This window comes from Gobio gobio (assembly GCF_949357685.1).
Source record: "Gobio gobio genome assembly, chromosome: 10".
Taxonomy (NCBI): Eukaryota; Metazoa; Chordata; class Actinopteri; order Cypriniformes; family Gobionidae; genus Gobio; species Gobio gobio.
In genome coordinates this window covers 31,100,465-31,163,518 of record NC_137116.1, presented here as the reverse complement: position 1 = coordinate 31,163,518, position 63,054 = coordinate 31,100,465, and the positions used below count along the sequence as shown (strand labels likewise).

The following is a 63,054-nucleotide window of genomic DNA, read 5'->3' as shown; positions in this document are numbered from 1 at the left end:
TCGTCGTCACCTGGTGCTCTTCCCGCCAAGAAGACCCCTGGAAATGCCCGATCGGGTCCGTGCTTGAGTTTCTCCAAGAGGGGCTGGAGCGAAGGCTGTCTCCCTCCACCCTCAAGGTATATGTGGCCGCAATATCTACCCACCACGATCTCTTGGAGAACAAAAAGGTAAGTCAGCACGACCTGGTCATCAGGTTCCTGAGGGGAGCTAGGAGACTGAATCCTCCTCGCTCTCCTCTCGTACCCTCTTGGGACCTCGCAGTAGTGTTAACTGCTCTGCAGAGACCTCCCTTTGAGCCTTTGCGGTCGGTTGATATTAAGTTTCTGTCTATGAAGACGGCTCTGCTGACCGCATTGGCCTCAGTCAAGAGGGTCGGGGACCTGCAGGCATTTTCGGTTGACGAAGCGTGCCTGGAATTCGGGCCGGCTAACTCTCACGTGATCCTGAGACCCCGGCTTGGATATGTGCCCAAGGTTCCCACCACTCCGTTTAAGGACCAGGTGGTGAACCTGCAAGCGCTGCCTTTGGAGGAGGCAGACCCAACCTTGGCATTGCTCTGTCCAGTACGCGCCCTTCGCGCCTACGTAGACATGACGCAGTGTTTCAGGACCTCAGACCAGCTCTTTGTCTGTTATGGTGGAGAGCGGAAGGGAAGTGCTCTCTCAAAGCAGAGGCTGTCTCACTGGATAGTGGACACCATTGCTGCAGGCTGGGCGACACCCAACACATTCGCCAGATTCTACAATCTCCGAGTGGAGCCAGTGTCCGACTATGTACTCGCCCCCCCGAGGGGCCGGTGATGGGCCAGGCTCAGGTGTCTTCGCTTGCTCGCCACTCCACTCCACGGACTGGATACGTGCGATATTTTCCTCAGGTGAGCTCCCCGAGAGCCCTGAGCTCCTCCAGCACTGTCGACGCCGACATCAGTTCTGTCTGCCCTTTCGAGCCCAGACCCTCATGTCCGGCCAGGTGCCCCATGTGCATGGTTCCCTCCGGCGACCCCCACATGTGTATTTCACCGTAAGTCTCCGCAGTGAGCGGGTTTCTTCCCTTGGCGTGTCCCCGCCACCCCTAGGGTTAAAAGTCCACCTTCGGCTGGTACCCTAGAGATCTTCCATATGCAACCCTCTCCGGGTCATATGTGTCTCTTAAGTCCTCCCCACGGGTTGGCATCTTTGGCATTCCCTCACTGGGATATGCTTCCCAGTGTACCTTGGTATTCCTGTGTTAAGTGGGAGTCCTTCGTCCGTACTAGTCTTACGACAGGGTACTCACACTTACGCAGGGCACTGGAAGACAGCTGAGTGGCGGGATTATATTGGGACCCCCATTCGTTAGTCACTAACGTTACGTCGTAGTGACTGAACGAAAGGGAACGTCTCGGTTACGGATGTAACCCTCGTTCCCTGAGGAGGGAACGGAGACGTAACGTCCCCTTGCCACTTCGAGCTGTGCTACCTGGAACGCAGGAGTTCAGTCTTGGCTCCTCAAGCAGGTAACATAATGCGATATTGCCTCGTACTTCCTTATATACTCACGCAGTGAGGCGGAGCTACGTATGCAAATTCCGCATGCCCCATGGCATTGGCACGCCATTGGGCGTTTTCTCAAAACTCGAAGTTGATAGGCTTCTAAGCGAAACCCCCATTCGTTAGTCACTAACGTTACGTCTCCGTTCCCTCCTCAGGGAACGAGGGTTACATCCGTAACCGAGACGTTACTTGTAATGCTTTACTCATAACATCAAAAGTAATCTGATTACGTAATGCACGTTACTTGTAATGCATTACTCATAACATCAAAAGTTATCTGATTACGTAATGCACGTTACTTGTAATGCATTACTCATAACATCAAAAGTAATCTGATTACATAATGCATGTTACTTGTAATGCATTACTTTACTCGTAACATCAAAAGTAATCTGATTACGTAATGCATGTTACTTGTAATGCATTACTTTACTCGTAACATCAAAAGTAATCTGATTACGTAATGCACGTTACTTGTAATGCATTACTCATAACATCAAAAGTAATCTGATTACGTAATGCACGTTACTTGTAATGCATTACTCATAACATCAAAAGTAATCTGATTACGTAATGCATGTTACTTGTAATGCATTACTTTTCTCGTAACATCAAAAGTAATCTGATTACATAATGCATGTTACTTGTAATGCATTACTTTACTCGTAACATGAAAAGTAATCTGATTACGTAATGCATATGAATTTCTCAAAAGTGAAAAGTAAAGTCATTTATAATGTTACAAAAGATTTCAGTTTCATTTAAGTTTTCTTTTGAAATTTCTACTCATATAATCCTAAAGAAATGCATCACAGTTTCCACAAAAATTTTAAACAGCACAGTTTCCAACATTGATATAAATCTTTGCATCACAGGAATAAATTATAGTTTAAAATATATTAAAATAGTAAATATAGTTAGTAGTACATTTTAATAATATTACACAACAGAAATAAGTACATTTTAAATTAAATAAATTATAATCAAATGGATTTTGTGGCCATTACAAGAAACTGAAGGGGTGCAATGTGACCACTGTGTAGGACTTTTGTACTATTTTTCTCATAATTTTGTCTCAGTGATATTCCAATTAAACATTTTCTCTGAGAAAGAATCTATATTTTCAAGATACGTGTTTTTGTTGCTGTTGTGACAATGAGGTCAGGTACAAATTTGTGTAGAGATGCCAAAACGAGTCCCCTTTTGACAATATTTTGTGTTTTGTGTATAGATAAAGAAACAAATATGAATATGTATGTTTTCAGTAAGCAAAAAGCCTGTATAAAAAGCCTGTATCGTTTTACCTTGATATGAATAATGTTACTGTTTATATTGTAACATTTAGGCAGGCAGGCTCGAATGGCACTTTTCAAAGAGACTGAATGTAATTAATTAATTAATTAATTATATATACATAACAAAATCCACTCTACTTACAAAACAGAGAATGCCCAAATAAAAGTTCAGAAACATTCATAACGCAAAATCACTTATTTATTTCTCAGCAGTAGCAAATGGAATCACTGACACAATTGAAAGGGTCAAAGATAAGCATTCAAAGGTGAAGAGTGGGGAAAGGAGGGGGTGTTTCAGAAGCTTTGTGGGTTTGAGGGGGATTGCTGGGAACTTAGTTAGAGGTTGGAAAGGCCCCTCTTGGGTGATATTGCATGTCACGGATGCGCCTCACGGATTGGATCTGAGGCAGCACGGCCCCAAACTCAGAACACTCCTTAAACTCTCCTTTCTCAAACAAATACTGGTAGCCTCTGTATCCTGGGTACTGATAGCCCACCCAGCTGTAATAGAGATTAAAACAAGAAATTAAGTGAAACTGTTACTATACAGGAGGACATGGAAACTATCAGAAAGTATCACGTCAACGATTTTTGAGGTTTTACTCACGTGCCACTCTGCACACGGACTGAAGAGACTTTCTCATGGTATCCATGAGCGTGGAAGCTGGGAACATCATCATCTACGATCTCAATCTTCTTCCCAGCAAAGCTTGGGTTCTCATAGAGTATGATCTTGTGTTCCTGGCTGTCCTGTGGGGACATAAGAAGAGTAGAACGTTATATTCAAAGAAACCCTTGGGACAAATTCATATACACATTTGGATATGCTTGACTGAAATGTTTCGTGATCATAATTTTTTTTTTTTGCCGGCTTAAATTCTTTCCAAAACTATATTATACTTTTACAGATCACTTAGGGTGTTAACATTATATTTTTGACTAGTACTGTATATAAAGACAATGACACTTCATAATCCTGCAGTTGTTTATTAGTTACCACTTTAATGGGGCGGAAGGCGACGATGCAGTCACTGCGTCTGCTGTTGGTCCAGGCGTCCCAGCGAGGATACTCACCCTTCTCAAACACATACTGTTCCCCTTTACAGCCGGGCAGCTCATATCCCACCCACCTAGAACAAAAAGTAAACTATGTCATGCTTTCTCGCTCAGTCAATTCTTGAATCTGATTGGTCGAGCAGTGTTCCTAGAGTGCTCATTTAAAAGCACTAGGACTTTTCACTGTTTGTATCACTCCACTTGTCTGTGTTCGTAGCATTCCAGAAAAGAGTATGTGATGAGTAGTTTTATTCTGAGTAATAATGTTATAATGGGTTGTTTTATTCTATCTGGAACAGTGTTACTAGATCTGTGTAAGAAAACCAGCCTATTGGCCAATTTTTTTTGGACTCTTTAAACGAATCCAAATACCACAACTCAAAATATGCCACTCTTACGGCCTACCTAAAATATATATTTTACAGTCACAAGTAATCATAATCAGTCTGTTTTAATAAAATAAATTATCTTACCTTACGACTGACATCCAGGCTGGTAATCCTTTTTTTTTTTTTTACTATTTGAAAGTAAACTATTTACAGTTTGTGATGAAACATTCCAAATATGAAAGTTTTGAATATATGAAAAATTCTTCCATAAATTATAGATGATAGTTTGTTTGTTTAGCAACAATCCTGGCGAGATTTGCCAATCTGTTACCAGAGCCACTCCCTCACAAAATCCCCCTGGCATATCATCTAAAGAGTTTTATCATTAATAGAATATAAATTCCATTAAATGTAAGTTTTTTCTGTCAAATAAATTGTTTGTAATATGTCAAAGCCCACTTTTGCAGGCTTCGTTTTCTCCAGGACAACTTAATTCACGTTTTCTCACTGGAGAATATTTGAGCTGCCGCTTCGGACCACATATTCTGTTCCAGTCCATGTGTTGCATGGTGCCACCAAGTGAAGCTTGAAGCTGTCGCTTTGTTTGGATTAATTTTCCTTGGCAGTGAAACAAAATAACCATTCAACATAATATCCCTGTTGAAAAAAACAGCATATGCTGGTTAGGTATGTTTTGAAGCATGGCAGCTGGTTTGAGCTGGTTTTTGTTGGTCCTTAGTTGGTCATGAGCTGGTCCTGAGTTGGTTATAAGCTAGTTTCTAAGGGCCATCTTAGAACCAGCACTTGACCAGCTTAAACCAGCTCAAACCAGCTGATATGCTTCAAAACATACCCAGCAGGGATATTACTCTTGCATTCAGCAGTTTTCTCTCACACACAAACTCACGGTCCACACAGCACCAGTATTGAGCCCACTTTCTCCATGTCCGCCTCCTGGAGGTTGTTACAGGGCCCAGTCAGCTCATGACAGCGGCCTTGAAAGTTTTCCTGTTCGTAGATCACCAACTTTGAAGGAAGAGAGAGTATAAAGGAAATTAAGTAGGAGTAACGGATAAGTAACATACACCACAGGTACTCTGAGTCTGACAACGTGTTCTAACCTTGAAGGCACTGGCAACTGGTTGTTTTTGCTTGGCTGCAGGGTTCTGGTGATCAGTTGCCATAGTGAACCAGGATGGGTGTGATGAGCTTTGTTCAGATATCAAATTAGGAACAGAGAAGGAAGCAAACAATAATTCTTAGAGTCAAGTGTGTAGATAATTGAATATTGCAAAAGCATAACAGTCTGCATGAACGACAAGCCTGAGTTGTTACTTTCCATACTTAAGTAGATAAAATGGTGGAGATGAAAATAACACAATACCAGTAGTAAAGCAAGCAATATTGTGTATGTCTTACCAGCTCCGGGGTGTGCCAGTCGCTGTGTGGTGGCATCACCGGCTCAATATATATCGGAACTCAGGGGCGGAAACACTGCCAAAACATGTCTCTGTCCAGAACACGCTCATAGTCAGGTCCTAATAGGCTGACCGGCTGGCACTGGGAGGGCTGAAGAAGTCCAGCCAAACATCCTCACCCTCGCCATCCTACCCTCCCTTTTCTTTTGATACCCCACAAAGTTATTTCATTAGTTGTCAGTTTTCGCCCAGCCCCGCTTTGTTCCATATCCCATGATTCAGCACAACCTGTGCCAAGAGTCCAGGACCTACAACAAGAGTAACTGACTCTGGATGTGGAACTGAAAGAGAGGCAGATGCATCTTTGCTATTTAGAATTGCTGTGAATCCTGTGAAATTCAGAAACAGCTTAGTTTGTCACAAAATGTGCTTCAGGTAATATTAATTATGTTTTTTATATATTTTATCAATGGCGTATTGTTTGATATTAACATAGGTGTTGCATTACATATACACTGTTCTGTTGCTTCACAGCATAAACACAAAAAAGACAAAATGAAAATATAGGCCAAGTTAAGACATTAATAGGCCATAAACATTAAGAGGCAATACAATATAAGTTGGCGTAAAAAAGACAGATTTAAATTGATAAATGCAAGTCTGTTTAAATAGTTTATGAAATGGGGCTTAAAAAAAGAGCTAGACTTAGCAGATCTAATATCCCAGTGGAGGCTCATACAGGCCTTTACTGCTAAGGCTCTATTTGATGTTTTATAAACAAATTTCGGGAGGAACACATTCAGGAAATTAAAACTGTTAAGTGGAGCAGACCCAGATAATTAAACCTAATTGAACACAAGAGGAGCTCATTAAAAAATCAACGATAGGAGGTGTATATAGACAGCCGATTTACCTTCCTGTCGTTGACTGTTTCTTAGCATCCCTCCACCACCCCTTCTCCTCACTTAATTAAACTCACATAAGACATCAAATTAATATATGTAGTCTAGTTCTAGACTATTTCCATCAGGGGGGGTACTCTGGGTTCGGGCAAAATTCCGAGCCCGGAGCCCTCCCCCGGACAGCACGCCAAATACGCATAATATTTACTCTATTTAATTTGATGTAAGTGTGAACTCGTGAAAGCAGTGGTTCTCAACCAGGGGGCCGGGGCCAACTAAGTCGCCTCCACATGGGCCTCAAGTGTAATGATACTGGAGGAAAGCAGGTATGAATGCAGGTGCAAGGGTTTATTCACAGTAACACAATTCAATACAGGCTTTTGCAACAGTCTCATTAGCCAGGCATTTCACATCAATTAGGTACTGTAAGTATTCACAGGATAGGTCTTTCACAGTCTTTAGGAATTTGGTACATCAACACATAACTCAGGTAAATTATCATAGGTTGGGACAGTCTTTTAAGTGTGGCTTCAAACCTAACATAAACCTGCTTTCACAGGAGAATGTTGAAACATAACTACAGTCCTTGAAAATGAGGCAAACACGAAATTCAGGGATGTAGTTCAGAATCAAGCATCAACTTAACTTAAGTATCAATCCATTCATGATCACAAGGAAGATTAATCCATACACAATGAGTGAGGTAAGTATCCCTTACTATGTTAATGGCCAGACAAAGACCAAGGCTGTGTCCGAAATCACCCCTATATACTTAACCCTCTGGTGCTCTACGGTCATTTCTGACCGGAATATTTTCTGTTTTGAAATTTAAAAAATCACTGCTTCATCGGAATGATATGAAACTTGGTGACTTTTCTTGCATTAGGTATGCACAAAAAAATTGGGGTCATGATTCGAGCATGCTAGTTGGTCGTTAAAAAAAAAGTAGCGTTCCTTGTCTTCGGTCATAAATAACCGACCAAAGGAAATGAATGGAAAATCGGCAAAAACACAAAAATTCTCCGAATATTTGTGTGTACAATCTACAAATCGGCTACGATGCTGAAAAAAAGTACACAGCAGTAAAGGGGTGACACTCTAAAACATCAAGAGTGTGTTATTGACACACACACACACACACACACACACACACACACACACACACACACACACACACACACACACACACACACACACACACACACACACACACACACACACACACACACACACACACACACACACACGTATACACACACACACACCTATGAAAAACTGAACCTATGAACATTTTGAATTTTTAAAAATCACAGCTTCATCAGAATGATATGAAACTGTGACTTTTCTAGCATTAGGTATGTAAACACACAAACAAATTGAGGGCATGATTCGAGCATGCTAAGTGGTCATAAAACAAATACTCCCACTTGTGCTCTTCGGTCAAAAAGGATCACCATAAGAAATTAATGGAAAATTCACAAAAAAATCTATATTTCTAAAAAAAAAAAAAAAAAAAAAAAAAAATATATATATATATATATATATATATATATATATATATATATATATATATATATATATATATATATATATATATATATATATATATATATATATATATATATAAAACTTTATAATAAATTGTCTTTGAGATTTTCAAAATATATATTCAAATCCATCAACAAAAAAAATAATTCAATGTGTTCAAAAGAGAACTAGGGAATTCTCAAGCCTCTCCATAGAGACCTCTAGTGATTACATCTATGGTTGCATTATTTCTTAAATAATTCCAAAAGAGGGCGCTAATCTGCCTTAAAAAAAAATATATATTTTGAAGGCCTAGTCTCTATTTTAACCTGAAATACTGCAATAATTAAAAAAAAAATTTAAATAATTTTCAATGGCAAAAATAGACCATAATTATTGCATAAATATAAAAAAATACCATCAAATCATCTCAAAATACAAAATTAAAAAGAAAAAATATTATTGAAGAAAAATAAATTGCATTGGTTTTACTGGGGTGGAGGAAGTTTAATTTTTAGGTGTCCGGTCACTTATGACCGGGAAGACAACCAATGCAACCCCTAAACGAAGAGCACCAGAGGGTTAAATAGGGTACTATTTGAGGGGACAGCCATTCGTAGTGGTGTCCAAAACAATAGTGGACGCTATCGAGTGCACTCATTCAATCCCACAATGCACCACAATAATGAGTGTACAACTGATGTATGCTCAACGGCTAGAGAATACCCATAAAGCACTGCCAGAGTCGGGCAATGAATGAATTCCCACCCATCCATTTTCCAAACTGCTGGTCCAATGTTGCTACAGTGTAATATCATACAGGTATAAATTCCTTTAACTGATCATTAAATTGTTTAATTAAGGGTTATACATCGTTTCCTGGGAGGAGTTCGGTGAGGCCATGGAAAAGCACTATCGGCTGGCCTCGAAGAGATTCTGGCAAACCGTCCGGCGCCTCAGGAGGGGGAAGCAGTGCCCTACCAACGCTGTTTACAGTGGCGATGGGCGGCTGTTGACCTCGACTGGGGATGTTGTCGGACGGTGGAAGGAATACTTCGAGGATCTCCTCAATCCCGCCGTCACGTCTTCCATTGAGGAAGCAGAGGCTGGGGGCTCAGAGGAGGACTCGTCCATCACCCAAGCTGAAGTCACCGAGGTGGTCAAGAAACTCCTCGGTGGCAAGGCACCGGGGGTGGATGAGATCCGCCCTGAGTACCTCAAGTCTCTGGATGTTGTGGGGCTGTCTTGGCTGACACGCCTCTGCAGCATCGCGTGGCGGTCGGGGACAGTGCCTCTGGGATGGCAGACCGGGGTGGTGGTCCCTCTTTGCATTGCCGGCAGTAAGTCAGACTTGTTCCCGGTGCATGTTGGACTCCGGCAGGGCTGCCCTTTGTCGCCAGTTCTGTTCATAATTTTTATGGACAGAATTTCTAGGCGCAGCCAAGGGCCGGAGGATGTCAGGTTTGGGGACCACACGGTTTCGTCTCTGCTCTTTGCGGATGACGTTGTCGTGTTGGCCCCTTCTAACCAGGACCTTCAGCATGCACTGGGACGGTTTGCAGCCGAGTGTGAAGCGGCTGGGATGGGGATCAGCACCTCCAAATCCGAGGCCATGGTCCTCAGTCGGAAAAGGGTGGCTTGCCCACTTCAGGTTGGTGGAGAGTTCCTGCCCCAAGTGGAGGAGTTCAAGTATCTAGGGGTCTTGTTCACGAGTGAGGGGAGGATGGAACGGGAGATTGACAGACGGATCGGTGCAGCTTCTGCAGTAATGCGGTCGATGTACCGGTCTGTCGTGGTGAAGAAAGAGCTAAGCCGTAAGGCGAAGCTCTCGATTTACTGGTCAATCTACGTTCCTACTCTCACCTATGGTCATGAGCTTTGGGTCATGACCGAAAGGACAAGATCCCGGATACAGGCGGCCGAAATGAGCTTTCTCCGCAGGGTGGCTGGGCGCTCCCTTAGAGATAGGGTGAGAAGCTCAGTCACTCGGGAGGAACTCGGAGTAGAGCCGCTGCTCCTCCACATCGAGAGGGGACAGCTGAGGTGGCTCGGGCATCTGTTCCGGATGCCTCCTGAACGCCTTCCCGGGAAGGTGTTTCGGGCATGTCTAACCGGGAGGAGGCCCCGGGGAAGACTAAGGACACGCTGGAGGGACTATGTCTCCAAGGACACGCTGGAGGGACTATGGCCTTGGAATGCTTGGTGTCCCCCCGGAAGAGCTAGAGGAAGTGTCTAGGGAGAGGGAAGTCTGGGCATCTCTGCTTAGACTGCTGCCCCCGCGACCCGGCCCCGGATAAGCGGAAGAAGATGGATGGATGGATGGATGGATGGACATCGTTTCCATGAGTTCAAGATGAAATCTTTTCATCTTACTACTGGAGCTGCCAGTTTGCTAAGTATCAAATAATTATTAAACAGCAAGCACAAACTATGCAAAAGTCGCAGTGTCCAAATTTGCTCACTCGTTTTCATTCACTCCTTTAAATGTACTATATTAGTGGAATAATGTAGGGAATAGTGAATGGGGGGGCAATTTCAGTCTCACATGTAGAGTTTATAAAGAGCACCAAACACTCTTCTAACGAGCATTTTGTTATCGCTCAGGGAAGTGTAAGCAGAAGAAAATGATGTGGTCGGGTGACGACGCTGGTCCTGGAGGGTAGTTCATAGCCGGAACGACGAGCATCTAAGGTGTCGGAGGACTGAGGCGAAGCGGAGTGACCGAGGACCAAGGTAGAACCGGAGGGAAGAAGAAGCCAGACAGAGCCGAAGTGGTGGAGGTACGAGGCACAGGTGAAGGGCCGGAGGTCTGTGGTACAGGCAGAGTGAAGACCGACCAAGGTGTAGCCGAAGGGATGAGGAAACTAGATGGAGCTGACAGGATGACAGTCCCAGCTGGAGCTGAGGGAGGGAGGAGCCATGGTGGGGCCAACTGCTCAACAGGCCTAGGAGAAGTAGCGGGCACAGAGGTCCTAGGCGGAGCTATGGAGTCGACATACCATGGCTGAGCCGTAGGGCTGATTGGAGCCAGAGGGAGCAGTCCGAAGAACTGGATTTCTTAGACAGGGGTTTATGAGACGGGCTCCTTGGCCTTTTTCTTTGGCAAACATGGGACAGGTGACGGTGGAAGAGGGAGGGTGGGTGGGAGCATCGACAATGGAGACTTGGATCTCCTTGACAGAGGAGAATTGCGACTAACTGGAATCAGCAGAGGCAGAAGGGCTTGGGGACAGAAGGAAGTCCAGACATCCAGAATGTCTGACTGGGAAACACTTGAGCTTGTAGATACTGACGAGTGGTGATGATTGTTGACTTCCTCATATAGCTCCACCAATCTTCCCAGTGGTACGGAAGTACAACCTGGCTCATGACAGTATATGATGAGCCACAAGATTCAAAAATTGCGCTAGCGTTACACAGGTGTTTTCTGCTGGCAACATTTGACAGACATAGCCATGCATCCAATCCACTGAATAAGGTCACAATCATCGGACGCCGTTAGGTTCCAATACTCTAAGAACTCCTCCTCCATACACACACACACACACACACACACACACACACACACACACACACACACACACACACACACACACACACACACACACACACACACACACACACACACACACACACACACACACACACACACACACACACACACACACACACACACACACACACACACCTTTGTTTAAGCTGTTAGGGTTAGGGTCCAACCCCCCTTTTCATGGGTAAGATATGCAAACCCATATTGTTAATAATAATAATAATAATAATAATAATAATAATAATTATTATTATTATTATATGGAACCGTCATGCAACATAAAATAATAAAATAATGTCAATTCATTAAAATACAAAACCAAATGTATTTGATTTGAATTGATTCACTTGTTTCAAAATTCACGTTTTGGTATGATTGTATTTAATTTAGCTATAAAACAAAATATGGAATTGTATTATTATTATTGTTATTATTATTATTAATTGGCCATTGTAATATCGTGAAAAAAAATACATTTCCAGAGGGAACACATTGCTCAAAATTGGTATTTGTCTTCCGGATTTTATGACAACAAACATTTTAGAATTTACTCTGAAGTTAAAGTTAAGAATGAGATATACCGCCACCTTGTGGTCGTTAGGTTTTGCCCGCTGTAAATACACTCCTTTAAACTCAATTGTTTCGTAAACTTCTAATACACCACAAAAATTCACCATGATTTTTTTTCCTGCAACTCTGGCATCCAATAGGACGAAGCTGTAAGTTCGCGGGAGTGGGGGAGGATAGCTGTGTTTATTTTCTTTCAGCCACAGATGGTTTCAGAGGCTGAGACTGAGGGAAAGACAAGAAGAACGACAGTCGGGGATGAAGCCGCAGCTTTGGGGGGAAAGTTGCATTTATTGCATGTATAGCTGGGGCACGAGACATAAGCTCTCACGATGTTAATGCACATAGTTATGTTTGCTGTTTTGGTTCTGAACGTTAGACCCGGAGAAGGTTTCCCCAATTACAAAGATGACTACATGGACGAGGACTTGGCCACCTTCGACTATTACAAAGGGACGGATGAGTTTGATGAGGGGAACAGGACGCAAGAGTGCGAGGAATGTGTGCCGGAGCTGTGCCCGCTGGCGCAGGGCTGTAGAGCCGGGCTGGTGCAGGACAGCTGCGGCTGCTGCTCTCAATGCGCCAACCTGGAGGGACAGACCTGTGATCTCGGCCAGAGAAATGTCTATTATGGAGTGTGTGGAGAAGACATGGAGTGCAAACTGGACAGGTCCGATGGAGTGGACGGAGAGGAGCCCGAAGCTCAGTGTGTGTGTTTGTCTCAGAAACCTCTGTGTGGCTCAGACGGACAGACCTACATGAATCTCTGCAAATACAAAGAAGCGGCTTATTCAAAGCCTGGACTTAATGTGAGCGACGGGCCGTGCAGGACAGGTATGGACAATACAAACAAACAACTTTCCAACCATAGATTTATTTAGGTGTTTGTTTGCAGTCTTTATTTAATGCATGGAATTGTTTCTTTAATAAATTCTTTCTTTCTTTCTTTCTTTCTTTCTTTCTTTCTTTCTTTCTTTCTTTCTTTCTTTCTTTCTTTCTTTCTTTCTTTCTTTCTTTCTTTCTTTCTTTCTTTCTTTCTTTCTTTCTTTCTTTACATGGTGAACAGATGTTTTAAGAGTAGTTTTCCAACCATATTTATTTATTCCAATACCACCAATATTTAATTTAATTTAAATTCTTACAGATGTTTCAGGATTTTTCCAACCCTATGTATGTATGCATTTATTTATTTATTTATTTATTTATTTATTTATTTATTTATTTATTTATTTATTTATTTATTCCATTTATGTATTTATTTATTCCTTCCAATAAAGTAAATGTATTTCATAAGTGTTTTAACCACCAATATTTAATTTAAATTCTTAAAGATGTTTCAAGGTTGTCTTTCCAACCCTATTCCTTCCTTCCTTCCTTCCTTCCTTCTTCCAATAAAGTAAATGTATTTCACAAGTGTTTTTTACCACCAATATTTAATTTAATTACATTGTTTACATGTAATAAATAACAATTAAATAATTTTTTTTCAGTAGTTTTTTTCTAACCAATATTTTTTTTATATTTATTTTCTTTATTTAATAACTAAAATAAAAAAGCATTTTTACAACCTTTATTTATTTATTTATTTATTTATTTAATACATGGATTAGAAATATCTCAAATGTTTTCAACTAATATTTAATATAATTTCATTTTCAGTTTTGTCTCCTTCTCTCTTTAATGCACAGAATAGAACATTTTTACATTTTTCTAACCCATATTTATTTATATATTTTCTTTAATAGATAGGGTAGAAATTAAGTGTTTTTCTAACATGTTTGTTTATTTATTTATTGCATTTTTCTTTTTTAGCTTTTTCTTGTTTTCTTTCACACATGGAACTTAAGTGTTATCTTTATAGTGTTTTTCTCTATGAGCTGCCAGCACTTGGGAATTTTGGACCTGGCCCCTATAATTTCCCCAGTGACTTTAAAGAGGGAGTTTATGACCTTTAAACAGCTCTTCACATCAGGCTGACATAGGAAGTGGTTTCTGAATGTGATCCCTGATATGACCTCCTTCTCTTTTTCTGTTTCTCTGTCTATTTCTGGTAAGTCCCCGTCATCAAAGTGCCGCCGCATAATCAGGTAAATGTAACTGGCAGCAGTATAGCATTTCTCTGCGAGGTGTTTGCATTTCCCATGGCACTAGTGGAGTGGAGGAAAGATGGAAAAGAGGTCATTTTACCGGGCGATGATCCTCACATATCTGTTCAGGTAAAGTATTTCCAAATGGAAGAGCGTTGTTTTAAACAGAACCTCTGTGAAGTAATATAGATATAACCTTGACTTATTAGTAGGGTCACACAGAATCTGCAGCCACAGAACTCTACAAGCTCTACAGATTTAAAAGTCTACTCATCTTCCATGTGTCCGTTTATTAAATATTTTGGCTTATGATATCACATTGAAATCCATTACACTAAATTACACAGGTCCCCCACACAAATTGAGTGCAGAAAATATGATTAAAGCCAGCAGATTTTATTGGAATATTCATGTCTAACTGCAGGTGTTTATGGTTTCAAGATTTAGGACATTTTGGGCGTTCCTGGTTATGCACCTTAATGAACTTCTCAAGAATTACAAATGTTATATATGCATCTCCTGCCTTAGCAGATACAGAAAAATGTAGTATTTCAGTATCCACCCCAGCCTTTCCATTTCTCCATTTTTTCCTGTAGTCACGAGGTGGCCCTCAAAAGTATGAACTGTCCAGTTGGCTCCAGATTGAAGAGGCCAGTCAGATGGATTCTGGCACATACAGGTGCATTGCTCGAAATGAGCTTGGCCATGTCTCAGCCACAGCAATTTTAGGAGTTCTGCCGCCAGGTAAAAAGATATCGGAGTGTCTATTTACACTAAGCACAAATTGTACACCCTGTTGGCAGTGGCTATTTACACTAACTCCACCCACTGACGTCTGGTTGGGCCAGACAAAATTACGAAAGAGACGCTGGATCGTCATCAGTAGCAATAGTGTAGGGGTAAGGCGCATGGCAGAAAGGCATTTATTTTCAATAAAAGTGAAGAAAATATTTGAAAAATGGAAAGAAAGTGTATAACGTGTGTTTAATAATAAAATGTTTATCATTAGGGTTAGAGGTATAGGGAGGGCTTAATTGTCCCAATAAGGCGGCATCCATTTAATAATTTTTTATAAATATAATCATTTACACTCTATGGGCCTCATTCATGAAACACGAGCAGAACGAATTTGTGTGTAAATCGTTCGTAAAGCCGCTCTGACGTAAATTTTTGAATTCACGAAAATGTTCGTATTTTCAAAATGTTACACCACGTGTAAATGGTGTGTAAAACATTTGAACGTTCTGTGTTCTAATTTAGGCAAACTGATGACATTGCATTTTGATGCACTATGTACAATAATAATACCGTGTTTTTTTTTTTTTTACTGTTCAACTTTGGGTAAAATGCAGCGCTCATCACTGTCACTTTTTACCCGGCCGTCCAATCACAGTGGAGGAGGGGCGGGACAAATACTACACCAATCAATCATCCCACTTGTACACCGACTGAACAACAATGGAGAAGTTAATATTGCTTTTTACTGCATTTTTATATTCAGTAATATTCTTCAAAATGAGATACTAGTAATATTACTGCCATGGATATTCTGAATCATAGCAACCAAAGTATTTCAGCTGGAAAAATGCTTTCAAGCGCCACCAGCTGGCCGTTTTCAGAAGAGCACCAGGCGTTTTTTAGCTGGCTAAAAATGCTTTGGTGGACATGATAATTGATTATTTATTGATAGGCATATGGCTAATTAGTCTCTTTAGCATTTATGCAAAATACTGGAGCCAAACCTAAGAAAGAAGTCCAGAAGATTCCACAGCGTTCCTGGACACGTCATTTGCAGTTGCAGTTTAGGGGCGGGGATTATGCTAATTATGAATGAGCATGCACGCGCGCCCTATTTACAAATTCATTAATATACACACATTTAACTACTGAATCCGTGGTATACGGAGCATTTGTGAATCTAGTGGATAGTTTTCGTAAAGGTCCATTTTACATGCAAATTACTCCGAATCTGCTCATATATTTGTGAAAGTTTCATGAATGAGACCCATTGTTATTATTTCATACTGTTGAATCTAACTACTATTTACACTTATTGCAAAGAAAATATGGCTATTTTTACATAGTCTGAATAGGATCTGTCGCTATTTTCACTTAGTGTAAATAGCCGCTGCCAAAAGATATACCCTGAGCTGTAATGGCCTACATTAATACTCCCTGTTCCATTACCTTTATGTATAATCTGTTTTTTTTTCTGTCTTTTTTTACTCAGATGAGATGTCTGCCTATTTGGAACAAAACACGAATGAAATGATTGGCTATGACCAATTACAGGACTATGACAGGGATTATTACTAAACTTTAGATCGAAGACCCTCGAAAAACAAAGGTTTTTTTACTTACAGACATTAAATTTGAGACATGGCAAGAAGACACTCAGGCATTGACTGCAAAAAAAGTAATACGCCTGTAAAAAAACATCCCCCCCAGAGCTTTTTCAACATCTGGATAATCAAACATGGAGGCGGTGGGGAAGAAGCTTGAATAAATTCCCAATGGCACAGGCCACTAAGATGGATGAAAAACACACCACAAGATGAGTTGAGGAGCTATTGGAGCAGTTCGGGAGCTGCTAGAAGCTCTAAAATTCAGTACAGAGGGAAGCTACTGGAGCAGAATATCTCTTGTGTTTCTACCAACACTCTCCTTCAGAGTGACAAGTTGAATATCAAAGCATGAAGAAATGTGAAATGTGTGAGAGCTGCACGATTATGAAAAATATATATTTGTTGACCATTTATTTTCATATTATAAGTGTAGTTATGAATTTTGATCAATTTGAATTTACATTAAAATAAATATTTTTTTTGTTGCGGCAACGCTTTTCACTTTGGTTCTAAACTTTATTTTTAAACGTATTGGAAATATAACATTTTGACTCAACTGAAGTAGACAGAAATGGAAAGTAGTAATCATCTCTTTCACAATTAGTTAATCGCAGAGGCTTTAATTGTAATTATAAAAACTACATTTATACAACAGTTCAATAAAAAAGATTATATTGAGTAACTCACATATTAGACACAATAGCACCAGTTAATTGGTCTTTTTTTTGCTCTATCAACGGAAACATTGGAACGGAAACTTGGTTTTTCTGAATGAATCAGTGATTTTTGACAAATCAGTTGAGTAGGGATGCACCGAAATGAAAATTCGTAGTCGAAGCCGAATAATAGTAAAACACTTGGCCCAAGGGCGAAGCCAAATACCGAACGCGGTTTTTCAATTTTTTTTGCATTTATTGTGCCAATTTTTTTCACCATTGCATAAATAAGCTTTTTTACTATTAAAAAAACACCCAAAAATTACAAAACTACAATTTAAAAATATTTATTTACCACTGAACATTTTTAGCATTACAGCAGACATTATACAAACAAAGCAAAATATATCTTTAAAAAAAATAAAATAAAAAGTAAACTAAAAATATTTTTATTTGGCCATCTTATCTCTGACCTATTTTGCCTACAGGTAGGCCTATCATAATCAAATTTTGTTTGTTTGTTCATGAGAGGTTTTACAAGCCTGTATAACTCAGCACTGAATAAAAACTCTGGCGGTTTGAGCAGTGAGTGGAGTCTGACTAACTTAAAACATATTGGCCATTGCGTACAAGAGATAAACAACTATGTCACCTCTGCAGAAACACGTTCTAAATGGATACATTTGATGTTCTACAGACACAAAAATGCACTGGAGCATTTGCCAACATATTATTACAGTATCAACTGAGGGTGCTCTTGCTTGCATTTGAGGGTGCTTAGACAAATCAGCAGAACAGTGTCTACAAATGGCCATTTCTGCGTCTTTCTTGGACACTTTAAAGCATTGCTTATACTCGACGCGTCCGCACGAGCGCGGGGGTCCACGCTGCAAAAATGATGCCATCACAGAGTACCTCTCTCAAACGCGCTGGTTGCTATATTTGATTGGTCATCAAAAACCTCATTGTTCGGTAAAATTGTCTTTTCACTTATTCGGTTGCCAAACATTCGGTGCATCCCTACTGTTGGGTGAATGATTCAATGACTCATTCATAAAGAAAATCACTGGCTGCATCCAAAAATGCATACTTCCCTAGTAGAAGAAAATCAGTATGTCAAATTAGTATGTCCGAATTCATAGTATTCAAAAAAACATCACTAAATGCCCAGTGAGATTTAGAAGTGCTCATCAAATAGACAATTTACTATTCCATGAGGCCACAGGACAGGATTTGTGAATTGCAGTAAAGTGACACAACTGATGCTGACAATGACAACATAAATGCCTCCGGATTTCACTCATACTACACACATTCATGCTATAAGTAGAACATACTCTATACTAAAAAAAAAAGTACCTACTCAGAGAATATGCAATTTCAGGTGCAGCCACAGGATTTGTTGCTGAATGAATCAGTGCTTTTGGACAAATTCTGTGATTTACTCTCAAAGAAAATAACTTTTTCACCACTTACTGGTGTAATGATGTAATCTGCAAAAAAATTCACTGAAATGCATAGACGCACAGTCTCTTTTGTGCTTGGCGTTTGTGCTTACTCAGTTCTTCACAAACCGTCCTTTTCTGCTCAAATCTGATTGTGTATCACCATCTGAGTTTATGTTTCCACATGTGGCATCCCTCTTTTACTAGCCTTTCCTTTGAATGTGTGTGTGTGTGTGTGTGTGTGTGTCAGATCTGGGTGAGCCAGTTGAGCACACAGCTGGCTTTAATATATCTTTATGATCTCCTGTCTTAAGACATAAACACAGAGATCCTATTCTTCAGTACATGTGCATACAGGTTGCACTTGGGACTTCTTTTGATGAAATACAACAAACACCATCAGGCTACTTATTGATATACAGTAAACATCTCATAACCCTCTAATTTCACCTCTTATGGAGAAAAGACCTGTATTTAACAGAATGGCCGTGGATTGATAACAGAGCTTTTTAACCCCGATCCTCTCTTCTGCCCTCTCATGATGTTCCCTGGTGCCTTTAACTTAGAGTAATTATGGTAACAGCTATGTATGCAATGTTAGGTTATGGTTTTGATTCTATACATTATTTAAACTGTGCAAAAGATTCCCATTTTGGCACTATGTTGTTTCAGACCTCTGTTCAGAGGACTGGCCAACTTTTGATGATGTTTTACATAAATGTACTGCACTTTTACTGTAAAAATACTAATGCAGAGTTATACACCATTCTTTATTTTCAAAACCAGTAAGTGTAATAAACCAAATGCAACAACATGTGGTTTAAGGGTCCATTTGCATTGACTTCCACCCAACAGTCAACTGTTAAAGCAATTAGCCTGCAGTATGGTCTAGATCATTTCAAACCGAGAGCATCCTGGGACATGGCCCATTTCCTCTTGCTTTAAACAAGCAAACATTCTGCAAAATCAGAACACTATGGAAGATTGTGTCTGCCACAAGAAACATATATAAAAAAAAGATAATTTATTTTAGTAAACTCGAATTTTGTTTACATCTCACAATTCTGACTTTTTCCCCTTGGAATTCTTTTTACATCTCACAATTCTGACTTTTTCCCTTCCAATCCTTTACATCTTGCAATGTAAACTTTTTTTCTTTGAATTCTTAGTTTACATCTCTCAATTCTGACTTTTCCCCTCAGAATTCTGAGTTGACATATCTCACAATTCAGTTTTTTTCACTCTTGCAATTCTGACCCTTTTCTTCAGAATTCTGACTTTTCCCCCCTCAAAATTCGGTGTACATCTCACAATTCTGATTTATTTTCAGTAGTATGGTTATTATGACAACATCTTGTTATTCTGACTGTTTGCATCTCACCCCCCCCCCCCCCCAAAAAAAAATGTTTAGACACCTGACTTGACCACATGCAGAATTCAGAGAAAAATTCTTTGAATTCTGAGTTTACATCTCGTAATTCTGACTTCTTTTCTCTGAAGAAAAGTTAAAAGTTACAATGCGAGAAGTAAACTATAAGGGAAAAAGTCCAAATCATGAGATGAAAACATAACTTTTTTTATATACATATTTTTTTCTGTGGCGGAACTAAACTTCCATTGAACACACCTCTACCAGTGTTTCAAATGTAATAGTCATAACCACTAGATTCTGACTTTATGGGTAGGCTATCTGTATTGGTCCTATTGTCACAGGGTTTGGGATACCATTTAACACCCAATAATGCCTTTGATTACAGGATAAGTATCTGACTTTTTGATGCTTTGTGATTTTTTTTTTTTTTTAAAGATAAAAGTGCACATAGTTGTTTCATGCATGCAGTTTAGGAGAGTCAGTGGTTCCTGTTTCATTGGCATCAGTTCCCCGAATTCTATGGAAAAACTGAAGAAATATTCAGGGGATCGTGTGAACCTCCAGAGCCAGAAGCGAGGCCATCTCTGCCCAAGAATCCCCTAATATCCTGTCCTGAAAAGACATTACTGGCACAGAAATGGAGACTAAAAACAGACTGAGGTAAAGACATGAAATTCAAACAAAAAGCTTTGAGAAATGTTGTAAACAACCAAAAAGACGTGCAGAGGAATTCATATGGATTACCAGTGTTGGTTGGAAAAGCATAGCTTCTGATGAATAACAAAAATAACAAAAGGATTGACGTTCTTTTTTGTCATATTGGTTTCCATCAACTACAATCACCACAGGCACTCAAATCCCCATGCAATTCATTGCACGCCTAATGCTAAATGATAGCCACTTAGAAATGCCGCTCTGTTTTCCAAAAGAGCGGCCTCTATCTGATTTAAATAAAGGAAAGCAGTTCCAGACTCTTAAACAAGTCATTTCCATGCTTTTGTTTTCCTTCCAGTTTTGAGGAAAATGAGATCCATGTGCTGTGTGAAAGATCATAAATCTTGTAAGTGGATTTATTGTAATCAATAAAGTGGGAGTCGGAGACAACAGGAAGAGTTCATGTTCATTACTGAAGAAGAATAACAGACAAATGAGGAACAGCATTGGCAGTAAAACTAAAAATAAGCAGTCAGATGAATTTATGAAGCAAAAACTTAAAGCTGGCAGTTTCTTAGTTTTCTCAGTTTCGTTTTTTTTATAGATGTAGAACTAATTCAAGTTTTAGTAGCTTACAGACAGATCTGTTAAGTGGAGCAGAACAACTACATATCTACATAAGGGGTGTAATGACATATTTAAACTGCATAAAAGAGGGATCTCTCTGCCTTTTCCTCGTTTCTATCTTTGTAAGTGGTTTATCATCTTTTACTTTTTTACCATTGAGGCATGTCAGTGTTCTCAAAGTATATCTGTAAGACATTTGTGGTAATACATACAGTCAATCATATATAATTGTGTGACAAAGCAATCAATGAAAAGTGTGTGTGGGCCGTTGTGGTTCGTGACAGATCATGTGCAGTACTGATTTAAGGCCCTAGAGGGCAGTGAGAAGACACTGCAGTGCTGACAGTCAATGCTTAGCAGCTAGAAGTCTTTCATACTTATAAGTCTGATCGTATTTATGATTAAGAGGTTTAAACGAAACCTTAAACCTCTTTATAAATAATACAGACAATAATTATACCTCAAATTGTGCAGCTTGTTTAAACAGAGGTGAGCTATTAAATTTCAAAGCGTTCGTTTATTGATAAACCGAGCAACTTAAACTTGCATTGACGGATGGATTTGAATATCATAGAGACAAATTTCTGCTTATTTCATTTGTACTAGTAAGCAACCAGAGTGGTGCAGGTATGACGTCACTTTCCCTGTTGAAAAACCCCCCCAGCATATGCTGGTTAGGTATGTTTTGAAGCATGGCATCTAGTTTGAGCTGGTTTAAGCTGGTCAAGTGCTGGTCCTAAGAAACTAGCTCCAGCTCGTCATGACCAACTAAGGACCAACTCAAACCAGCTGCCATGCTTCAAAAAACCTAACCAGCATGTGCAGTTTTTTTAAACAGGGTTGTAGACCAATCGGCAGTTAGCATCACATGTGTTCCCTCGAGAAAAACCCATATGCTTTTCCCAGAGGCTTTTGGGTTATAGCTAAAAACTATCTCTGTGGTCAACACAAGTGGGGAGAGCGGGACAACCTAACGCTTTTTGACATTCTCAGTTTGTGTAAATCCACCTGGGGTTCAGACTCAGAGTATGTATTTTTTTCCACATTAATTGCACACGTCTAGTACAATTATGTGGTTTTGTTTCATTAATACAGTTTAAACTTTTTTCTTGATTTCCCCCGGAAGAAATGGAAGTGACATGTGACAACATGCCCCAGTGGGGTATATTGTAACATTGTACAGTGTGAGGGGCATGCTGTAACATTAACTTATGGCAGCTTAACTGATATAATCAAAAAAATATCCATGACAAACTAAAATATTTTGTCAATAAAATAAAATTATTAACTTTTTCGAATAAAAATAATGGCATTTTTTAATCATAAAAAATAAACACATTTTTGAGTTTGACAACAAACACACCTCACAACACAGTTTTACAGCATAGTTCAAATAATAATAATAATTAAGCATTTCTGAACATTGACTCACTGTCTTTATTCACATTTTTCTCATGGTTTCTGAATATAATTAATACAAGTATAGAATATAATAGCATATTTCTAATAGGGGCACAATGTAACACAGTGTTACAACATGCCCCACCTGCACAACTGGGATTTATACCACGGCTCGTGTCTTCTGCTCGTGTCTTCTTCAGCATTAAAGAACTATCTCAACTCTTAAATAACAGATATAAGATTACAATAATATCAGATTTGTCTTATTTTAAATAAACACAAAAAAAGATGAAAAATTACGTACAAGTAAGAAACATTTTTGCTATGGTTAAATAAATGTTTAGTGATATCTTCCAAAGATTTTTTAATTTTGACGCAATTGTTTCTCTATATAGTGTTGATATGGCTACTAGTAAATACACCACGTTTCATCATCCTGGCATGTGTGGAAAGTGTTAAACCATGTGTGTGACAACTAGCCCCGCAACTCTCCCCTACTTGCACGTTTTGTCCATCAAGATAATGATCACAGATGAACACAACTTTTGAATGAATTTTGAAGCCTAAACGCAGACGCCAAAAGTAAAAAGCTAAAGGTAGGCTATAAACAAACTACACGACAGTCCCATGAATTCAACGTCACCATCACTAAGCTTCTGACAACCCTTTCAGTTTTTATCTCAAAACATTTTCCCAGAACGTTTGAGTTAGAATAGTTTATAAGAGCACAGTAAGCACTCTGCGTGGCATTTAGCCGCTTGTTAGCAACCGCCTTTTTCAAGACACGTAACAGCTTGAAAAAATCATGAGTTGGGTAATACTGATGTGTTTTATGTCATAGAATAAAACATGTAGGCCTAAGTGTCTTGAGCTTGTGTCACCACAGACCTTGTTTCAGCCATTTGACCAAAACCCCATTCAAAAAACCCATTGACTTCGAGGCGATGGAACCGTGCTAAAATGCTAACTCGCTTACGTTTTGACCTACAAAGTGATGTAATACCTGCACCACTCTATTGGAAATGTCCTACTTCCCACTAGTCATGATTAAGAGCTCATCACATTCAAATTTGACGGTATTTGACTGTTTGACTTCAGTCCAGTTTTTTAACTAGGAAACTAGTATTTATGATAATTCTGATAGCATATGAAGGCAGCATAAGTAACAAGTAAGAAACACCCACAGCATTCTATCGTCATCATTTTGGCAACTTTTGCACAGACAAGCATCTAATTTTCTTTAGAATATGTTTGGGACAAAAATTGTTTCATTTCGTTCAACTAAACACAAACATCCCTTGAGAAAAGGGGTTTGTTTGTAGGTCTGACAGCTGTGTTGCATTAATGTTGCAGACCAAAAGGAAGAGGCCTAATGTGTGAATAGTACTGGCATCGGGTCATTTTACATGATGATTAAAAGCATTTAGTTAAATATATTTTATACCTTTATAGACCTTTATTGTGTAACCTATACTACAAATGCACATAAATGTGTTTTTCACTATATATTTTGCAGCTCTACAGAAACTTTTAACTCACATTACAATAAATGCACACATGCTAAATATTATAGTTACACAGTAAGCCTACTGGTCTTGTATTGATTAAATAAAATAAATAATTTAACATGCAAGACATAAATGTCGATTAAAACAACTGGAAAGCTGCTGGCATTGGTCAGTATAAGCACCCCTTGTTGTCTGGATGGTAGGTTGGCTTGTTTGTACGTGTGTGTGTGTGTGTGTGTGTGTGTGTGTGTGATGGAAACTTGACACACCATAGAACAGGAAGTTTGCAGTTGACCACAGACCCTGAAAAAAAGACCTCAGATCTTAAAATAGCTCTTATGTGACAAATTTAAATCAGTGAAAGACATTACATTACCTGCTTGATGAATACTTTAGAAATGTATAACAATTTACCGCTTAAATTCTCAAGAATAATACAAAAAAAACAAGAAAAAAACAAAACAAGACAATATGGGAATCCTCAGGCCTCATGCAATCAGCCTAAAAATGTACAAGTATTTAATTTGCCTGATTTCCTTGGGTTTAATGAGTTCAACGGGTTTAAAATGTTTTCAAATACGTTATTGTTTCCTTTCATTTGGGTACAACATAACATGAGGAAACTCATGATCTTGAGTAATCATTGTGGCTTCGACACACACAGAGGCTCTTGCTCAGCTCTGCAAAGAAGTGTAAACTCTGTTGGGCTATACAGGAAGTAGATATGGCGGAACTTGGAGATGCTGTTTGCGTCACCAGCAAGTTCAGCAGAAGAAGTATGATACATTAGATTAGACAGTCTCTAGGAGCTGGGTTGGAGACAAGACCAAGAGAAATGGAGGAGGACATTAGAAAGAAGGGGATGCTGTATATACAACAGCAGCGGTTTGGGAAGGTAAGTCAGACCATGCTTTACTTACTTTGAGGCGGGGGTACATTAAAGAAACAAATTCAAAGAACGTGTTCTTTCAGCGTGGATGTTTTTTGAGAACAATAATGGTCTGTCTGTAACCATTGTCATAGCACTAAATGAAGGCAGTCCTAAAAAAGCTTAAAATCAACTGTAGCTGCTCCATTACATAAATGATCACAAAATAAGAAAATCCATGAATATTGTAAAAACCCTTTTGCTGGATGCTTGTCTATGTTTTATAGACATTTTTTATATCAAAATTCCAGAGCTTGCTGTTGTAAAATACTTTTAGACAGTTGCCTCTTCTTTATTTCCTGTATAACACCCACAATTTTGTGTGCAGTTGTTCGTAAAATTGCAGAGCTGCTGTTCATATTGCAGATAGATAGATGAAAGAATCACATATAAAATAAGAACAGTATGCAAATTTGGTTTAAAACATCAAGGCCTCATGGAAAGGAACCAGAAATGTACTCTTGATGTTGAGTAGTACTGCAATGCAAGCACGTAGACCAGTTCATAATGCTATTTTCAATGTTTTTAAACCCCTGGGGAACATATTGAATTGGTTATTTTTTATCAATATCCAATACTGAAGACTTATCAATGACTAATGCAAGGCCGTAACCATGTCTTGAACATTGAGGGGGACCAAAGGTTTCTTTCTCCCTTTTTTAATTTAAAGAAATGATGTAATTAGAGGATTAAAGGGGATTTAAGGGAATAAAGAAATAAGAATGTTAAAATAAGTTCCTGGTCTAATTATAGCCTAAATATTTGTGAAGTTATCCATTTAAATTTTTTTTTTTTTAAAACTATGCACACATTCACTCTTTTTTGTATGTTTAATGTCAAAAATTAATATTAATATTTTCAATCAAAAAAGGCGAAATTACATTAAAAAAAGTTGAATAGTTAACTGTGGGTAAATCTTTAAAAAAGATTTTATGATGCTGTTCACTTTATTTAAGTAATTCGTCATGATTTAACACCATCAGGTTTCTGGTTCAAATGTGATTGCTTCATGTTAAATTGACTTGAAACAGTACTCTTTGACTTAACTTGATGTTTTCATTGTGAACTAACATGTTTCAAACTAGTAACCCAATCAAACAGTCAAAGATGAGGAAATGGAGATACTTTTTATGTCTCACTATATGTCACTCTCTTCTGCTTGACTGGCTAGAAAATTGGTTGGGTCTTTCTGGAGTTGTAAGTTGGTTTCGGTCTTATTTAATGAATCGTGCCCAGTTTATTAGCCTGGGTAACTACAAATCTTATAGTAATCTCCCTGCACTCAAAAAAAATTATTTATGATGCTGTTCACTTTATTTAAGTAATTCATCTTGATTTAACACCATTATATTAGGTTTCAAATGTAATTGATTCATGTTAAACTGACTTAAAACCGTTACTCTTTGACATAACTTGATGTTTTCATTTTGAAATAACATGTTTCAATCAAGTAACCCAAAGAAATAAGACTTTAATTTCCCATCATGCTTTGCAAAGGGGCTAAATTCGGAGAGTAAATGTTTAAATAAATTGCAATTTGATGCATTTTTAACAAGATGAGAAAATTAGATAATTTTTAATGCTTAATGTTTTGTTATGTTGGTATTTAAAAGTTTGTGTTATGATAGTGTTTTTAGAGGTTACCATTGTGGTGAAGTGTAGAGCATGTGCTTGGGGTGAGGACCTACTAATAACTATTAAAGTTGTTTTAATAATATAAATCTACTCTGGGCATGCCACGGATGTAACAAAACCATCTTCTGGCTAGCCAATAAAATCTTTGTAAAAGAAAAAGGTTTAGTAAATGCACTCAAAAACTATTCTTTGAACTAATGTTATTAAATCATGGAAAGGATTTCCATGTGATTAAATGGCTTTTTTTCAGCATTAAGCACTTTTGTTAGGCTAACTTTAATAAATTAGCTGGTCCAAAACATTGCAAATGAGTTGCGCTGACACTATTAAATTAGGCTGTGCCTAACCATAGTAAATAAGTTGAATCAACCTTAATAAATGAAGTTGACCCAACGTCAGTAAATTAAATTGGAATAACATAATTGCATAATGCTGAAATAAAGCAAGTTAATCATGTGGAAATACTTTCCATGATTTTTTTATGTTCATTCAAAGATACATTTTTTTGAGTGTGTTCGACAGGGAGTTCCTCAGGGTTCAGTATTGGGTCCAATTTTATTTAACATTTACAGTATATGCTTCCGCTTGGGCAGATCATCAGGAAATATGGTCTATGGGCTTTGCGGATGATACACAGTTTTACATCACCACTAGTCCTGATGTCCATTGCTTATTAATAGCTTTGCGTAGTTGTCTAGCAGAGATCAGTATCTGGACGCAGAATAACTTCCTGAAGCTGAAGGGCTCCAAAACTGAGTTGATGCAGATTGGTACATTGGCGGCTACTCATAAGGCAGAGCAGCTCATCTTGGTGTCATTTTTGATCCACAGTTAACATTTGAAGCACACTTAAAACTGCTCTAAAACTGCATTTTTCCATCTGAGAAACATAGCTCGACTTAGACCTTTTCTCTCTTTTGCAGACACAGAAAGGCTTATACATGCCTTCATTGCAACTAGGTTAGATTACTGTAATGCCTTGTTCTCTGGCCTTCCAGCTAAATCGCTGAGCAAGCTTCAGTATATACAAAATTCTGCCGCTCGTGTACTCACTCGTACTTCTCCTCGTGAACACATTACACCGGTTCTTTCACAATTGCACTGGCTTCCCATAAATGTGAGAATTGATTTTAAAATTCTTATTTTAACATTCAAGGCACTTCATGGGACTGCACCTGAGTGTCTTTGTGATCTCATCAGTCCTTATACTCCACCACGCTCTCTTTGCTCTGCTAACTCTCTTTCACTTTACCAGCCTTCATGTAAGCTAAATACCATGGGGGAAAGAGCCTTTTCATACAAAGATCCCAAGCTATGGAATGTGCTTTCGCTTTCCATCAGAAATGCACCAACGTTGAGTCATTTTAAAAAGTTGATTAAGACACATTAATTTAAGACTTTTTCTCTAATTAATTGTATTGCTTTTGTTGTTTCTGTTCTATTTTTACTGTAGCACTTTGGGTTTAAGAAAAGCGCATTATAATTAAAATGTATTATTATTTATTATTACTTTTTAAAGTTTAATGTTCTGTTATGTTGGTATTTAAAAGTGTTATTTTAGTGTTTTTGGGTGGTTACCATTGTGGTGAAGTGTAGGGCATGTGCTTGGGTTGAGGACCTGCTAACAATAATTCAAATGCTTTAATAATAAAGGATCCAATAGATGGGGGAACCAGTAGGCCTATCACTTCTGGACTGCCAACACTGAACATCACATGTGTAAATAAATTATATATTTAGTTTGTAGTTACTTAAATCACAGAACTAAACAATAAGCATTAGCTGTAGGATTATTTGAAGAATTCTGATTGAATGAAAACCATGTATTTAAGGTAAACTAATTTGATTCTACACCATTGATTCTACTTAGTTGTACATGGTTGATTATTTTAGGTTTTACTTGTTGCAATCACGTTGAACCACTGTCCATGATTGAATCATGTTCAGCCACAGATAATTTTTTTTGAGTGTAAGTATATCTTATCATGCATTATCATTTCACTGTAAAAACTAAAAGTGTCGCTTTGGAATTCACACTCGTCTTCAGTAAAAAAATAAGCCCTGCCTTCTTTGATCTGATTGGCCATCATTTTGACTTTGAGGCTGCTGAGGCAGACCAGCCTAAAAATTTTACTTTTTAAACGGTCTGTCAACAAACAACAAATGGAGTGGTAAATGGAGAACAACATTAAGAAATATCATATATTTGACCATTTCCTATTATTGGGGGTGACTTGTCGGTTACACTTTATTTTGATGGTCCCTTTTGAACATTCTGTTGACTATAAGTAACGTTGCACTTACATGTTTACTAACTCTCATTAGAGTCTTAGTAGAGTATTAGTAGACTGGTAGGATTAGGGTTAGAATAAGTAGACAAGTAGTTACAAAGTTACTTATAGAATGTCTGTTGGAGGACCATCACAATAAACAGTTAGCAGATATTAAGCAGACAGTCTACTGATACTCTAATGAGAGTTAGTTGACATGTAGTAGCAACGTTACTGTCAACAGAATGTTCAAAAGGGACCATCAAAATAAAGTGTTACCGACTTGTCCCCCACATTGCATATTGTGGTTACGGCCCTGGACTAATTTGAAAATCAGACATTCACATCTTCATAAGGGTGCAAAAGTATTTGTTCTTACAACACGCGTGTCTGTTGCGTTTAGTGCGCCAAAAATTCTATTGCAATCCCAAAGTGAATCAAATGAAAACGATAAATATGTCATCAAAAGAGGACTTCTGTAAGGACATTTGTGTGGAGCTTGATGGGCTTGGTCTATAAATTTCAATTAGCTGCTTTCACGTTGCCTAATTTGAACCACATGTTTGTCAGCAAACGCTCCATATCTTTAGAGCAATTAAGAGAGAAATTCATGAATCATATTAAGCTCACTGGCAGTGTCATGAACAACTTCCTGAACTGTGAAAGTGATCCACTTTAACACGTTCATATTCTCATCTAAAACCATTTTCACTTCATTTTGATTGATGCCACTGATAATATTGTTGGTTCCGCCATATGGGACTGCAGAAGAGAATTATCCCGCTGGCATAATTTAGAGGACTTATGGGCTGCTGGAGTCCATTAAAGTGAGCTAATGTTAGCAATAGGATCAAGGCTGTCTCTTTAGGAAACCATAAGGAGTATGTTGCATCTGTAATAGATTATGTGTTGTTTGAGGCCATGAATTTCTCTGAAATGGTTGGTAATGTCCTTACCACAGAGATTTTCTGAACAATTCGTCTTATTATGGGTATTTCCTGACTGAGGAATCTCACACTTTAAATAGTATAAATTGATGCACTCATGATCCAAACATGACTAGGCACTTGAATTAATGTTAACAAGTTCTCATCTTAATCAGTATTCTACATGCACATATTTTACCTTTAGACTTAGTTTGTTTGCTTTTAAGTTAAAAATCTTTATTGGTCTTTTCCAATAAAGACAATGCTGTCATTAGGAAGCACTTGGGGTATTTTTTGCCATTAACCACTTCCAATTTAAAGGTCAAAAACGAGCTACGTTGCAAAAATATTGATTATACTTTGGATCACTGACATTATAAAAACTATTCGGTTTAGGCCTACTATGGGGGAGTGTGGGGTAAAGTGTGTCACACTAGCTGTGCATTCATTTTTGTCAAAGAGAGTGATGCATGTGAGTGATAAGCAGTTTTAAATGTTACATTTAAAAGTTGATTGACTACATGGCAAGTGAAATGTCAAAATTTTCCAGGTCTAAAATATATTATGCATAATGGTGAATTGATAAAACCATGTGGATGATTTAGCGAAAGATAAAGCAGTTAATTAGTAATTATTAAACAAATATGGTGGCTGTGGGCTAAAGGCTGTGGGCTAAACTGTCATATGTTTGTGGGTAAGCTGTGCCAAAATTATAACGGTGTCTATTTACAGTGCAAATACCGCGCCTTGTTGGCAAGTGCTATTTGCACTAGCTCCGCCTAACAATGCCTGGTTGGGACAAACAAGATTAAAAAAAGATTAAAATTTCAACAAATTTCAATGTTTTCAGTGGTGTAATCAGTAAAGCGTAAGGCTCAGGGATATAGGTTTTGACACGATCGAACCAGGTTCAAATCCGCCTTTTGCCGAGCTCGCTTTTCTCCCTTTTTCCCCATCACATATCACATTGGAAAGGCATTTACTTTAAATTAAATGAAGAAAATGTTCTAAAATTGGAAATAAGGTGCCTAACGAAATATTTAATAATAATAAAAGTATTTATTGGGTAGGGTTAGGGGTAGATGTAGGGAGAACTTTTATTTTCCCAGTAAGGAGGCATCCATTTAATAATTTGAATAAATATAACCATTAACACTCAATGTTATTATTGCATCCTGTTAATGCACAACAATACTGAGGTGCAAATAGTAGGCCTATGTATCTGTCAAAATAAAGTATAAATAGCAAAGAACTGCTACTTTTACAATAGCTGTACACTCTAAAAAAAGAAGGTTCTAAATGGCACTAAAAGTGGTTCTTGGCTCGTAAACATAGGGGAACCTTTTTAAGTGCTGTATAGCGCCAATTTTGGTGCTTCAGTGGTTCTTCAGCAGTTCTTCACCGGTTCTTTTACTTAGGTGCTAAATAGCACCACTGACTAAGGTGCTATATAGCAGCGCTACCATATACAGAACATGTTAAGATATGTTGCTATATAGCACCAAAATGGTTCCTCTATGATTACGACGAAGAACGTCTCGGTTACGCATGTAACCCTCGTTCCCTGAGGAGGAATGGGGGTTTCGCTTAGAAGCCAATCATCTTCGAGAATTTAACAACCTCCAATGGCAGTGCCAATGCCATGGGCATGTGAAATTTGCATGCGTAACTCCGCCCCACCGTGTGGGTATATAAGGAAGTACGCTGGCAACATCGCATTATGTTATCTGCTGCGGAGCCAAGACTGAACTCCCGGCCATTCCAGCAGTACAGCGGATGTGGCAAATGGACGTTACGTCTCCATTTCCTCCTCAGGGAATGAGAGTTACAAACGTAACCGAGACGTTCCCTTTCGTTCAGTCACTACGACGTAACGTTAGTGACTAACGAATGGGGGTCCCAATACAGTGACGCCACTCGGCTGTCTTCAAGTGCCCTGCGTAAGTGTGAGTGCCCTGTCGTAAGATTAGTACGGACGAAGGACTCCCACTTATCACAGGAATACCAAGGTACACAGGGAAGTATATTCCAGTGGAGATATGCCAAAATGCCTACCTGTAGGGAGGACTTAGAGAGTACACATTTGACTCACTGAGGGCTGCATATGGGAAACTCTGGGGTACCAGCCGAAGGTAGATTTTTAACCCCAGGGGTGGCAGGGACTGGAAATACACGTGTGGGGGTCGCCGAAGGGGCCGAACACGAGGGTCTGGGCTCAAGAGGGCAGACTTACTGGTGTCAGAGTCGACAGTGCTGGAGGAGCTCAGGGCTTTCTGGAAGCTCACCTGAGGAATATATCGCACGTATCCAGTCCGTGGAGTGGAATGGCGAGCAAGGGAAGACAATGTGAGATCGCTGGAACGCGCCGTCACACCAACACCCTGGAGAACCGCTCGTCTCGAAAACTGAAGAGAGAACTTCAGAGTTCAGGCTTGTAGAAGTGAAGAGATGCTCTTGGCTCCAAAGCAGAAACATAATGCGATGTTGCCAGCGTACTTCCACGCGGTGGGGCGGAGTTACGCATGCAAACTCCGCATGCCCATGGCATTGGCACTGCCATTGGGCGTTGTTAAATTCTCGAAGATGATTGGCTTCTAAGCGAAACCCCCATTCGTTAGTCACTAACGTTACGTCGTAGTGTCTGAACGAAAGGGAACCACTTTTAGTGCCATATAGAACCTTTTTTTAGAGTGTAAATATAATATATCGCTATTTTCACTTAGTAAATAGCATCTACAACTAAGAAGTGTAATTAGTGTAAATATAATCTAGTAATGTAAATAACATATATCGCTATTTACACTTAGTGTAAATAGCATCTATCTGCCAAATTATAATATTATTATAGAGTAGTGATCATAGACTTTGATTTCAAATGCAGAAGAAATATTACAAATACTATTAACATTACAAATACTAATATGTTAAAATGGTCTTAAATGTTCAGAAAAACATGTGAAAATGTTAAAATGCCAGGGGGAGGAAAAAATGTAAATCGCACTACCCAATGATTCAGCTTACTCATTGACATGTGAGACAAGACAAGTTGTCAGAAGACAACACGTTTTTTTTGCTCTAATATATTTTACCACGGTTAGAGCCTTTCTTCTAATGCTGGTTGATAGTAGACATCCTGAAATATAATACAGTCAATTAGTTTCTTCATGCATACAGGACAACTTAAGTAAAAGTGTCACAGTTTACATCACTTTCCATTCATCATTGTCTTTCAGAAATGGCGAAAAGTCTGGTCCGTGTTGTACCGAGAGAGCTCCTGCTCCATCTCTCGCCTTGAGTTCTTTGAGTTTAAAGACGGAGCTGGCAACACGCTGGAGAAAGCCAACCGCAAACAGGAAAACAAAAAGGTGAACAACAATCGGTGGAGCTTATATTTTCTCTGTTCTCTGTACTTCGAACATAAGATGTGGTGAATCTGAGAGTGATGCGATTCCTTGATGTGCCATGGAACACAAACAATCAAACTCCGGGTCATGCACATGACTTATGTGTGGGCGGACATGTACAAACAATTTGCAGGAAGTGCCATTAAATCTGTTCCCATTTCTGCTATGAAATATGACAAACAAAAAATCCTGCAAAAGGGTTGTCAAAAAAACAAAACAAAAAGCTATATATTCTGAATTTAAAGCATTTAGATGATGTTCAGTTCTGAAAAATGAAGAAGAAAATGCTCACACATCAACCCACCCACCCAAATGGCAAATCTGGATCATGTTGCAGCATATTACAATTATTCTGATGCGTTTGAAACAGATTTGCCTCGTCAAATTTATAGGCTGTCCAAAAGTTTGAATTTTAAGCATTTTTGTACACTTGTTGGCAAACATTTCAAAAAAGGTTTTAACCTCAATTCTTTACAGGTGATAAAAATGAACGACTGCATTCGTGTTTCCGAGGCTGATGTGGAAGGCTGTCCACGGGATTGTGGATCCTTTTTGGTGGAGACGACTGAAAAGACATTTGTTTTCGCCGTTGAGACAGCTGAACTGGAGGATTGGATCCAGAAACTGTGTGAAATCGCCTTTCCGGTATTTAACACTGAATTTAAATTGTGTGATTTTCTCTTTCCACTGTTTTTTCCTGTTATAGAATATCGTGGTGTAACGGCTCACTTGACACCTGATTGCAACAGTGTTGAGCGGTTATATTAAAGTTTCCAGGTTTTGTCCTGTCTTTTGTTCCTGGCTTTGTAACCACAGTTGCGTTTGTATTTTGAAACTATTGTTGCATGGCATGTGCAATCATAGACATTGTATGTCTACTTCTGCCTTCAGCCAAGACTATAGAGATTGTTTTTGCTGGAAGCTTGTCAGCTCTTCATGCTAAAATTTCTGCAGATGTGAGGACTCAAATTGCACTGGCTTGTTTTTGTCACATCAGCAAATGTAAAAGCCCTTCAAAGCTGATCAGTTGCCTGTGTGACTCACTTTGACTTTGCCACTGTGACTTTGTGACTCCTTATACTGCTGTCTTGCTTGTGCGAAGAATAACTTCTGTTTCCCACAAATTTTGTCAGATGTGTTATTTTCTATCTTTAAAGAAGGGAAGTTGTTTTCGTATCTCATTTTACCATATATTTGTGCTGCGGGTGACCGTTATAGTTCAAATAAAGGAAGTAAATGCCAATTAACTTTGACTTAATGGATGCTTGAGGTACATAAGCTCTCATCAGATAGTTGCAACATGCAGAACTTTGCTCTTGCACCACTCCAGCCATGAGTCAAAGTGAATGCTTCATGACATTACATGAACTAAGAAGTAGGTTTAGAGCAAAGGGGCCTGCAAAGAGTCAACCGTTATGAAAGGTTCTCTACTTATAACTTCTAATTTCAGGGGGGGGGGGGGGGGGGGGGGGTGGGCACAACCTAACGCGGGGTAACACATGGTTTAAAACTTTCCACACATGCCAGGATGACAAATCTTAGTGTGTTTGCTAGTTGCCATATCAACATTTTTTAAAGAAAAAATTGCGCCAAAATGAAAAAATCTTTGGAAGATATTACTGAACATTTATTTAACCATAGCAAAAGTACATTTCTTACTTAAGTTAATTTTTCATCACTGTTTTTTGTGTTTATTCAAAATAAGGCAAATCTGATATTATTTTAATCTTATATCTGTTATTTAATGCTGATCTAACAGCAGAAGACACGAGCCGGAGTTAAATCCCAGCTGCGCAAGAAAAAAGTTTACGCTGTAATGAAACAAAACCACATAATTGTACTACACGTGTGCAATTAATGTTCGGAAAAATAAATACTCTGAACCCCAAGAGGATTTACACAAACTGAGAAAGTCAAAAAGCGTTAGGTTGTGCCCCGCTCTCCCCTACTGTAGTATAACCCACCCGATGGTCTGACCTCACACTCTTTCGATTGAACTAAAATGCTTTTATTAAATTCTTCTCTTTAGTTCCATATCCACTTAAACTGCATTTAACACCATTAATGGACACCTGACATAAATGTGAGAGATGTTAGAGTGATTGCTAAAGAGGTTCTGAGTGGTTGCAATTATGTTTTGGTCCCTAGATATCTGGGTTTCCTCCTGTAGACTATGGATTTTTTCTTTTCTTCAGTGCATTAATTGTGCACCATTCAGAATTGAACTGAGAATGGCTTTAGAACAATTCAATTCCTGCATTTGAACTGTGGTAGCAAACAGGATGCAGAATTGCATACTTTATGTGGCAATCAGGCCAGGGTCGAGAGCCAGTGGGAACGGAGCGAGGAGCTAATGTCTCGAGTCCCACAGACGGAGCTCCGGAAGGGTAAAAAGAGAAGTGGCGACAGTGAAGGAAGTGAGAGGACCAGGCCTGGGACATTTATGTGTTTTTTAATTAGTTTATGCAGCAGTTGTCCGTGATGGGCTGTATATTTTTGTGTATTTTATGCTTGTATATTTTATAATTCAACTTTACCTTGAATGTTCGCCGGTTCCCGCCTCCCCTTATGAAAAACAAGTATAGCTTCAAGTTCATTTTATGAAGTATACTTAAGTAAAGTTCACGTATAAGTACATTTTATGTAGTAAGTATACTAATATAAATGTACTAGTAGTAAAGTTGTAAAAGTATACGTTCAAATGTACTATAAGTATGACAGTAGAAACTATTTATATATTTGTATATATTATTTTTTACTATGTTCCTATTTAGGTATTAATTTTTTATACTTACACCGCTAACTAATATACCTTTAACTGTACTTTAACTCTTTCCATTTTTAAAACATTTAATTCTTGCTACATGCATCCTTTTTAATCAACACTTGAGTGTAAGTTTCATGAAAAAAAACAACATTTTACACAAAAAGCTGAAAAAAATTGCATTTTTGTTAAATACTACATCCGGATCAGATTCAGAACAGTGATCAAAACACAGATGGAGTAGATTGAGTCCATCAACACCACCAAATCTTCACAGTCGTTTCCTCTTAATGGGTTCGACATTTCATTCATTAACATTCAGATACTCAGAATTAGGATCATATCTTTCTTTATAAATCTAAACACAACTGCAAGCAAAATACTTAATAATACTTTTAAGTATATCTCAATCAAAAGATTGAGTACATATATAGTGTACACATGTATAGTTCGACCTTTCAGTCAGTATGTCAAGTATACTTAAGTGCAATTTTAAGTATGTTTGAGAAGTGTAAAAAACTAGACTGGAAGTATACTTTCTTATTTTTCGTTTAAAAGAAGTACATTTGAATAAATTTCGTAAAGGTCCTTCCCGGAGCCTTGAAAATTGTTACACTTTACTTCCTGAACAAGTGCTCACCCGAGGCCGAGTTGCTTTAACATTCTTGCAAAAACGCCACAGTTCCAGTGGAACCTACAGGTAGACTCCAAGGTCCACGCACAGGTCCACACGACAGCTTTCACATTACCAAATTTTCACATGAACCGTGCCCTGTTTCAAACTAGTGAAATCACCCTTAGAGGTTTGTTCAAATCCTTACCCTGGGAAACAATAATAGTGATGCTTGCCAAATAGATCAGTCAGATATGAATTTTTTATGAAAGATACTGGTCTTGGCTTGTTGGTAGCATGCCCAATTAGTTAGTATCACAGACAGAACACCAGTACTACTGCAATTTTTAGTTGTATTTTTTAAAGAATTGGCATATTCATTTTATATATTAATTAGTACTGGTGTTCTGTCTGTCATACTAATTAATTGTCCATGTTACCAACAAGCCAAGACCAGTATAGTGTTTTGACCCATATTAAAATAAACTAATGGGGTTGTTGAGATTATGTAGCCTATGATGTCTCAGTTTCCTCCAGCTTTTTAGCTTTTCCTAAAAAAGTCTGCTGTCTTTCAGAATTAGAATCTGAAGAGGTGCTACAGAAAGCCAACAGTAGGAGCTGTGTTATGCCTGTTGAATGAGGAACCCTGTGTGGAATAAAAGAGCTTGATGTAATGCATTGGGGGAAATGAATACGGCTTTATGCTGTAAAGGTTACCTGTTACTTGTGCAACATAATATGATCACTTTGGCACAGTTTCGGAGAGTGTTTCTTGGCTCACAATGTTGTACCTCAACAAAGGCCATTTGTCCATTTGTCATGTGGTGAAGTTAAACTGCATTTCAGCTGGTGCAAAAATAAAGAAGTGTAAAGAGTATTTCCATAACACATTTATGCCACTGACGATGACACTTGCAGATAGAGGCTAACTGTGAAAAAAATAGCATCCTTTTCTGAGCTATAATTGTTGAAGGACTGTGGTTCACAGGACCAATATTTTATACTGGACATTAAAGTAGCAAACTTGCAATTTAGTTTTTTTTCCCATGTAAGTTGTGCTTTAGCACTGTTCTGCCGCACAAATGAATCTGATGGTTTGAGGTATTCCTATGGTTGCCTCTGATCACCATATCAGAGCTGACTAGTGTTATTTTAATGCTATTAATATGTTATTTTTTTATTGATACCGTGAAGTAGGTTTTATTAGCATATTTTCATATTTTCATTGCTATATTAACATTTGACATTTTAAAGGCACACTATGTAAGATTTTTGGATTAAAATATCCCAGTATTATATATTTTCTTGACTTTTCTTGTTTCCAAGAATGTTTCAATCCAGAAAAATAAGCAATTTTAACAAAGACATGGAGTGCTTCCGTGCATCCCCTATCAATTACATAATTTCCGCGTTACCCTCGGTTTCCGGTTTTATTTTATAGAAACCATGGAAGCACCAAAGACACTTTAATATATTATGTGTTATTAGACAGGTGAGCAACTGTTTGGATACATTAATCAACAGAAAACGAATCATTGTTATATCAACACAGTTAGTCTTATTGTTTAAATCTCATTTTCATGATTTACCATGAGTACCATGTTTTACCATGCAGTGTCTCACAGTAGCCGCCGAGCGAATGCAGAGAGAAGCATTATAACATTACTTTCAAGACACTCAAATAATGTATCTAATGTAGACCGGAAAAGGCAAAAGCATTTATCTGCGGTGTAACAAAAGCACAGCGAAATCCAGTTGTCATCAAGCTATGCCTTCTATCGACCTCTAGTGACGAAAAATTACATATTGTGGCTTTAATATTTACATTTTAATACAAAAGAAATTGGATACACTTTATTTTAATAGTCCCCTTTATACATTCTATTGACTTTAAGAAACATTGCACCTACATGTCTACTAATGACCATTAGAGTATTAGAGAACTTGCAAAGTTACATATAGTCAGTGTCAGTAGAATGTCTGCATCAAATAAAGTGTTAGCAGATATTAAGTAGACGGTCTACCAATACTCTATGCCTACTCTAATGAGAGGGTCACCATGATTTTGTCAAGTAAGACATGTTCCTGCATCAACGTATTTTGTTGGTCCTGGAACAACATTACTGTCTGAAAATGTAGCCCTGACCCTATCCCTATCCCTATCCCTATCCCTATCCCTACTCCTACCCCTAAACCTATCCCTACCCATGGCCATGACTTCCCTAAAACCGGAGGAAAATGATAGGTGAATAACATTGATGTAGAAGAACCCAACCGTAAACTTGGCCAAACCTTGACTTAAACTGTAAACTTGTCCCTCACATCTGATTCGATTGGAATGCTGTTCCAAGATCAACAAATATGTTGATCCAGGAACATGTTGTACTTGGTGAAATCATGTTCACCCTGATGATAGTTAGTTGACCTATAGGTGCAACGTTGCTTATAGTCAACAGAATGTCTAAAGGGGACCATCAAAATAAAGTGTAATGATATTTGATATGGAACAAATGGCCTTGAGCTCAGCTGTTTGCTCTTTCAGAGTCTGGACTCTAGATAAAAGTGTAGGCCTATATGAATTATGAAATGCATATATAAAGTATCTATAAGATTATTTTGACATTCTTATTCGTGTTTTTAATATTTATAAATAGTTTTAATTTATTTTATAAACAACTTATTTCAGTTAGTAAATTTTGTATTTCAACTTCAAAATGAAAAGTTTTGTTTAAGTATTATTTATACTTAAACATTTATAAACTCATAACATAAAAATGTTAATAAAATGTCCAATCAAGAGACCAATCAAACGTCTCGGTTACATATGTAACCCTTGTTCCCTGAAGAAGGGAACGGAGGCGTACGTCAGAACTGTGGATCTGAATTGGGGATCTGATTCGTCGGTCAGTTCCGACGTACATCGAACGTGACCGACTGAAAGGGAACTATTAGTCATTGCTATAGACTTACTGTAGTTAAAGGCACAATATGTAAGTAGGTTTGGATTAAAACATCCAAAAACCACTAGAACAATGTTATATATTTATAAGCAATTTTGACCAGGACACAGACCATGTCCGTGTGCCTATTAATGACATCCTACCCGAGTTACCCTCGATTTCCGGCTTTATTTTGAAACCATGGAATTACCAAAGATGCTTTACTATATTATGTGTTTTATTAGACAGGTGAGCAACAGTTTGGACAGAAAACAAATTATTGTTATATAGCTCAACACAGTTAATGTTTTAATGTCTTAATGTTTAAATCTTGTTTTATTGATTTACTGCGAGTAGTAGCCTACCATGTTTTACCATACCTAATATCGATCTAGCTTACTGCAGTGTGCAACAAGTGTCTTATAGTAGCTGCCATGCAGCGAACGCATCGATTAGCATTATAACATAACTTTCAACACACTCAAATGTATCTAATATAATAAAACAGTGATGCGTTACCTCACATACGTATGATCAGAAGAAGCGGTCGTCTGCAACATAATAAAAGCTCCACTGCTCTCGAGCTGCGTGTCACGCTTGTTTCTTATTAGCAATCGCTCCAGTGGCCTCGTTCTGCTCCAACAGCTTTCAGCCCCACCCTACTTGATACTACAGTAACATAAATAAATCTTTAAAACATTAACTCCTCCATGAATATGATTTCTGCCTGAATCCCGTTGGATTCTTTTCTGCCGGCTGTAGAGGTGAAGACTACAACTCCCATGATTCCGCAAAATCAAGGCACAGCAAGCTACCACCTCTAGTGGCAAAAATTACTTATTGTGCCTTTAACACTAAAGTCGCAGGGGTCGCTGTATACCTAAAATGTCACTGTATTATGCCACTGTCTTCACAAAGTAATGAAATTATTATTTTTAATCATCAACTATGTTTTTTTCCTGTTGTTTTATGCTATTTTAAACAGGCCAGGGGCGCCGCTAGCAATTTTGGGCCCTATGAAAGAAAATGATGTTGGGCCCTCTACCACACGCTATCCAAAATCTTTGTCTGCAATTTAATAATACTGACCAATTAAGCTCCGCTCGCTCAACCCAGAATGCCCCAATTGGCTGATGAAACATTGATTAAAATTAAGATACAATTTATACAAAACAAAACTTAATGAAGTGGTCAATGAATCACGTCTGATCAACTCCATTCATCTTATGATGTGTCCTATCTCATGCTGTTCACTTTTCATAATCGACATAGATAGACAGATCGACAACATAGACATAAAAAACCCACATTATAATATTTAAACATAAATATAAAAATAAATACCTTAATGGCTGCAACAATTATAGCACGTCATGTCGGAGTGGGATATGAGTGAACGTAGCTTTACCGGTGAGTGTGAGTGGAGCATTTTGCTGGATTTTGCCGGAAATGCGCCATCATTTTTTTAATATTTGTAAAGGCCTTTGCACACTGAGTCCGAAATTCGCATGCGAAATTTTTGCACGTCAAAAAATAAATTCGACCTCACGTTATGTCAATTACGCTTGCACACTGCCTCCGAGACTTTCGTCCGTCAAAAAAAAAAATCGGAACAGGTTCGATTTTCTGCGTTTTTCGCATCCGTTTTTCCCATCTACAGTGCTGATGCCCAACCTAAAACTGCTGGCAATGGTGGTGAATGAATCGCCAGTGCTCAGATACCTACATATACAAATATTATTGTATCAAAAATACTACAAATATTATTATATCACAGCTATAATTATAGCACACCAAGTCCCTGTAAACTGTGTGTGTGTGTGTGTGTGTGTGTGTGTGTGCGCGCGCGCGCGCGGATCCCTTTAGACATAGGCTGTCAGTCTCTGTTCAGGATAAATTGATTCACGGAAATTTGTGGTCTTCTTTTTAATATGTGGCTCCAGTATCGCTAGCAAAGCATCAAACGGAGTCACTGACAATGACATTCTAAAGTAAACTTTGAATCGGTCTGGATAATCCCACAGCTCCTTGATAAGAGGAACTCTCCTTCCTCTCTACGCGATCGCAGAAGTGGATGGACCCAATATTTCCTCTTTTTCATTTTTTAAGAGAGAGGACAAAAAAGACGGCATTCACTACTTGAAGACGGCATTTTGTGTTGTTTTGCGTTTTTTTTCACAACGCATTCATTAATACGCATCGGACTCAGTGTGCAAGGTCTCTGTGCGTGACGAATTTTTCGGATCACGAATACGAAAAAACGTATGCGAAAATTTCGGACTCAGTGTGCAAAGGCCTTAACTCTTTGGTAGATTATACATTTATAATACATTACTACTAGTAATGTTACTACTAATAAAACCGATCTCTGGGGGCCCCAAAAGTGTGTGGGCCCTTAGAATCGTCCTAACTTTCCCCCCCTTAGCTACGCCCCTGAAACAGGCTACACTACTCCCTTTTTGGTGAAAATAGGCTAAATCAGCTAGCCTATGACAACGAGAATTAGAAGGAAATAGATGCATATTTGGGTGGTGTAATATTATAATAAAATATCATTAATCACTACGATAACCCATGTTATTTAAATTACTAAAATACCCTAAATAGACAATAAAGAGCAATATAATTTTTTTTCAAATATGGTTTTATCTAAACAATTTTTAACTACAGGGGATTGTAAATAATACAATTTTAGTAAAAGTAAATGACTGGGAGGCTTGGATATTTTATTGAAAATCTGTCATGTACATTTGAAAAAAAGCCATGGGTACATTTTCTAGTGTTAATAAAAGGGTGTTAGTGGTGGTTGTTACCCACCAATTAATAATCAATTCTTAAGAGTTTATAATTTTTTTGTGATGCCTGTTATAAACTGCCGTATATTTGGGTTCATTGTAGATGAGCTGGACAGAGAGAGGAGCAGTAAGAGGAAACAGTTTACATGGTGAACATGATGATGTAACAATGGCGGACAACACCCTCTACTGCAGCAGAGAAACTGGTAAGAAAGTGTACAGTATGTACAAAAACACAGTTGTTTTGGAATTATTTTGTTTGCTAATTTTATGAACGCACACACAAAAGGTGACTGATGGACGACTGATAAGGTACCTTAAAAAAGGTCACAAAGCCAACTCATCTGCCAGTTTCTATGAAAAAGACATGCAGAAAGTCAATCTCACAGTTAAATTCTAACAGAGTAGGTTCACAGTTTCATGCTTGCAAGATTGGCTTGTTCTCTAGTCTGACACCGCTAGTTAATTTTGTGCTGTGAATATTGTGAACCAATAGCTAACTTCTTCATTCCACTATTACGTAGTGGAAAGTTGTGGCTCATCTTTGTTCACTTGTGGTGGAAAAAGTGTCCGCCTTGTTTAAAGACTGACCACCTATCTCTATGCGCAATATCCTGCTGTTCTCAAAGATCGTTCAGTACCTTATTTGACATCCTTTACATTCCATTTTTATTTCTTCACTGATGATGAGTAAGTGCTGTTTTGTATGGTTAGTTTAGTGTTCTGTGTCATTTAGAACATTAGTTTGACTCTTTTGCAGTTACACAAAACAACTGCCTAGAAGCCACATCAAAGATGTGTCTGATTCAGAATCATCTGATGTCTGATTAAAATGTTGCAATATTTGAGGATGTAAACATGTATATGTACAGTTAATACAACAAGGTCCAAATGACTGAGTCTACATTGGAATTCTAGGATTCAAAATCTAACTTAAACAAATGTATGTTTATATATACTACAGTTCAAAAGTTCAGGGTTGTTAAGAGTTTTAATTATTTGTAAAAGAAATGTGAAAGAAAATGTGATTCATCAGACCAGGCCACCTTCTTCCATTGCTCTGTGGTCCAGTTCTGATGCTCACGTGCCCACTGTTGGCATGGGTACCCTGACTGGTCTGCAGCTATGGAGCCCCATACGCAAACATACTGCAATGTTTGAAATCATTCTAATATGCTTGTTTGTTGCTCAAGAAACATTTCTTATTATTATCAATGTTGAGAATGGTAGAGCTACTTATTTTTTTTTTTTTTTATTATTATTTAAAACGCCCCAGCTTAAGTAGTTTTTGCATGAGAGTAATTTGAATCCATTGAACTCTCTGGATTTTCTTCAGTCTTGCTTTTTTTTCTTCTTCCATCTGTTCAATTATATTGAACAAATTGTAAAAGAGGCCTGCAGACAAATGCATAAACACAAAATAACCAGAAACACATCCAAAAAAAGACAGATAAAAGTCCTCAGTGGACATGTTTCACATTGTGGCTCTCAGCGAGATGACAGTCAAGAGAAGAAGTGGAAGTACAAAAACATGCATCACTGATGCGGCACAGGTACCAGACAATCTGACTCAGCCAGTCGAACGTCATTGTGCTTTTGAACACAACCCTGTTTAATCATGGGAGATTATGTTACTATATGTGGCCGCATTCAGAAATAGTATTTAAATGATCTCATTACACTAATTGACTTATTTTTTGTCTGCAAAAAGCCGGCCCATATGTCTGTCTGAGCTTCAGCGTTCTGTTGCTTTTTCCTCTTTGGAATGTGTCGGTCGTGGGGGAGTTTCAGATTCAGATGGGTTATCAAATCCATCTGTTTCATTTTAAATATCAGAAGGCCTTGTTCTGTCAACAGACAGCAGGGTAACAGGGTGCACAATTGAATTAGATGGTCAGAAGGGAACTGTAAAACTACAGCTTTATAGTACATGCAAATATTTATGTCAGGATTCACCATTTTCACAACAAACACAATTTATATATTAATGCATTCATTTAAATAAAACCTGTGCTGAAATTAATGAGACTAAAAAACTGTAAACCACATCAAATAGCAGATCTCATAGTATCTGAAACCACATGCCAGATTCAAAGTAATTGGAGCTCAGAAAAGAACGTGGTTCACTACCACAAGTAAGTCAATTCAACATATTGACGTAATAATGGAAACTATTAGTTAATACTATGTTTATAGGGAATTAATCCACAATGACCCATTTAACCCTTAAAGAGTTTCTGTATCTTGGAGGATACAGACATTTAACAGGCTGTAGGGGGAAGGGCCATGGGGGGATGGGCATTATGTGGTTGCAGTTGATGAGAAACACTAATGGGAGGATGGGTCATGTAATCAGGGTCATGTGACTTTATGCCAACATTCCAAAAATTTGTATCAAAATCCAAAATGGCAGCATACGTGGACAAAGACACTGGCCATGAGGTAAGTGTTTTTATATTTTCACAATTATGATATTTTAGAGTGATTTTGTTTTAGAAAATAGTTTTTTAAGGATAGTTTTACATGTTCTTGTGCATATTTTTAAAATAATCGTCTCACAACTTTGATTATCAGCCATTGAATGTCTGTATCCTGGGGGATACATTGCCCATATAAGGGTATTTAACAGGGCTGATCACTCACAGATATTCTTATGTTTTGAGGCCTAAATGTTAGTAAATGAGTGGAGGGAAGAGGGAAGGAACCCCCCTTCCCAATACTTTATTTCACACACACACACACACACACACACACACACACACACACACACACACTCGCACACACACGCACACACACGCGCGCACACACACACACATACACACGCACACACACGCGCACACACACACACACACGCACACACACACACGCACACACACACACACACACACACACACACACACACACACACACACACACACACACACTCAGACACAAATGTATACCCTGCATAGGCATCTTGGGAGAAAAAGTTCAGTTTTTTCCAATTTTTCTAATGTTGCATGGATAACATGAAAAAATTTAGCTAAATAATTGTTCATTCAATGTTTTAAAAGTTTTCATATGAACTATAATAAAAAAAAATACATGTTACAATGTAACCCTAAATGGGCAATGTATCCTGGGAGATACAGACTGTAACTTTGAAAATAAAGGTCATATTTTGAAAAAAATGTATGAACTGTGTCATTTTAGTCTAGATACATACAAAAATAGCAATGAATCATTTTTCCATCAAATTTATTTATGCTTGCCCCTTTAAGGGTTAATTAATAGCAATTCACATACTGTATGACTTAAACTTTGAATCAGATTTATTAGTTGCTGATGCAGCAATCATTAATTAAGAGTTTAGTTCGTCATACTCAAGATTATCTGTGCATTAGTTACGCATGAATTAATGCATATTAGTGCACCATTGTGAAGTTTAAACAAATTTCAAAATACAGTAAAACATTCATTTAGGATTGTAACATCTAGTCCTATTACGTAATTAAGAAAAATATAAAATAAAATATTTATATATAAGATAAAATATATAAATATATAGAGTATATAAATGCAAATATTTCTTAAATATATACATGAAGGAGTGTGTTTGTATATATATATATATATATATATATATATATATATATATATATATATATATATATATATATATATATATATATATATATATATATATATATATATATATATATATATATATATATACATAATAATTATACACAGTACACACACATTATGTAAACACAAACTTTTATTTTGGATGCGATTAATCGCGATTAAAAAGGATTTGCGTAAGGATTTGAGCGAGTTTGACAAGGACCAAATTGTGATGGCTAGACCAGGGGTTTTCAAACTTTATGATGCCAAGGACCCCCAAATATGATGAACCTTTATGAGGGACCTCTCCCTAAAATCCATCTATTTTTATGTATGAAAAAACATAACTGTTAGATAAATAGTAAGTGTGACATTATAAATACAACATATTGTTTCCCAACTTACAACCCCAAATCAGAAAAAGTTGGGACAGTATGGAAAACGCAAAAAAAAAGAAAAAAAAAAGAAGTGATTTCTAAATTTACTTTGACTTGTATTTTATTGCAGACAATAAGAACAAAAAATATTTCATGTTTTGTCTGGTCAACTTCATGTCATTTGTAAATATGCATCCTTTCCTGTCATTCAGACCTGCAACACATTTCAAAAAAAGTTGGGACAGTAAAGCATTTACCACTTTGTAATGTTGCCATTCCGTTTCACAACACTTAAAAGACGTTTAGGGACTGTAGACACCAAGTGATGAAGTGTTTCAGGTGCAATTTTGTCTCATTCTTCCTGCAAACAAGTCTTAAGGTGGGCAACAGTACGGGGTCTTTGTTGTCGCATTTTGCGCTTCAAAATGCGCCACACATTCTCTATTGGAGACAGGTCGGGACTGCAGGCAGGCCAGTCAAATACCCGTACCCTCTTCCTCCGCAGCCAGGACTTTGTAATGTGTGCAGAATGTGGTTTTTCATTGTCTTGTTGAAATATGCATGGACGTCCCTGGAAAAGATTCCTTCTTGAAGGCAGCATATTATGCTCCAAAATCTCTATGTACTTTTCAGCATTAATGGTGCCTTCACAGAAGTGCAAGTTACCTTTGCCAAGGGCACTGACACAACCCCATACCATGACAGACCCTGGCTTTTGGACTTGTTGCTGGTAACAGTCTGGATGATCCTTTTCTTCTTTGGTCCGGAGCACACGGCGTCCATTCTTCCCAAAAAATACCTCAAATACTGATTCATCTGACCACAGTACACGTTTCCACTGTGTGATGGTCCATCCCAGATACCTCCGAGCCCAGAGAAGTTGACGGCGCTTCTGGACACTGTTAACATAGGGCTTCCTTTTGGCACAGTACAGTTTTAACTGGCATTTGTGGATGTAACTACGTATTGTGGTACTTGACAAAGGTTTGCTAAAGTAGTCCTGAGCCCATGTGGTGATATCGCTTATAGATGAATGACGATTCTTGATGCAGTGCCGCCTGAGGGATCGGAGATCACGGTTGTTCAGCTTAGGCTTGCGCCCTTGTCCTTTACGCACTGAAATTCCTCCAGATTCCTTGAATCTTTTAATTATGTAATGCACTGTTGAATGTGAAATATACAAATCTCTTCCTATCTTTTTTTGAGGAACATTGTTTTTAAACATTTCAATAATTTTCTCACGTATTTGTTGGCAAACTGGCGATCCGAGACCTTTCTTGGATGCTGCTTTTGTACCAAATCATAATTACAATCACCTGTTGACATCACCTGTTTCAAATCACATCATTATTTAACCATTTTACCTCATTACTAGCCCTAAATTGCTCCTGTCCCAACTTTTTTTGAAATGTGTTGCAGGTCTGAATGGCAGGAAAGGATGCATATTTACAAATGACATGAAGTTGACCAGACAAAACATGAAATATTTTGTGTTCATATAGTCTGCAATGAAATACAAGTCAAAGTAAATTTAGAAATCATCTTTTTTTATTTATTTGCGTTTTCCATACTGTCCCAACTTTTTCTGATTTGGGGTTGTAAATTGGCTAGTAATGTTGGATGTATAAACCTGAAGAAGAACATTTTCAATTAAAAAATATTTGTATAAGCTACTTTCACAATAAATGTATGCAAGCAGCGTATAGGAAGTGTGTTAAGAAAACTGCATTATAGCCCCAGTGAGCAAGATAAAGGGGACCATAGTGAGAAAAACTCACTAGAAAGATACAAAGCAAACAACAATTCTGGAATGTATACGGCAAGAAAGGAGAGAAACATAAATTAAACAGTTAGAATGTTCAGTAGACTTTATCCATTTTTGCATGTCTTTTTATTTTCTGGGGACCCCTTAGAACCCTCTGGAGGACCCCTGGGGGTCCCCGGACCCCAGTTTGAAAACCCCTGGGCTAGACGACTGGGTCAGAGCATTTCCAAAACTGCAGCTCTTGTGGGGTGTTCCCGTTCTGCAGTGGTCAGTATCTAACAAAACTGGTCCAAGGAAGGAACAGTGGTGAATCAGCGACAGGGTCATGGGTAGACAAGGCTCATTGATGCACGTGGGGAGCGAAGGCTGGCCCGTTTCAGTAGGATAATGCGCCCTGCCACAAAGCAAAAATGGTTCAGGAATGGTTTGAGGTGCACAACAAGTTTGAGGTGTTGACTTAGCCTCCAAATTCCCCAGATCTCAATCCAATCAAGCATCTGTGGGATGTGCTGAACAAACAAATCTGATCCATGGAGGCCCCACCTCGTAACTAACAGGAATTAAAGGATCTTCTGCTACCATCTTGGTGCCAGATACCACAGCACACCTTCAGGGGTCTAGTGGAGTCCATGCCTCGATGGGTCAGGGCTGTGTTGGAAGCAAAAGGGGGACCAACACAATATTAGGTCATCATTTTATGCCTGATTGGTGTATATATAAAGCTTGCATTTGTGCGCAAAACGTTATAGTTGTTTGCAAGCGAATGCAAAGTATCTTAGAGGAATGCAATAATTTTTTTACAAAGGAATGCAAAGGTTTTGTGAGTCTCATCTCATATTTTCCCACCATCATGTCCCCTTTTGTGGCTCTGAAGAAATAGTATTTCAGACACAAAATATTCCTTTGGCTGGTGGTAACCTCATGCTTGACCAGTAGCCACTGGCTAGTGACGTTCTAATAGCAAAGGATGCCACAAATCTGTTATCTCAGCTGATAAAGTTCTGTTTATGCTGCTGTACAGTGAAAGTGCTCTCAGACTTTTAGACCCCACTCTTTATGCTTACATGAAAAGAGTTTTTGCATCAAATGTACATTTATGATTTTACAACTTCCTGAACATAACACACACCTGGAGGGAGAATGAGATAAAGTGTATGAGAATGTTATGCAAATGAGGTCATGTGGAAAGAGAGGTGGAAATGGGGGGTTACAACCACAAAACAGTTGCCGTAAATTTGGTGCAATGCCAAGTGTAGAGCAATGGAGAGAGAATCTTGCATATGAATCTTACCAATTGTTGCTCGGTGACAACAGGATGTAAATATGGAAATGTGTCTCGTTACATTTTTACACTAGTCTGTATATACTGTGGCTTTTTTGTTCTTTTGCAGGAAGTGTCATTTTCTCATTTGCTGAGAGGTGTGGAGTGTTTGCTTCTGTTCTGACAGCTGCAAACAGAAGCTAGCATTGTCTTTGCAAAGGCACACTTCCTCCCAATGAAGTTTGACTGTGGCTGGAGTAGCCACATTTTTCAAACGGAAAAAGATACCTCCAAACCGCATCGCACTCTTTGTCATTCTCTTTGTCGCTGTCTCCTTCTTCCCACTTGTAGTATCTTTATTGACAGAGTTATGCAACAGAGCTTTAGTCATTTGTAAAAATGGCATAAAGTATTATAATACTAGTCGCTGTATCTCAGGAGACCGGAGGTCAAATCCCAGCTTGAGTTCCCTCCCGTTGTTAGCCTACCCCTTGACTATATATTGTCGTATCCAATAAAAGCCAAAAACAGTACATTAGCCTTTTAAAGTAGTACTTTAAGGTTACTTAAAAACAGGGCACAAAAATTCTTGCCATGTTATGGTGAACTGTGACAAATATCCTGGGACACACAGTAACATGAATTAATGTATTGACAAAACACTGTACAAACATGCAATTGGGTGTTTAGATCACAGGGTCTTATTCACTAATAATTGCATGGATTATATTTACTCAGGAAAACTTCTCAAGAAAAAATGTCCACCTAATTCACAACATGTGCATATGCACATGAATGTTTTTTTAGCCTCATTGTAAGGGAATCATTTTCAACTAAAAATGGAAAACTTTTTATGTGTTTTGACCGTTCGTTTACACAACAATGGCGTTTTGGGGGCCTGAAAACACAAACTTTTGAAAACGGGTTCTTGTTTTTGAAAATTATTCAATTATCATCTCAGTGTAAGCTACAAAAAAGCAAATTTGTGAAATCGATGATGCATTGCGCATGTGTATTATGTGTTCAGTCTATAGGCACATAATGTTTCTTTACAAAGTGACACCGCCAACTGGCCTGGCAGCATAATACAGAATTTATATTCCCAGATCTGTGTGAACGGAGATCGGTTTGATGTCATTGGTGTCTGTATGTGAAAAACGCAAAAGAAAAACGTTTCTGTTTTAAACATATGTATTCTGTTTTAAACATATGTTTCATGTGAATGGATGGATAGATGGATAGATAGATATATAGATAAATAGATATTCATTTAGAACATCATAATCAAAACAGAAACATAAAATAATAGCAGTTAATAAAGCATTTAATAGTTATTGTTAAATATTGTGGTAACAGAATATTTTGTTATGTATAGTGTCAAACTTTTTTTAATACATTTTAAAGGTGCAGTGTGTTGTATTTATGAGGATCTATTGACAGAAATGCAATATAATATACATAACTATGTTTTCAGTGGTGTATAAAGACCTTACATAATGAACCGTTATGTAGAATGAGCCATTTCTATCTACATACACCGCGGTTCCCTTTACAGTGAAATCTCCATTTTGTGCCGTCATGTTTCTACAGTAGCCCTAAACGGGACAAACTGTTCTACAAAGCGCTAGCTACTCTCTGCTGTCTCAGATGGCGACATCTTTGTCCTGTGTCGGCCCCCGTAGCTTCTCTATGTGCTTCAAAAGGGAGGGTTGAGCGGTGGATGGTTGCAATTCACAACCTCACCACTAGATGCCTCTAAAATTTACACAGTGCACCTTTAAATAAATATTTGAATATTTTAATTTAAATTAACATTTATTTAAATACCTGTATTTCAGATACCAAAAAATGGTAGAATTAGCAAAATGCTAATAAACAGTGTGCTGGATGACAAGAATGAAGCACCCAAATATTATTATTATTATTATTATTATTATTGTTTTTTTTTAAGCGACAATTAAATAACAATGTTTGGGTAGATTTAAATACTGATATGAAAAACTACGTGCTAACTTATGTTAACAAATTGAACCTTATTGTAGTGTTATCAATACTATTAAAGCAGACTTTGAGAAACATCCGCATTTGCAATAAATTTATGCAGAGCCTATTAATTAATAGGCCACACTGTTGGGCTGAATAGCATAAGCAGAAAATCTTCTTTTGACACTTCACCTCAGGAAATAAATGGAGTTTCATCACCCATGTCGGCTCCCATGTAGAAAGCATCTGCATGGCGAGCCCTCTAATAGACAATCCCTCTGGAGAACCAGCGGAATCGTGCGTGCCACAGAGTTCACCCTGTAGTTCAGCAGTAACCAACGGGGTGTTGACCTTTCTTAGCCGAGAACATCTAATAAGGTGCTTGATTATCAGCAGCCATGTGCTAAATCTGCACACTTGTGCGAAAAACCCATTCTATTGCGTACATCGCATCAAAACAAATCTGCTTTGAATTATTGTACATATGTGAGAATGTAACCTCTGATACGTACCATCTGCTTGCAAAAAGAGTTGAAAAAAAAAAACCCATACAGCCTAATACAGTTCCCCTTCGAGGGAACTCGAACTGCGTCTCGTGACGACACTCTGGGGAACGCCCCTTCGCGTAAAGCGTCTGAAGAAACTGTAGAATCAGCCCAATCCGATTGGTGTTGCGTGATGACGTCGTATGTGACGGCATACCCGGAAGATACAAAGAGACGTCTGAACGAAACAGAGATAGCTTTTTTGCTCTTCAGCGTGAGCGCTCTGTTTGTTCAGTCTGAAGGTGTTGTTGCAGTGAAAGTAAGTGAAATATATTTACTATGGCGAGCGAGCGTTTCAGGCTGTGTGTGCACCCGTGTCCGCGCTATATTACGGGCACGGACACACATCAGCTTTGTGTGCAGTGTCTCGGCGTGCAGCACGCCCAAGCCGCTCTTGAGGGGGCGGCTTGCGGTGATTGTGAACTGCTGCCGCTGAGGGTGCTGCGCTCGCGGCTGGCCGTCTTTGAGGAGACCGGTCAGCCTCGTGAGCCCCGCGGTTCTGGGCCTGCGTCTGTTGAGGCAGCGCGGCGCCGTAGATCGTGGGGCTCACAGCGGGATCTGTCAAGAGGATATGGGACTGCTGAGGCATCCTCCCTATCCTCCTCTGACGATTCTGATATCCTCCCGCCCCGTGTGGAAGCCCGCGATGCGGCTTCTTCCCGCGGGGCGGAGGATCCGATTCTCAGGCTGTCTGATTCTGAGGAATCAGACAATTTGAGGATCGAGGTGGATGATGTGGGGCTTTCGCCACCCCACACACCCGCTATTGAGGAGCTAGTGGAGGTTTTAGTCCGCGCTGTGGCCAAACTAAGTTTGGATTGGCCACAAGAAATAGTGGACATCCAGCCACCATCTAAGCTGGATGAACGCTTTTTCAGGCGTCGGGTTCAACCTCCACGGCGGGGTCTTCCTTTTTTCCCCGATCTGCATAACGAGTTGTGTAGATCGTGGGAAAAACCCTTCTCAGCCCGTGTAGCTAATCCCCCAGTACTTGATTTTGCTAATGTGCTGGGGACGGCTGAGTTGGGGTATGCAGCGTTGCCACAGGTGGAAGAGGCGCTTGCGGGCCACCTCTCACCCGGGGCCGCTGCATCATTGAAGGCTCCGTCGCTGCCCACTAAACCTTGCCGCGACACGTCCAAGTTAGTCGGCAGGTCGAGCTGCTGGTTGTCTGCACACCATGGCGGTCCTGCAGGCATACCAAGCCGACCTCCTCAAAGAACTGGATGAGGGCGAGGGACCATCTCCGGATGACTTCACTGAGCTCAGGAAGGCAACGGATTTGTCTCTCCGCATTACCAAAGAGACGGCTCGCGCTGTGGGCCGCTCTATGGCTGGAATGGTATGCGTTGAGAGGCATCTCTGGCTGACGCTGTCGGGAATCAAGGAGAGAGAGAAACATTTTCTCCTTGATGCTCCGATCTCGCCTTCTGGCCTCTTCGGCGGGGCAGTGGATACTGTCGTCGAGAGGTTTCAGGAGGCGAGGAAGCAGTCAGCCGCCTTCCAGAAGTTCTTCCCTCGCCGCTCGGGCTCTGCAGTTACAGCAGGCCCGGGTGGGCAGCCCGGACCCTCATCCAGCGCATCACACCGCGATGCGCAGAGGCAGAGTGTCGCCTCCCGCGCCCCTCCCGAGGGAGCTTGGCAAAAGAGACGGCGCTCTCGCAGGAAGCCTTCTCAGCCTAAGAGCGACCTGAGGGACGTTATCCAGGCTAAGAAGGCTCCCAAGCGGTCCTAGCTTCGGCAGGACCGCTGAGAGTCGTCCCCCACAGGGTGGAGCGATCGAGGTCGTTTCCACTCTGGGACTCTCGGGGAATCGTTGCTGCGCTCCCGCCGTCCAAGACGTTTCGGGCCGCATCGGTTCCCTGCGCGCGCGCACTGAACCAGTCGCCTCCATTAGGACTTGCGACAGTTCAGCAGCCGCGTGCGCCTCACGGACCTCTTCCCCGACGACACCCTGCCGGTCAGCCGCTTCAGGGCGTTGGGGTAGGGGCTCGAATAACACCCGAGGCTGGCCTCGAGAGGCTAGTTCCCTTAGTAGATTATCTCGGCGCATGGTCATGCCTTCCGAGTATATCTGCATGGGCCCTGCGTACTGTGGAACGGGGTTACAGACTGCAGTTCGGTTTCCCTCCCCCGAAATTCAACGGGGTGGTTCGAACTGTGGTCGGTCCCGAGCAGGTGCGGGTGATGGAGCAAGAAGTACGCTCTCTGCTGGTCAAGGAGGCTATAGAGTATATTCCTCCACCAGACAGGGAGTCCGGGTTCTACAGCCGGTACTTCATAGTTCCCAAGAAGGATGGGGGGTTGCGTCCAATTCTAGATCTCAGGCACCTGAACCGGTCTCTGAGGAGATACAGGTTCAGGATGCTCACAATTCCAGCCATCGTGACTCAGATCCAGTTCGAGGACTGGTTCGTCACGATAGATCTGAAGGACGCATATTTCCATATCTCCATCCTTCCAGCTCACAGGAAGTTCCTGCGGTTCGCTTTCGGGGGCAAAGCGTACCAGTATCGGGTTCTTCCGTTCGGCCTAGCTCTCTCCCCTCGCACCTTCACGAAGTGTATGGATGCAGCACTGGCTCCGTTGAGACTCCAGGGCATCCGTATACTCAATTATATCGACGACTGGCTGATTTTGGCTCAGTCGTACGATATGGCGGTTCGACATCGAGATGTCGTTCTAGCCCACATAAGGTGCTTGGGTCTCAGACTCAACACGAAGAAGAGCGTGTTGACGCCCTCCCAGAGGACCACGTTCCTGGGGGTTGTATGGAATTCGACTCTGATGCGGGCACAACTGTCCCCCGCACGCGTGGAGTCCATACTGGCGATGGTCTCGAGAGTGAAACTGGGCCGCAGCCTCACTGTGAAGCAGTTTCAGAGACTGCTGGGTCTCATGGCAGCAGCAGCCAACGTGATTCCGTTCGGTCTGCTCTACATGAGACCCCTCCAGTGGTGGCTGAGAACCAAGGGGTTTTCCCCCAGGGGGAATCCTTTCCGCATGATCAGGGTAACGCGCAGATGCCTTCGTTCCCTCGTCATGTGGAAGAAACCTTGGTTCCTGTCCCAGGGGCCAGTGTTGGGAGCGTCGTGTTGCCGGAAGTCCGTTTCAACAGACGCTTCCCTCACTGGTTGGGGCGCGGTCATGGAAGGCCGCTTTTCCAGGGGTCTGTGGGGGACCCGGCATTCTTCCTGGCATATCAATTGCCTGGAAATGCTGGCGGTCTTCAAGGCTCTGAGGAGCTTTCTCCCGGACCTCCGCGGCCACCATGTCCTGATACGATCCGACAACATGTCGGCGGTATCGTATCTGAACCACCAGGGGGGCCTGAGGTCGCGCCCTCTTTGCAGACTGGCGCATCAGGTCCTTCTGTGGTCCCAGGGGAAGTTGTCATCCCTCAAGGCGATGTACATTCCCGGGGACCAAAATCAGGGAGCAGACATCCTGTCGAGGCAGGGGCTGAGGCCCGGGGAATGGCGGCTCCACCCCGAGGTGGTGGAGGCTATGTGCGAGCGGCTGGGCCCGGTGGAAGTGGATCTATTTGCGTCTCGAGAGACGTCCCACTGCCCGCTGTGGTTCTCCCTCACTCATCCGGCCCCTCTGGGGCTGGATGCCATGGCACAGACGTGGCCGAGGCTGCGTCTGTACGCTTTTCCCCCGATTGCTCTGCTCCCGGGAGTTCTGGAACGTGTCCGCCGGGAGGGCGTCAGCCTTCTCTTAGTAGCACCCCGGTGGCCCACTCGAGTATGGTTCTCCGACATCATCGACCTGCTGGACGGTCCCCCATGGCAGGTCCCTCTGAGGAGGGACCTGCTGTCTCAGGCCAGGGGTACGATTTTCTACCCCCGGCCAGAGGTATGGGATCTCTGGGTCTGGCCCCTGAGGGGGCTCAGTTCCTAGCAGAGGGCCTGTCGGCAGGTGTTGTGGAGACCCTACTCAGTTCCAGAGCTCCATCCACCAGGAGGTTGTACAGCCTAAAGTGGAATGTATTTTCCACTTGGTGTAGAGAGCGGGAGGTGAACCCAGTTAACTGCCCAGTGGCTTCAGTGCTGGAGTTCCTTCAAGACCGCTTCTCCGCCGGTCTTTCCCCGTCCACACTTAAGGTGTATGTGGCTGCCATTGGGGCTTTCCACGCACCTTTAGGTGATGCGACGTTGGGAAGGCACCATCTGGTTGTACGTTTCCTCCGTGGGGCTCGGAGGATGAGGCCTGCGGCTCATTCCAGGGTCCCAACCTGGGACCTGGCAGTGGTGCTCGAGGGTTTGGCTGAGGCCCCCTTTGAGCCGCTGGAGTCGGCTGAGGCGAGAATACTGACCTTCAAGGTGGCTTTTCTCCTTGCCATCACTTCTCTGAGGAGAGTGGGGGACCTCCAGGCCTTGGCGGTCACGCCGACTTGCCTGGAGTTTGCCCCTGGCATGGTTAAAGCCATCTTGCATCCCAGCCAGGGCTACGTGCCCAAGGTGCCATCTAGCAGGGCAAGGTCAGTGGTTCTCCAGGCATTCCATCCTCCACCTCACGTGACGGCGGAAGAGAGCAGACTTCACCTCCTCTGCCCCGTGCGGGCATTGAGGATTTATCTGGAGAAGTCTGCTCAGTGGAGAAAGTCAGACCAGCTGTTGGTGTGTTTTGGTTCACCCAAGAAAGGGCTGCCTGCGTCAAAGCAGACGATTAGTAACTGGATTGTCCAGGCTATAGCCATGGCTTATCGGGTGCGCAACCTGCCTTCACCCTTAGCCGTGAGGGCCCATTCTACCAGGAGCATGGCCTCCTCGGTAGCCCTCCTTTCTGGGGCCTCTATGCTAGACATCTGCGAGGCAGCTGGGTGGGCCACTCCTCACACCTTCATTCGTTTTTATAGTCTGCATCTCCCTGAGACGCCTGGCGCGAGAGTGCTCGTCCCCTAGTTGTGCCTGGTTCCAGCTTCACACTGGGGTGGGTATGATTGGTGCGGGATAGTTGGTACTCGTTCCCCAGAGTGTCGTCACGATGACGCAGTTCGAGTTCCCTCGAAGGGGAACGTCTCGGGTTATGACTATAACCCTTGTTCCCCGAGAAGGGGAACGAGACACTACGTCTCGTGTCCACCCAATCATCAGAGCGCTCGCTTCATCGCAAAGAACGCTATCTCTGTTTCGTTCAGACGTCTCTTTGTATCTTCCGGGTATGCCGTCACATACGACGTCATCACGCAACACCAATCGGATTGGGCTGATTCTACAGTTTCTTCAGACGCTTTACGCGAAGGGGCGTTCCCCAGAGTGTCGTCACGAGACGCAGTGTCTCGTTCCCCTTCTCGGGGAACAAGGGTTATAGTCATAACCCGAGACGTTTTTTTATAGATACATGGCAATGAGACTCATAAGCCTTCAGGAAGCCACAGGTGTGGCTGAATCCACTGTTTTTCATCTGAGAGCATCTTTGGGCCCTATTTTATTGATCTGAGCACATGGTCTGAAGCACATGGCGCATGTGCACTTAGGGCATGTCCGAATCCACTTTTGCTAGTTTAACGACGGGAAAAATGGCTGGCGCCCAAGGTCTAAAAGGATGGTTGTCCCTAGTCTCTTAATGAGTCATGGGTGTATTTTGGGTGTAACATGCAATAAATCAATCAGAGTGTCATCTCCCATTCCCTTTAAAAGCCAGTTTAAAAGCCGCTATTTACATGGCAGAATTTGCGAGCGGAAAGACTTAACGCTTCTCCAGAGAGGAATCCTTTTATTTTTCATATTTAAAAATGTTTGTGTGCTGCTGCGCATCCCTGTGTGTGTAATAAGCAAAGTGTATGCGCGTTGTGTACTGTATATATTGTGCACCGGCCTATAGGCGCATATTACTAACACGCTCTTTAAATAACAAAAACAAATATTGCGCCATTGAACATCTGAAACCTGGTCTAAAGTCAATGGTGCAATATTTGTTTTTGTTATTTAAAGAGCAGTCGGTTTCAGTCGCCTCAAAATAGCAACACGCCAACAATGTGCCTGAGCATACCTCGGTTTCAGAACAGCATGCCCATCGGTGCACAAATGGGCGCAAATGCATTTGCTATTTAAAGCTACACTGTGTGATATTTTCCCCCATCTAGTGGTGAAAAGGTATATGACCATCCAGTGAATTTTAGTTTCTTTTCCTCTCAATTCAGATTTCGTTTCAACTCCTACGGTGGCCGATTTAGTCCAAGATTAACATGGCTTCCAGTTTGACCTCGTCCACATTCGACACGGTGCCTGTGGGATATTCTATGCGCAGTGGGATGGTTGGAACTCAACTGGCCTAATTATTCGGCTAGAAAGAACTGCAGCAAATCCAGAGTGAACTTTGATGATAGTAATGTTTATTCAGTCATCCAATTGCAAGGCATAAACAGGTTTGCGTGGATATGTACATAAATGTGGTTTCTGTGAGAGAACAAATAAGGATGGTAAATATACATACACAGTTAAGAACTGTATAACTATACTTATAAGTTACATTTGTATAATGTAACCGTAAACCAGAGCTTATTGTACCATATATAGGCGCTAAATGCAACTGCATTAAAAGGAGCGGAGCTGCCGCTGCTGCTGCTAACAAGCGGTGTCCGGTTACAAAAGTGTGTGCGGCGCTTTAACGTTAGCACTGCAGTGCGCTCTGTATAACACTTGTTAATATGCCAATCAGACCTGATACATATTTCCATCAACATACATTACAAGCAAATATTTTCTATAAACGAATAAACATTGTTGATAACAAAATAACTGAATGATTATTCAAATAGGTGAGCATTACGCTACTGTATGTTGACACAAAAATACTTCTGAGGTGACATCAACTGAATTACGCGATGACACACTCTGAAACACATCTACAATGACAATAACTATTATTACTTACAGAGTTATTAACGCACATAAATACCACACAACTTTTGAGGAATAAACAAGCCAGTAAAACTCCGTATAACTGTTACTGGAGCTGCTGGGATGAAAACTCTCTGCACATGCACCAGACAAGTCTGAACAAGTTGACGCGCACATGCGCGAGGCAGAGAATTTTGTACAGTGCCATCGAGTATTAAAACCGGTTAAAACGCGAAAGGCTAAGCTTGAATTTACGGGTATGTCCCTCTTTGGCTAATGTACTTTCAAGATGGAGGGGCAACATGGCGACCACCGTAAGATCCCATTACCTTATGTATTTTCAATGGCATATTATAAACTTACGAGAATACTTTATTACTTGAAAGAAGTAAATATACATTAATGAGCACATATATTTTTGAAAGAACTAAGTGTTTTTAGCTAAGAATAGACTAAAAAAGTTACACAGTGTAGCTTTAAACAACGTGACGCAGGACGTGAACATGATAACTGCGTTGGGGAGAAACTAGCAAAAAACACTTGTGTCGCACCTGGCGCTGCATTGCGCTGGGTGTATGATAGGGCCCTTTAAGTGTAAAATGGCTGATACTGTATATATTGTGTTCTTTTGGCACATTGTTAATATAAAGCTTCTCTTCCCTGTTGTCTTCAGCAATGAAAGATTTTAAGGTGACAGTGAGGCGCACAGAGGCTTCTGAGAGATGCAGCCTGAAAGGAACAGTACTTCTACGGACTGATTCTGATAGCCTTCTTCTGAAAGAACCAAAGACAGGAGAGGTTCTCTACGCCTGGCCCTACCGTTTCCTCCGCAGGTTCGGACGAGACAAGGTATGGTTTTCACAGTGACCTGGAGTCAGTCATGTAATGTCAGTCCTAATGGCCCAGTATAGTGATGGTACTCTAAAAAGAACTGTAGTGTAGTATACTGTATGAATTAAAACACAAACTATGAAAACATATTTTATCACATAAAAAAATAATTATTTTGGAAAATAGAAAACCATGCTTTAAAAAAAAAAATACTTCATAGACCATCACTGGCAATAAATCAGTAAAGCTATATACATTCGTTCAAGTTTTTTTTTTTAAATGATTATTATTAAAAGGATTGTTCACCAAAAATGAAAATTACCCCATAATTCACCCTCAAGCCATCCTAGGTGTATATTACTTTTTTCTGTTCAGACGAATACAGTCGGAGTTATATAAAAAATGTCTTGACTAATCCAAGCATTATAATGGCAGTGAATGGCAGCCCAAAATTTGACACCCAAAAAAGTGCATCCATCCATTATAAAAGTACTCCACACGGCTCCATGGGGTTAATAAAGGTCTTCTGAAGCGAATCGATGGGTTTGTGTAAGAAAAATATCCATATTTAAAACTTTATAAAGTAAAATATATCTAGATTCCGCCAGACCGCTTATTGAATTAGCCGTGAGAATTACTTTTATAATGGATGGATGCACTTTTTTGGGCTTCAAATTTTGGGCTGCCATTTACTGCCATTATAAGTCTTGGGTTAGCCAGGGCATTTTTTTATATAACTCTGATTGTATTCGTCTGAAAGAAGAATGTCATATACATCTGGTTTGAGGGTGAGTAAATCATGGGCTAATTTTCATTTTTGGGTGAACTATCCCTTTAATATATATATGTAAATATATATATATATATATATATATATATATATATATATATATTACATTGAATAAAGAGTGGAGTGTCTTTTTATTACTTACTACTAATTTAACTTCTAATTACACCTATAATTTCTCAATAAACAGGCAACATTCTCCTTTGAGGCTGGGAGGAGGTGCGACTCTGGGGAAGGCAACTTTGAGTTCGACACAAAACAAGGCAACGCCATTTTCCAATCTGTAGAGGCCGCCATCAATCTACACAGAGTCCATTTACCTGTGAAGCAAATATCAAGTGTGGAGCGAGATCCCATGCCCTCTTCACCTCGAATGAGAGCTGAGGATGCGTCTTTCTACAGCATGGTGTCTGAAGGAGCAATCAGAGACGGTCTCAAACAACCCCAGAACCCTCAGCTTTCCAGACTTGAAGCCCCATCAGAGAAACTTCTGACGGGAGTCAAGAGTCTGACCCTGGACACCAGGCCTCCGCCGCGTAAGAACCAAGTAAAGAACTTCCGCAGCTGTCCCTTGGCCAACACAGAGGATGATATGTATTCCCGGGCCATGGCGCCCGCGCCGGATCCAGATCGGGGAAGTCCAGGGGAGAAGAGAGAACCAAAAGATAGACGTTCCACATGCTCCAACCCCGAAGACTCAGACTACTCGCTGCCCTTTGACACCATTGCCAAGAATCTTATGGTAGACATTTTGTCCGCATCACACCCTCCACCCACTTTAGTAGAACCCAGTTGTGAAAATGACAAGAAAGCCAATGTAGAGAACACAGAACCGCTTTATGACATTATAGATGAAACTGCTATCAGAACCCGTTTCACAAACAGAAAAGCAAAATCTTACAAAGTGGATCATATCTATGATGAACCGGAAGGTTGCGGTGTGGCCCCAAGTGTGCCTCCATCTCTCTATGATGAACCGGAAGAGGTCAAAGGTCATGCTTGGAAGATGCTGGGCACAGTAATGGATCCAAGTGGTCATGAGTACCCGTACAACGCTTCTGTCGACGACTACGCGGTTCCTAAACCTCCCAGGAGAGCCTTGCTGTCAAAGCAAAAGGACAGTGAGGAAGAAGAGGGTTCACCATATGATAACATCATGGTGAAAGTAACGCAAAAAAATAACTAAGAACTGCTTCAGAATCTTATATATGAGAACTATAATGATTGGTGATGCTCAGTTATGTGGCATCTCCACTACAGAGGACAATGAAGTGAAATATAAGAGTGTGTGTGTGAATGAATGAATGAATGAATTATATATTTAATCAATTAATATGCAGAATGGATAACAGTTATCAGAGTGCTTTACTGTTCTCCAAAAATGATCTTTGGAAGCTTGTTTCCACTGAAAAAAAAAAATGAAAACAAGTGATTGTGACTTGAAGTTTATATCTCGTAATTTGGACTTTATAACTCGCAATGGCCAGTTTAGATCTCACTATTGCGAGAAAAAAAGTCAAAATTGCAAGATATAAACTCCTTTTTTTATTTTAACTATCTATCAACCTTTTTTTCTAAGAATTGTGAGATAAAAACTCGCAATTGCGAAAAAATTATATCTCCCAATTCAGAATTGTAAATTTACATATTTTTCAATTCTGAGAAAATAAAAAGTCAGAATTGCAAGATATAGGGCTGGGCGATAGGATGATAGTTATCGTTAGAAATTTTGTTTTATCGTGTATATTGCGGTATTTAAACACACACATACACACATATCACAGCACTATTGACACTTTGTGATGAAATGCATGAATGAGAATATAAAGAGCCGGACCACTGCCAAAGTGTGTGCACAGAAAGCTGCCTCATTAGGTTCTCTTTTACATCTTATTGCACTTGAATGATCGAATCCATAGTGTGGAGTATTCATGTAAACGCATTCGATTAAGTCTTAAGTGAAAGTAAATGTGAATCAGTATAATGGATCCGTGCGTTTGGTCTTAAAGTGACAGCAGCCTAATATACCTACCTGCTGTTCTGTGTTATTAATGTGAATCAAACAAAAGAGAAAATAACTTACTGCTCTTGACTGAATACATTTTGAATAGCTTTATAGAATAAATTTAGATTTAATTCATACAGTGAAGACTATACAATATTTTATTTTTACATTTGATTATTACATTTCTGTACTAATTCTAACTACATGTTATATAAACCTATTGTACCTGATAAACTTAATTTAATAAATGTTTTTGTTATATTGTATTTGTCATATTGTTTGTAATTTGCCTTTTAATAACAGAAATGAGATTTCACATATCGTGAAATAAGAATTTGGTCATATTCCCCACCCGTAGCAAGATATAAACTCGCAATTTATCGAACTCAGAGTTTATAACTCACAATTCTGACTTTTTTCTTGGAATTTACCGAAAAAAAAAAAAAAAACTTGCGAGATATAAATTCCCAATTGTGAAAAAAAGTCAGAACTGTGAACTTT

The 63,054-nt window shown here is 39.8% G+C and overlaps 3 protein-coding genes across 3 annotated transcripts; 2 read left to right on the top strand and 1 right to left on the bottom strand.

The window, feature by feature from the left end:
* Positions 1 to 3,159: 3,159 nt before the first annotated feature.
* Positions 3,160 to 5,414, bottom strand: crybb2 (crystallin, beta B2; the record flags this gene model as incomplete). The annotated part of the gene is given in 5 exon segments (XM_079827103.1): positions 3,160 to 3,328; positions 3,435 to 3,577; positions 3,825 to 3,957; positions 5,120 to 5,268; positions 5,271 to 5,414. Coding segments are annotated over 5 exon segments (720 nt in total). The 5' UTR covers positions 5,397 to 5,414.
* Positions 5,415 to 12,374: 6,960 nt separating this feature from the next.
* kazald3 (Kazal-type serine peptidase inhibitor domain 3) lies at positions 12,375 to 19,516 on the top strand. The gene is made up of 4 exons (XM_079826935.1): positions 12,375 to 13,010; positions 14,232 to 14,392; positions 14,860 to 15,007; positions 16,494 to 19,516. The coding sequence occupies exons 1-4, from the start codon at positions 12,509 to 12,511 to the stop codon at positions 16,577 to 16,579; spliced, it is 897 nt and encodes a 298-aa protein (XP_079683061.1). The 5' UTR covers positions 12,375 to 12,508; the 3' UTR covers positions 16,580 to 19,516.
* Positions 19,517 to 24,905: 5,389 nt separating this feature from the next.
* Positions 24,906 to 62,819, top strand: dok2 (docking protein 2). Its single transcript, XM_079827116.1, has 6 exons — positions 24,906 to 25,166; positions 33,264 to 33,395; positions 33,912 to 34,079; positions 42,649 to 42,751; positions 59,604 to 59,779; positions 60,739 to 62,819. The coding sequence occupies exons 1-6, from the start codon at positions 25,107 to 25,109 to the stop codon at positions 61,732 to 61,734; spliced, it is 1,635 nt and encodes a 544-aa protein (XP_079683242.1). The 5' UTR covers positions 24,906 to 25,106; the 3' UTR covers positions 61,735 to 62,819.
* Positions 62,820 to 63,054: the final 235 nt, after the last annotated feature.

Coding starts and splice junctions, on each gene's coding strand:
- kazald3 (XM_079826935.1), top strand. CDS start 12,509: ATGTTAATGCACATAGTTATGTTTGCTGTTTTGGTTCTGAACGTTAGA. Junction 14,393..14,859: donor ATCCTCACATATCTGTTCAG/GTAAAGTATTTC, acceptor TTTTTCCTGTAG/TCACGAGGTGGCCCTCAAAA. Junction 15,008..16,493: donor TTTAGGAGTTCTGCCGCCAG/GTAAAAAGATAT, acceptor TTTTTTACTCAG/ATGAGATGTCTGCCTATTTG.
- dok2 (XM_079827116.1), top strand. CDS start 25,107: ATGGAGGAGGACATTAGAAAGAAGGGGATGCTGTATATACAACAGCAG. Junction 33,396..33,911: donor GCAAACAGGAAAACAAAAAG/GTGAACAACAAT, acceptor AATTCTTTACAG/GTGATAAAAATGAACGACTG. Junction 42,752..59,603: donor CTACTGCAGCAGAGAAACTG/GTAAGAAAGTGT, acceptor TGTTGTCTTCAG/CAATGAAAGATTTTAAGGTG.